General features: G+C 35.8%; 1 pseudogene; it reads right to left on the reverse strand.

Moving 5' to 3' along the window:
* Positions 1-26954: 26954 nt before the first annotated feature.
* On the reverse strand, positions 26955-27444 carry LOC125164625 (28S ribosomal protein S11, mitochondrial-like; annotated as a pseudogene).
* Between the last annotated feature and the right edge of the window lie 44645 nt (positions 27445-72089).

Below are 72089 nucleotides of genomic sequence, written 5' to 3' on the forward strand. Positions count from 1 at the left end.
TACTATTATTACTGACATTTTACATAGGAAGAAATTGAGGCACACAGATGTTAAACAACATGTCTAAGGTCGTATAAAAGACAAAAGAAGGTCCTTAACCCAAGAACTCTAGACCTGTTCTGTGACTTTAATAGTTATTCAGTCATCAGATCTTCAGGTCAGGATCTTCTGAGAAAAGGAAAAAAAAAGAACATGTTTTGATTTATAACAGTAAAGATCTGCTTGAAGGTAAGCAACTTTGTGAACTCAGAAAAGAATTGTGAGGTTACTAAGCACATGAAATAGAAGGGGTCACAGAGAAGGGAAAAGGACTGGAATGAGAGCAGTTATCATGGACTTCCTAAATTTGTACAGTCAGAATTAGTTCTATGGTTTTAGCTAGCTTGGAATCCAGTCCCTATCTTTAGGTCACATCACTCAGATTTTTCATGAAAAACTATCTTTCAAATTCTCAAAGGCAGTGGTTCTCCAAAAAACTTGTTATAACTGCAACCTTGACCTGCTGAATGAGACACACTTTGCAGAGTACGAGCCAGCATCTGCGTACTAACAGGCCCTCCAAAGGAGTCTAATGTGTGCAAAAATCTGAGAACCACTGGTTTAAGGCCTGTGGTTTGGATACACTTAATGTAGACATGACTTTTGAAGTGGACTTTTTAATCAGGTATGGACAATCAAAACGTTGCCAACCTGTGAGTAAAGTGTTTGATTTACCCAAATAAAATCCATGAGACACAATTCTGAGATTTTTATTGGAAATGTTGAGAGAACAACATGTGAGATCGAGATTGGAACTGTTTGTTACTAATAGAGGAGAGCCTGCCTGAAAATGGCGTCAACACAGAGAAATGTAGAGGACACTGAGTTGGGTCTTCTGCTAATATCTCTCTGCGTCTCTGAAATCTGGGCAACACAAAACATCTATCATGTGTTATTTATTCATGTTGTTTCTGTGCTTGCAATGCTTTTCCCACTTATTTACTTTCCTCAGGAAGAATTAACCATGTCCTGTTCTCATTCACACATCAATCTTTTCTTACACTGTAGATAGCCCTAATTACCCTCCATTATAGTTTGTTATTTTTGTGTTGCCTCCCCACACCTTTCAGAAGAGGATCTCCCTGAGGGTGGGGAGTGAAATTGCTGCTTATTTTTACATTTGTATCCCCAGTACTCAGCATCATAATAGATGCTTAAAATATATTTGTTAAATAAATAACTTTCCTACATTCCTCATGGGATTATTGCAAGGATCAAATGAGGATAAGACTTAGAATAGGCTTAGTAAAATATAAAACCCTGTACAAACATGAGTCATATTTATAATTATTGTTCTTTTCTTTTGTGGCCTCATCTTTTCCACAAATGTATCATCACAAGGAATGACTGGGGAATAAGACTGGTAAACCCTCCAAATCTGTGATAAATTGATTAGAAAAATGGCTGCAATTCTTTTCTACTCCCTCTATGAAATCAGCACATAAACACACAGAAAACTGACCACTGTCATAGGAATATAAGAAGAGAGGTTGAGGTTCCTTAAGTACTTATTATCTAGAGATTTGACTCTGTCTGAGTGATTAAGTATAAGCATAGCACAAATAGAATGGGACTTTCAGGAAAAGGCAATAGCATGTGCAAAGGTACTGTGGCAGTAGCCACCTGGTGTGAGGGGGACTGGAGAAGTAGAAAAAGACAGTACTGGGCACGAGGCTATTTTAGGAAGTTGTATTTGTTTGTTTGTTTGTTTGTTCATTTGTTTAACTAAGAGTAATGAGGAACCATGAAAGGATGTTCAGTAGAGGAATGACATTATTAGATTGGTATTTTGCAATATTACCCCAGCAATATTGTGGCCTTTACATAGATATCCCACCCTTATATTTTGTTGTTTTTATTACATCCGAATTGTGAGGTTAAAAATGTAATATAGTTAATCCTTGAACAACAGAGGTTTGAGCTGTGTGAGTCCACTCATGTGGATTCTTTACAATAAATATAGTACAGTAGTGTAAATGTGTCAATGTATTTTCTCTTCCTTGTGATTTACTTAATATTGTCTTTTGCTCTAGCTTACTTTATTGAAAGAATATAGTACATAATACATACAACAAATAAAATATGTGGTAATCGACTGTTTATGTTATCAGTAAGCCTTCTGGTCAATAGTAGGCCATAGTAATTAAGTTTTGGTGGAGTCAAATTTATATAGGTATTTTTGGTTGCATGGGAGATGGTCTCTTTAGCCCCATTTTGCTCAAGGTTCAACTGTAATTGTTTTTAAACTTTTAAAATTTATACTTATATTTCCTAACTTTCATTTGAGCTATGAAATTTGCTAAATACGAATACCTTTTTCATCTGGGACTCTTGTTACCTATGCATTGTGAAAAATAAAGTTTGAATTTAATAGATTCTAGAAATCATCATTTAAGGAAGTGCTTCATTCAAAATTAAAATATACTCGTAAAAAATTAATATACACATATCTGATTTTTGCATACATTATTAGGATGTATTTACTAATTTCAAATGTTTATATTTAAAATGAATTTGGAATGCTTAAGTAAATTAACACGAATCACTTGTAATTTTTTTAAATTATAAACCTGCCAAATTTTACACATAAAACACTACAGAAGCATTTGTTCTTATTCAATCTTGAAATTACAAATTATAAATAACATGAGCACTCCCAGCCACTAATATTACTTGGCAACTAATTAAGGTACTATTGCAATAAAAATAAATACAGAAGTCTCTAAGGAAATTGAGGAGATTGTATATAGAAGCTCATAGCACAATCAATAACATTTATTGACTATATAAGCCCTCATTTTAGTCTACATAATAGTTTCTTACATTAATGTTTTAGAGATTCTACATATTAAGCTAACTTTATGTTCTTTTAAAAAACTGGTTTTGCTTAATTTGGATGTTCTGGCAATATTCTTTGCAGATGTTTGACACTATCCCGCCTCAGTCACAGATTTGACACTCCCATATAATCTTCATGTTTCTCCACAGTACTTTAGAAATCCACGATTGCTATTGTCAGCTACAATTACCACCCACTGCAGAGGTTTGTTTAAGCTGATTAACTAGAGAAGGTATATATGTTCCAGCAGCTTTGAAAATTAAGCAAACTCTATATGCAGTTCACCATATGATGTTTACTTTGTATTCCAGTATAAAGGAAGGAAGCAAAGGCAAAAGATACAGACAACCATGTAACAAAGAGCTTTAAAGACAGGAACTCACTGTTGGCACCTAGTGCCAGCAACTGCCCCTATTCCAACCAGCCAGCATGCTGTATGTGAGGGGTTTCCAAATTCAACTCTATTGATGTTAGCAGCATTCCTGCTCTACCCACTACCCCCAATTGTGGCAATCAATAATGTACCAGACATTGCCGAATGTCCTATGGAAAGCAAAATCATCCCAAGTTGAGAACCATTGCTGTAGGCCCCACTAATTTGGAGCCATGATACCTGCTTGCTTTTTACTTTCTTTCCGAAGTTGATATCTCCTGGAAATTATCTACTTGGGCTACTGTTCACTAGGCCCTCCTTTGCCTACCCACAAATTGACCTATTTAATAATAAATCTAGAAATAACCCTTAGCAAATGAATCATAGCTATTATTATGAATTATTTGTAATGTGCCAGGTCTTGTTTCTAAGCAAATTATATACATATATCTCACATAATCTTTATAAAGACCTTATAAGTTAGATAACATTATCTTCATTTAAGCTGAATGAATTGGCATTTAGAAAGGTTAACCAATGTTCTTAGGAAAAATGTCTAAAATCCTGACATTCCTCTCAAGCCCCTTCAGGATCTAGCCACAGTTGACCTCTCCAGGCAACCCACTGCCCCCCCCCCCCTGCCCCGCAACACACACAATACCACCAACATGATGTAGGCCAACCAGGCTTCATTTCAATTCCTCAAATGAACAAGTCAGTCTGTGGGAACCCACACTTACTGTGCCTGTTCATGGTGCTCTGCTCTTCATTCCCTGAAATCCATTTCCAAACGTGCCAATTCATTTTTTGGCTTCCGCTTGGACATCACCTGCATTTAGATATGCTTCATCTAACCGTGCACGTTTAGGTTTTCCATTTGGAAATTCACTGTAGTTAATATTTGTTATGTGTCCTTGTTTGTTTTTTCACACCTTGCCTAGTCCATTGCTATCTCCCCAGTGCCCAGAATGGTGTTGACCTCAACGTTACCACCATATAATTGTTATTCACTGACTGATAGAATGAGGGAATAGTGAATTAATATTCTCCAAACCACTCAGAAGCAGCGGAGTAGGGATTTTAACTTGGGTCTGATTTTGAAGCCAATTCCCAGTCTTTTAGGCCTATGAGACCATACCTGTGTGAAAAGTTTCTGTGTGCAGCTGGCTTCATTTTGGCCCTTTCCAGCTACCAACCATGACCTTGCGTGAAGACAACTTGAGATATATAAGTATTACAAGATCTGATCTCAGAAATAGTAATGACCAAAATTATTATTTGTGATTCCATAGAACAGACAACTAAAAAAGAAGGAAACAATAGTTTGCTTGACACTGAAAAATCAACATTGGATGACTTTAATAAAAATCACAACCAACAATGAGACATTTTTAAAAAATCCTCTACTAGATATTATCAATTCACATGATAATGAGTTTAATACTGTGCTGGAGTTTCAAATGCCAAGTATCACGCTCTGTGACTGTTAGCAAATGGAGTTGCACCATGTGTGACAATTTCATGATGATACAATCTGTGCTTCCCCACATATTTCAATAGATAGCAAGTGGTTTTGGTTAAGACTTATCTAACCAGTCCTCAGATTTCATTGAACTTCATTATGATCGGATGACCTCCTCAAATCCAATAACAAATAGTGGCACAATTCTCTGCAAATGAATGAATGGATATGTTTAGAATATCTAAAATGCCTTGTGAAATATGTTTAATTATGCATAGGTTAACAGCTGTTTGTTTAGTGTGCTGTATATAGGATGAGACATTCAAGTCAGAAATAATATATAACCTATTGGAAAAGGATATTAAAGACAGCTACTGTGTAAACATCCACTTTGGAGCTGTATGTCAAATGTCAACATTCCAAATATATGAGTAACTGCATTTTCTTATCTTTCCTACTGCTTGTGGTTTTGTAATTAGTCCATTGGGCAATGGCAATATTACAAAGAGGCTATTAATCTAAATTCATGATTTAATTCTACATTGAAAAAAAAAAACCTCTTAGCTAGTAGCTAAAGCTTAAATTCTGAGCCCAACCTAAACACAAATGAATGACTTAACATGAAACAAAGACAAGCTGACCCCCACTCCCATGCACAACAACAACAAAGTCTCTGGAAGGGCAGTTTCCTTAACCCTTAAACTTGGGGAATCCAAAGTAATTAATGGCAGAGTAAAAATGACTATAGTTCTTTCAGACTAACAGAAACGACTTGCATCTCTATAACTGAATTACATATTGTCATATGTAAAGGTTTTTGTACTGATCTCTCAAATTACTCATATCACCTGCCATTGCTTGGATCTCCTTTGGAAGCAAAGTTGATATATCATATTTTTTTTCCGCTAAAGTATATATTTATATATATATGTATATATTTATATATATATGTATATATATATATGATTAGTGAAGAAAATGTCTGATAAAAATATCTTTTAAAAATTAATTCCCATGGCCAATTCCCTATTGCCTGTGGATGGGAGGAAAACATCCACATCCTCTGTCAACTTATCTTTGGATTTTTAAGCTTCTATTTCATTCCAACAGGAAATTACTTAGATATAAAAACATAAATGTGCTAAAATGTTTGCAAGGACAATGTAATGGCTTATAGAGGACTACTAAACGATTAGTAGAAAAAAGGGAAATAAGAAATACATTTTAATTTTATTGACAACTTACTATAAGACGATCACAGGGACATTCTTTTTAAAAATGATGCATGATGGAGAGCCTGGGTGGCTCAGTCAGTTAAGCGTTAGACTTTCTATTTCTGCTCAGGTCATGATCTTGTGGTTTATGAGACTGAGCCCCATGTCAGGCTCTGTGCAGACAATGCCGAATCTGCTTGGGATTCTCATTCTCTCTCTCCATCTGTCCATCCCTCGTTCATGTGCACACGTTCTCTCTCTCTCAAAATAAATAAACATGAAAAAAGAAAACACGGCACTGGAGAAAACATCCAGATTCTTCATTAAAAAACAAATGGCGTATGGGGCACCTGTGTGACTCGGTTAAGTGTCCAGCTTCGGTTCAGGTCATGATCTCACAATTCCTGGGTTCAAGCCCCATGTCGGGCTCTGTGCTGACAGCTCAGAGCCTGGAGCCTGTTTCAGATTCTGTGTCTCCCTCTCTTTCTCTGCTCCTCCCTTGCTTGTATTCTATCTCTCTCTCCCTCTTAAAAATAAACATTTAAAAAAATTAAAAAAAAACAAATGGTGTACCATATAATCATTACTAAAGTTCCATATGATAAATTACGTTAGTTTTGCTTTCCTTATAATTCAGCAGTTATGCATCATACCCATAATTATCAACTAGATATTGTAAAGATCAAAAATTTAATTCCATGTCTATTTTATTTTGAAATCTATGCTCTTGTTATGTATTTTGGATCACATAAGCAATGTTTGTTAAATATCTCCTATTCACACCAGGTGCTATGCTTATTCTCATAGCTCTGCAAAAACTCATAGCTTAAACGAGAATATAAATTAATAAGTACATAATTACAATAGATTAAAAAAAGAAAAGACTACACAATGATACAGATGAACTCAGGGAAATGGATTCTTTTATCGGGATGTTCAATATTTTACCTTAAATTGGAATGTGTTGCTATTTTCAAATATACAGAAGTATATAAGAAAATTAATGTGGCCCATTATGACATCAACCAAATACCAATGACATTATAAATTACTAGATCAAGAGGTACTGAACATAATGTGAAAACCCCTCTTATCCCAAACACCTGTCCTTAGAGCTATTTTGCTAAATGTTTCCTTTATATGTGCACATACACATACTTGTGTATGACTTACTGGATCACTGTGTGGACATTATTGCATCTTGCATTTTTTAGAATGATATAACTTGTGATGATTTCTGTGTTAATACATTAATGTCTATCACACTTATTTTAATAGATCAGCAGCTTTTTACTGTATAGAGGTACCAGAATTGATCTAATTAATCTCTACTGGTCAACACTTCAGTTGTTTTCAGTATTTGTTATTAAAAATGATGCATTGAACATCCTATGCATGCGTGTTTAAATATGAAATTTTTGTGTATATTGGTGAATTCCTAACAATAAGATTGCTAAACCACATATTGACTTGTAACTGACAAATTTGTATATTGTTAAGTAGAATCCCTATTCTCTAAATAAATAAGAAAATAATTGAAAATTAGGACTAATTTAAGGGTTTTAGTCCCAAATAAGCTTAGACATCAATCCAGAATTATTATATTCCCTGATAAATGATCAAGGCAGTTGATCCAAAGTATAGAAAAAAAGATTACAGACTTTACATTTTATGCTATTTAAAACAATTCTCAAAAAGGGAATGAGAATATATATAAACTCTGTGGTTTGTTTTGGTTTCCTTTTAAATTGAGTTATAATACAGAAGTCCATCAGAACCATCTGGTTTCCTTTATAGTTCCATGTTAAGAAAGATTTTTATGTGGTCATGTGTCTCATATTACTTTTCAAAGTAAAAAATATTATATTCATCTACAGTTTCTGTTGAACCATGCATCACTTTCTGGTTGAACAACATTTTTCAAAAAAAGCAAATAATACAAAATGGGTAGCTAACAATAATTGAATATTTGCCAGGTACCAGGCACTGTTATATATAATTAAATGCTTTAATTCATTTAGCCCTCAAACAATCCATGAAGAGATTTTCTGAACTGGAAATCTGAATCCAGGATAAACCCAAGTAGTCCTCACCACAGTTGATGCTCTTACCCATGACCCTCTAGTTTTCTTAAGGATAAAATGTGTTCATATCATGAAACTCTGCTAAAAATTTATAATATTAGGATACTTTATCCTGGCTTGATGAGAAGTTGATGCAAATGCATATTCAACTACAATTTAACTCTCTTTCTCATGACAACTTCCAGCAATGACTGATCAAAGGCCAATGAACACTAAAAGAATAATTATAAATTTACCTAATAGATTCTCTCTATATCTCAATTGTCCCCTCCTTTTTAGATTAATCTACTCATTCTGATGGACTTTCTTATCCATTGGAAGCCATGTTAGTAATAGATTTTTGTCCATTAAAACAATGAAGAAAGCAAGATGCATCCTGACACACCTGAAGTTTACTAGAGAAAAAGATTTCAATATTTTTTGTCAATATTGACAGAAAATTCCAAACATTTGAAAACTGTAATTTTTAATCATTAAAATGACACATTGATTATTTGTATTATTTAAGCATTTAGTGATCCACAGAGAATTAATCAGCAGATTATTATTAACATAGAGTATTTCATAATAACTTTAGACTCTATGTTTAGTTAGCTTAGCTGGTTTCCGATAGTACCAATAAGACTGAGGTAGATCTCTACTTAGACAACAAGTTTTCCATAACTCTTACACAAAAGACAAATACCTTGCCCTACCTGATTCTCAAGGGGTAATGGACACAGAAAGCATAACATGATTACTACAGAAAGCATCTTCAGGAAAAGTGATGTTAACACAGCTTTTAAGTATGGTGGGTAAATAACACCACTTTCATCTGTGGATGATTATCAACATCCACAAATTTGTAACATTTTTGTTATATTTGTAACAAATTTGTGTAACATTTGTAACAAATTTGTATAAATACAAATTTATAACTGACAAATTTGTATATTGTTAAGTAGAATCCCTATTCTCTAAATAAATAAGAAAATAATATTTGAAAATTAGGACTAATTTAAGGGTCTTAGTCCCAAATAAGCTTAGACATCAATCCAGAATTATTATTCTGGGCATATAATTTTACTGGCCATTTAATATGCCAGGTATTGTCTTAAACACTTACACATATTATTTAATTTATTCTTCAAAGTAACTCTCTAAAGTAGGTATTTTATCATAAATATTTACAGATAGGGAAACTGAGGAAAGTGATGTTAAATTGCTTGCCCAAATTGAAATACCTTGTGGCAAAGCCAGGATTCAAATTTGGACAAAAGTTAGTAACTCTGGCTCTTGGAAAGACTCAAGTATGTGAAATGAGAATGAGAGATGCAATTGTCATTAAGTATATATATGCTCCCTGGGAAATATGCAAATAGCATATTCAGATATTTATGTCCCTTATGTTTAACTACTTTGAAAATTTTTAATTCCACATAATGCTAGCCTAAAATGGGATTTCAAAAAATACAGATAATTTCAAAAATTGTTTTTTATTTTGATATCTTTTTTCTTTCTTATATACTTAATTTTCCTGCTATTAGATCTTTATCATTGATTATTTTTATTTAAAAAAATTTTTAATGTTGATTTATTTTTGAAGGAGAGAGAGACACATACACACAGAATACGAGCATGGGAAGGAACAGAGAGAGGAAGACACAGAATCCAAAGCAGTCTACAGACTCTATGCTGTCAGCACCGAGACCGATGGGAGGCTCGAACTCACAAATGGTGAGATCATGACCTGAGCCCAAGTCAGATGCTTAACCGACTGAGCCACCCAGGCACTCTTATTTTTATTGTTTTCTAATTGACATGAATGTCATATAATATAAAATTAACCATTTTAAAGTGAACAATTCAGTAGCATTTACTACATTCACAATGCTGTTCAACTATAAACTATCTAGTTCCAAAATCTAGTAAGTTCTAAAACATTTTCATCATCTCGAAAGGAAACCTCTTACTCATTATTCAGCTGTTCCTCATTCCACCTTCCCACAGTCCATGGCAATCGCCGATTTGCATTTTGTCTCTATGGATTTACCTATTCTGAATATTTCATATAGAATGAGTCATACAACAGGTAATCTTTTGTGTCTGGTTTCTTTTACTTACTCACTTATGTTTTAGAAGTTCATTCATGTTGTAGCATGACAAGTTCTTCATCAGTTTTATGGCTGAAAAATCACCCATCATATCTGTATATCGCCATGTTTTTATTCATTCACGTATTCATGAACATTTGGGGTATTTCTATCCGTTGGCTATTGTGAATAGTGCTTCGATGAACATGCATGTACATAAATTTGTGTGAGTACCAATTTTCAATTCTTTTAGGTATATAACTAGGAGTAGAATTATTTTTTTATATTGTTTTCTTTTTTTTAAACAATCAAGCCATTCACCTTAAACTAACTTTACTCAATCAGTCAAGCATTACTAGCTACAACTCAATCTATTTCCCCCACTTGGTATGACAACTTCTAGGGACAATCGTCTATATTTCTTGCTTCCATTTACTCACTCTTCACTTTTTCCTTAATTCATTCCATTTTAGCTTCTGCCTTTCTTTATTCTGCACCAAAACATACTTCATTGGAGTCACTGAAAATTTCCAGGTTTCTATTAAAGTCTCTTGCTGCCTCAACAGCATTCAGCACCGTTAATCAATTCCTTCTTCTGGAAACACTATATTCCCTTGGATTCTCTAGTCCCTTGGACATTACATTTCCTGGTAATCTGTCTGGATCTTCCTTATCATTTGCAAGACTAACCTCTATTGAGACTTTAGGCACTGGCATGTCTTAGGGCAACTCGGAGTACATACTTCTTTTTTGTCTGTATAGTCTCCCTAAGTGATCACAAAATCTCCCATAATTTTAAGTAGACTCTGAGGAGACTCCCCATTGCATTTCCAATTGCACGTTCTCCCCCTTGTTCTTTTTACACTAGTCTCACTGCTTCTAGTCTCAGTCAGCTGCTTATGCCTGTTATAGCCCCTCCTGGCAGGGGTACTTTGCACATGTTCTTTCTTTAGTCTAGACTTCTAGCTTTCACCTCAACTTACTCATTCTGATCTCTGTTCAGCTGATACACTGGATTTTCTAGTTTTCAGATTATGAGGCAAATTGCAGCCGGGAATTCTGCCCACTTGGATTGAGTATAATCCCAGGAGTTCTTCATTGTTTTAGGCTGGAAGAATCCCAGAGCAGAGAGAATGATATTTTGTTAATTGTGAGAAAGGTCATATACCTTTGTGATCTGGATTTCACAAAGAAATGTTATTTTATTTTTGTGCCCTCGAAATGTGAAACAAAGTAAACTAGTTATATGATGGGAACATTAAAAATTTAGGTAGAAACATTTATAAGCTTGGATTAATATTTAAACTGTTTGCAAAATGTTTTTATATCACATACTGGAAGCATATGCAGAAGTACCCCCAGGACATCTGTTTGAAGGTGATAGGACCATATTTATAGAAAAATGCAATACAGTGACTTGCAGGCCAGGATCCACCTTCCCAATGATACTGTACTGAGATATTCTCAAGTTATTCTCTATGGATTTCGCTCAATGTATATGTGTGGGCAGGTGCATTTTTTCATGTGCAAGTACCCACATTCATGTCAGGTTGTACACACATACATTTTATGGAGTCACTGAAGAAGCCAAAAAAGGATTACCACTGGAACCAAATGGAGTTTCTCAAGCATTTTAAAGAGTGGCATTTGACTGATACCTGTTACTCCTTAATGAAATCACCAGCAAAACTATATGTGACAATGCCTTGCTTGGAATGAATTTTACTGATTACGATCAAGACTTATATCAATAATTCTCATAATGGTCAGAATGGAAATTAATTGTGCTAATGATAGAAGACTAAACTTAACAGTCCCCTTAAACATTTTTTATGAATAGACTAGGATAAAATATCTTTTTAAAAAAACGTGCTTGGCTTGTTAAAAAACAAAAAAAAAACAAAAAAGGGCTCTGATTTTTTTCTTATTTTGTAATTAGAAAATTATTTTTTAAGTGATTCACTCTTTATAGGAATCCAACCATTGAGCAACAAATACATGTAGAGCTTCTAAACACCTATACTAATATATTTTCCAAATCAATTTTCTGTTAATTTTACAAATATTACACTAATAAAGGTGACAAGAAGACATTAAACACTCCTCCCAGTGTCTTCTGAAACACTTCTTGCAAAATAAGCCCCACTCCTTAGCATCGTATATAAGGCTCTCCAGCACTTCTGAGGGGCTATTTTCTCTGACTCTGCATATACCCCTTTATCCTTGATCCCAGGTAGTCCACCTTGTTATATTTACCTGGGAGCTTTTGCTCACATCGACTTAACAGTCATTCTAATAATTCATTTTTAAAATGGGAATATACTACTCAGTATTACTTCTGAGAAGGCTTCCTTTCCTTTTGTCTCCTTTTATTCGTTCCAGAGATTCATCAACACAAGGTGCAATGCAACATGAAAAATGTTGATATGAGTTTTCTGTGATAGGCAGCCTGTAAGGTGGCCCACAGATCCCCCACTTCCTGGTATTCACCCCCTAGCCTGAGGGCTGAAACACTTAGTATCTCACTTCTGATAAGTGGGAGCCAGAAAAAAGTACTGGGCTGCCACTTTCAAGAATAAGCAATGAGAGACTCTGGCTTCCAGTTACACACCTTTCTTTTTGCCCAGTCTATAGGCAATGGGCTGCCATGCTGTGTTCTCAATAGGTGGAGACACCAATGGAAGTAATGGAGGAAAGTCTCCAGCCAACAGCCCATTAGGAGACTTGCCAATAGCTACATGAGTGGTTTGGAATGAGATCTACCCCCAGTTTAGCCTTTAAATGACTGCAATTTCAACAGACACATCCACTGTAATCCTATAAAGACCCAGAACCAGAGGTTTCCAGCTAAGCTGTACCAAAGTTCCTGATCTTTAGAAACTATGAGAGAATACATATCTGTTGTGTAAGCTTCAAGGGCTCGGGGTAATTTGTTAAGCAGAAATAGGTAACTAATATAGTTGCTAACAGAAATACATAACTAATGTTGTTGATTCTTTTTGGAAAAAATACATTTTACCCTAAGATCATGCCTTTCCTACATTTTTAGTGTTAAAAATTGCCTATATTTTATGATTTGATTGTGATAGTTTTTTTTTTCCCCTAAGCATATAGCTAGCAAAATAAGTCTATCTGAGTGCATAGAATTTCTACTTAAGTTTTCTGATTAATGAAATACAAAAGTATGGGAACTTGGGCTCCAAACAATTTTCTTATCATTTACATTCTTCTATTATCACTATTTTGTGTAAAATAGCATAAATATTTGTTTGCATCTAAATAAATATAAATACATTTAAATTTATCTAAATAAACTGTGAATATCAAAAGTGTGAGGACTATGTTATTTAAGCTTACCAGCACCGAGTGGGGCATCTGGCACAGAGTGCAGATTACACAACTGTTTATTGAATGAGTAAATGCAACCTCAAATGAATAAAAACATTGCTTACCCATGTCAGCAGTTCTCCCACAATATTTGGGCATCATAATGTATATCACTATAGTGTGAAAATTCCAGATATAGTAGTAAACATTTTAGACAGCCTCTGGATACCTTCTGATATATTGTTTCCTCTAACTAGAAAGTTCAGTTAATCAGAATGCCCATTCTGTTTTCCAAATCACAGTTATTTTCACGCCTATACTCTATATGTGACACAGGTGAACGCTGATTCAAATTTTAAGTTTTCTATTTCTATCATCAAAAAGGAATAGTACATGTAAATTACTTATTTATATACTAGATCACTTGTGATCACAGTCATGGGACTAATTAGAAATAACCACCGAAATACAAAATTCTTAGATTTATGCATCCCAAGGCAATGATTCAGGAAACATAGACACACACTCACATATACAATCCACTTTCTGTGATCAGATATAGAAGAAATAAATTTAAGAGTAACTGAATGGGGCGCCTGGGTGGCTCCATCGGTTAAGCATCCAGCTTGGGCTCAGGTCATGATCTTGCAGTTCACAAGTTCGAGCCCCGCATCAGGCTCTGTGCTGACACCTCAGAGCCTGGAGCCTGCTTCAGATTCTGTGTCTCCCTCTCTCTCTCTGACCCTCCCCTGCTTGTGCTCTGTCTCTCTGTCTCTCTCTCTCAAAAATAAAAATAAACACATTGAAACAAAAATTAAAAAAAAAGAGTAACTGAGAATTGTCATATTAAGATAATATCCTTAAAAAAAGAATGGAAAAGGAAAGACTGGTTACTTGGTGCATGAAAAATACATGGACATTCTTCTGTCAGAAGATGTCCAATTGCTTAGCAAAAATGTGAGCCCACAAGTCACTGGCATTCCCAAAGAATTAAGTTAACTGCATTCAAATATTCCCTCAGAGAGAACAGTGACTGAACAGCTGATTGTCAGTGATGACCCTGTACAGTATGGCACCATAAGAAAATAGGATGATCACCTCTAGCATGTCTAAATCACATTGTATCCTGGTCACTGGGCTATGTAACACCACAAGCTTTAAAGGAACATACTGCTGCGTAACTAAAAGTGACAACGAGATGATTTCAATAAGAAATGTATGTGAAGTTTCTTTTCAGAAGCATAGAACTGCTACCGTATAAAATGCAGAAATGTGATGACATTGTAAAGTGAACGCTATGCTATTTCCTGCCTTACTATGGTCAATGTTTGGTGATTAAGCTCCTGTATGATAACAATAAATGAACAAAAAAAGTGGTCAAGCCCACTGTGGAAATCAGATTCTGACCTGACTCCTGGTCATGAGCTTGTGGAATCTCCTCATCTTGAGGGTGAGCCAGGCAATAGGACTTGCAAACAATATCCAAATGTGATGGGACGTCACTTCCAAGCTTAGCTTATAAAGGATTGCGACTTCTGTTCATACTCTTTCTTTCTTTCTCTCCCTCTCTTGCTTGCCTAGTCTGATGAAGCCAGGTGCCATAGGAAGAGGCCTACAAGTCACAGAACTGAAGATAGCTTCCAGCCAATAGCCAGTGAGAAACTTGTCCCTCAGTCCAATATGGCTTGAGGAATTGAATCATGCTGACAACCACATAAGTGAGTTTGGAAGTAGATCCTTGCCCACTTTAGCCTTGAGGTGAGGCCACAGACACTGATGGCATGTTTTGTGGGGTTTTATTTAAATTTATTTATTTATCTTTCAGAGAGAGAGAGAGAGAGAGAGAGAGAAAGAGAGAGAGAGAGAGAGAGAGAGATGGAGAAAGAGAGCAAGAGGCAGAGAAGCAAAGAGAGAATCCCAGACAGGCTCCATGCTGTCAGCATGGAGTTCAATGTGGGGCTCTATCTCATGAATCATGAGATCAGGACCTGAGCTTAAATCAATTGTTGGATGCTTAACTGACTGAGCCATCCAGGTGCCGAAAAACACATTGATTGCCTTCCTCAAAAGACTCTGAAACAGACGACCCAACTAAGCTGCATCTGTATTCCACACCTGCAGAAACTGAGAAGATGTGTTGTTGTTCAAGTCACTGAGTTTTAGGGTAATTTGTTATCTAGCAATAGATAACTAATGTACTTCTCAGTGACATACAAGGCTAGGTAGTACTAAGGAGATTGTTGCTATAGTTCCATTAGGAAGGAAAAAAAAAACACTTGTTTTCTGTGAACAAATTTCTCTAATACTAAATATTTCTATTATAATAAGAGCAGTCATGGATAAAAAAAATAATATGGAATTTTACTTTAATATTTACTTTGGCAATTGGGAAGAATTTGGACAAAGGAAACAGGGAATGAGCCAGGATCAGGCAAATCATTTCAAGTAATTGTGAATCATAATCACGACTGAACTAATAAACCAATGCTCAGGGAAAGCATGATCTGGGCTGATACCTGAAGTACAGAGGGTGGTGTGGATGGATACAAAGTGGATACAGTGACTGGCTTATATGGTCAACTATGAGGACCATGGGAGTGGCCAGGCTGATAATGGGTGTTCCTGGCCTAAACGGGAGAAGCACAGAACTCAATGGGACTTAGACTCAATGAGAGTCCTGTGGGCCATACAGGTGTTACAATTTCTTGATTTTATAGTGCATATTTGTTCATTTTCTAAAATTATGGTATATATCAGTTTCAGTTATTCAGTTGCAAGTAACAAAACCCAACAAAGGCCTTGGGAAGGACAGAAACTAGGATAGTCTGGAATATTTAATGCAAGAACTAATGACTATGTGACAATTGTTTTGGTCTTGGCCATTCTATTCAATATTTAAATTTTCTGGGGAAGAAGTCTGATTGGACTAACTTGATTCCCATACTTGTCTCTGAATTTATTGTTGTGGTCAGTGGAGATGGATCCCTATTTGGCCATGTATATAGTTCATGTCCACCTTTGGGGCAATGACTCAACTCCTCTCCACTGCATGGACTGAAATGAAAAAGTGTCATTATCTGAAGGGAAATAAGAATGCTGTTCCAAAAAAAAAAAAAAAAAAAAAAAAAAGGACATAAGGTTGCTGTGTGGGTTAAAACAGCATGCACCAGTATAGAAGCCACCTTGCAATCAGTGGAGCTGTCTCGGAATCAAACTAATGTAATTCCTTTAACAGGCATCACCTCTAACAGCCTTGATGCATGTACTGACTGGTGCCTTAAAGGCACCATCTGACACTTGAAATACATTTGATGCTAGGGATAGAAGAAATTACCCTTCTAGTGAAGGTGTGCTCCACAGCTGCAACTTCATATCCTCTTTAAGCTGCAGAGAAAAATTCAACTGGCTCTTCAGATCAGTGTGCCCAAAGGCCAGAACTGAAGCAATTCATCCCATCTGGCATTTCCTGATACTTAAGACTAGAGATGTTCAATGATGTTACCAATTCATATAGAAGTTCAAGCAATTGCCCAACTTTTAAGGTGCTATCTCAATTTATAATTACTAAGTCATTTATTGTTCCATTTATGTATGATAGAACAAGGTATAACGCAATTAAGTGGCCTATCCAAATTCATACAATATATGGCATAGTTGAAATCACAATCCAGATTTCCAAGACCTTGCCAGATAATACATTTTACTACAGTTGCTACCTTAAATACCTCATCACTACTTGATGGCATGTGATCATATTTACAAACTGACATGAACCTTAAGGGATAAGCTCCAGATAAGTTTATTGAGTCAGAATTCAAAAACTCCATATTAGACTGCAGTGCTGAGTCACATCATGAATTCATTCAGGATAAATGTCAAGTCCTGTACAAAGTAATAGTGGGAAAGTATAGGTGGGTTGAGATATAACCTAACAGCAAAGGTTTAAAAGACCTGAATTTTAGTAAGATGTAATAAACACAAGGGCAAAAAAAAAAAAAAAAAAAAAGTGACCTACTTGCCAACAATATCAGTCTATTCTTGGAATGCATTCAGAGAGTTTTGTGTTGAAGTTATTTCCCTTTTGGAGTTTACCAAGCTAGGTTCATAAAAGTTAACACACTATTTCTGGATACTTAGTCTCCCCTGAATCCTCCTGTAAACTGATCCAGACAAGAAAGAAAAGTTAAAGATTCTCTTTCACTTTTTCAAGAGCTTAAGATGTTTTAAACAACCCAGCTGTTACTTTTGTAGCCTCAGTGTCCAACATAGGTACCTCCTACAGAAAAGGTTTGTTTTAGTTTGTTTTCTCAAACTCCAGGAAATTTGAAGTTTAAGTTTGCCCCTCTCTGTTGCAGACATTTGGAGGATTGCTTGTCCTGGTCTAGAACCATCTACTTTCTCCTGGAATTGCCTGATCTTGATCTACAGATATTAATCTCCAGACTTGATATTGAATAACATCATTACATGACCTCAGCCCCTTAGCTCCATCTGGGTAGGGGACAGAGAGTGTCTGCCCTGAACTGAGTTGGGGCAAATGGCTTATCTCTTGTAGGATTTGGGCATGTAACAGAAGACAGTTGATTGGCTTAAGATAAACTTAATGTAAAATCGACAGCCAGGAATGCTGCACAAGCCAGTCTGTATAGACAGAAAAAGGATAAAGCAAACTCTGAAGACATGTAGAAGAAATAAGATGGGTACTAAGAAAGAGAGAGAAACAAAAACAGAAGAAAAAAGCTCTATAGATCTTTGTTCCCCTTCCTTTTTGAAGCTGGGCTACATTCCTAAACTTCAGTTCCATGAGACACTTCTGAATTTTTATAATTTCTATAATATAAAACTCCTGTTTGGTTTAAGCAAAAACATTTATCAACAACTCAAGATCTTGGGGGAACTCTGTAGACCCTTCTGGCTCAAAGCACCAGCCAAAGTCCACCACCCACAAATATCTCCTACTCTTTGATTTTATAGTTTCTTCCCACTTTGATCTAACATGAAAGCACAAATGGTTGCAGTCAATGTTAGTAAGTAAAGACAGTGGCATTGGCAATATCCATAAGTTTAGACAAAATCTAAAATAACTCAAAACAGCAATGCACTAGGAACTACAGAAAATTCTGAGGATTGTGAGTGTAGCAAAGAGAAGACTAGGATAGGTAAATGTACTATCTGCAAAATATATAAAGAAACATTTAACTTAATTTTTATGTAAGATTTTTTTTTCTTTTTTTCTTAAGTTTACTTATTTATTTCGAGAGACAGAGAAGGCATGGGTGAGGAAGGGGCAGAGAGAGAGGGAGAGAGAAAGAATCCCAAGCACACTCCACACAGTCAGTGCAGAGCCCAGAGTGAGGCTCGAACTCATAAACCGTGAGATCATGACCTGAGCTGAAACCAAGAGTCAGATGCTAAACTGACTAAGCCACCTAGGTGCATTTTTTTTTTTCTTAATTCAGAACCATTAAAATGAAACAGGGTCTTCTGAAAGTAGTGAGTTCCCTGAAATTGGAGGCATTTTAACAAACTTTAGATGCCTACTTAGCAAAGTATTTGTAGAACATCTATTCAAGTATGAAATCAAATGGGCGATTTTATTAACTTATTTCTACATGCTTTGCCAACTCTATGATTCTTTGATTCATCAATTTATTTTGAATGCCCACAGGATATACTGTAAAATGCAATGTTGATCTCTCCATGACTAATAATAACATCTTGTTTGAATCACAACATGCAGTACTATGCCAACCTTTGTGATGGACAGGCATTATGAAAATATACAAGGCAGTAATATTTACCGAGTGTATGATCTTATCCCCAAAGGAGAAAGCCCTTTACAATGACATTTAAAGGTAGGCTTTTGTTTAAGATCAACTGTGTAAAACAACAGCAATAAGTACAAGGTGGCTCAAACATATGTTCGTCTTGATGACACCTTATCTGAATGGTGTCTTCAGTTGAAACACCAAGTCCGGAATACTGTGATCTCACCCTTCTAGAAAGCTTCATAATCACATTTTGTTATTATTGCCAAAGCCACAAAGAAAGTGCATTACAAGCTTAAAGTTTTTCAAGTGCCTTGTTCTTCTTTTTCAAAACTGTTTACTGTATAATTTAGACGTCCTCAGATGGGTTCTTTTTATATATACATATATTATGTATATATATATATATATATATATATATATATAATTTATAATATGGTTACTTCTGTTAGGGCACATTAAAACAAAAAAGATTAAGCCAGTTACAACAAAGAAACAATTATTAAATGTTATTCAGCCAGATGTGCTGACAGTATCCAGTACTCTTTCATTCCAGACAATGGTGAGAGTGAAAGCCCATATCCCATATTCACTTTCCTCATCATATCATAAGATTGTCCATGTGTAGTGGGCTCAGTGGTAGTTCCCAAAAACATATGTCCATGTCTTAATCCCTGAAAATTGTGACTACTACCTTACATAGCAAAGGAACAAAAGAACAAATGTTCCCTTGTATGGCAAAAGATACAGTTTAAGGATCTTAAGAGGAGATGATTATCCTGGGTGATCCAGGTGTCTCCTAAATGCCATCACAATCGTCCTTATAAAAGAGAGGCAGGAGATCAGACAGGCATACAGAAGAGAAGAAGAATATTATGTAGATAGTGTCCCGATGATATTCTGATTTCTGACTTCTGGTTCATTAAATGTTTACTTATTTTCTATTACTGTCCTTCAGTTGGGATGAAAGCACTCCTAAATCAACATTATGATATTTTTAAGGACATGCTTTGAACAGAGAACTCATAAAAAGAAATATAAAAATTTCCTCTAAACATATAGATACTCATCTTCATTCTCTTAAGAGAAATGTAATTAAAACTATGGAGGCAACATCTATAAACCACTCAATTGGCAATTCAAAAGCTTGACAATCCACTCAGCTGGAAAGTCTGTGCAGAAAGAGGGTCTCTCTGACATGCCTAATGGGAATAAAAAATGGCGCAACCCTTATGAAGAGGAATTTGAAAATATTTTACCAAACTCCATGTGCAGTGCTACTTCCGGAAATTTACCCTGAAGTTATACCACCAAAAATATGCAAATTCATTTGCTGTATGCAAATTAACAAGGTTATTCACTGAAGTATTATTTGTAATTGCAAAATATCAGAATCCATGTAACTCTCCAAGCATAAAAAAGTAGGTAAAAGTAATGGAGTGCTACACTTCTATAAAGAAAATGAGGAAGGACTCTATTAACAAGACATACTGTTAAGTGAAAATGCAAAGTATGAAAGAACATACATGTGATACTATATATTGTATGAGAACAGAAACTAAGAAAATATACATATGCTTGCTCGTCATTTAAAAAAGCAACACAGGACTCATAAACCGGAAAAATAAAAAAAAAATTTATTACATGTGGTGAGGTGGAAGAATGGACTGAAAGGGATATGAGAAAGAGTGATATTTCTCTGAGTATACTTTTATGTATACTTTGGAATTTTAAGCATGTTAATATACCACATATCTAAAAATATTAATTAAATCAATATGAAAGGGAATGGGAAATAACTGCAAGCAATCTGAAATAAATGAGCCTTCATCATATTTCAAGAGAACACCATAACCCCACGGAAAGGATTAAAAATAAACAACTAATCTAAGTACTGGTGAACAGAGCACTCAGTTATATATATATTCAGTCTTGGGCAGAGTAGACTGTATGGTGGAGTGGTAGAACAGCCAAAAATCCTAAATTATTTTCAGTTTTGTTTGTTATAATCAAATGAGTGAGGAAGGGGGGTGGGAGAAAGAAAAGAAGAAACAACAACTCTACAATGGAGAAAGGGGAAATGGGTAACACCTTGATCAGATGTTAAAATTAACACCACCAATGAGGACAGATGAACATAATGTGGCTGGTTTAAGAGGCATTTTAAGGACAAAATTCCTCCTATGCAGCATTCCAATGAGAAGGCATAAACACAATCTAGTCAACAAAGAAATATAAAACCAAACACACAATAAGAAATGTTCTATTTTTGAAAAGATGGGAGAATATATTTTCAAAAATGTCAATGTCTTTAAAGACAAAGAAAGGCTATGGAAAAGACTGAGATTAAAGAAACGTTAAAGATGCTAAAAAGACAGGACAACTAAAGGCAATACCAGCCTGTAAACTGGATTCTGAACTGGAAGAGAAAAAAATAAATTGTTTAAAAGGATACTGTTGAATAAACTGACCAAGTTGAATGTGGATGGTAATTTAGACAAAGGTATTGTATATATGTAAATTTATTAAGTTGACAAGAGCAATGTGATTATGTTAGAGAATATACCTATTCTTTGGAAATCCTATGCTTAAAGAATTTATGGGTTAAAGGCCATGGGATATGAAATTTACCTTCAAATGGTACTGAAAAAAATTACATCTATACATATATGTAGAGAGAACATGAGAGAGATTGAGAGGACCTAAATGATAAGACAAATAAAGTAAAATATTAATAGGTAAATTTAGATAAAAATATATTATTTGTACCATGAGGCAATGTTTTATAAGTTCAAAATCATTCCAAACAAAATATATCCAAAAATAGAAATTATTTCAATCTTAAAGTTGCTCAATGACAAAAAACAAAACAAAAACAAAAACAAAAAACAAAAAATCCAACTTGTTTCTATTTAATATCTCTAATAATCAAGATAAATAGACCCACTATGTGCTCCCCTCTCCCATCTACACAAAACAAACACCACATCTCAAATCTCAAAGAGCTTTTACTCTAATCAATGTACTGAAATATGTCACTTAAGAATAATATTAAAACTACAGGTCTCAAATAAATGCTAAATGAAAGACACATGTAATAGCCAGTACAGACATTTTTTTCTTACCTAATTGAGACTTTTTATAATTTCTCTTCTTTCTTATTTTACACAAGTGAGTTGAAAAACCAATTACCCTTTGATAAATAACCTCACATTTACTTGAAAACCACTCTTGAAATATCCTGCCTCCCTTCCTCAGCTTGAAGAACTCTATTTCCTCAATTTTATCTATCTTTCTCATATTAATTCTCTCCTCCAAGAGTAAAATATGCTGATCAGCTGCCGTTTATGCAGGTCTTAAAACTAGCACAAGATGCTTTACCAGCATCCTTCTGTGTCTGTGTTAGCATTCCTGTGATAGGCTCCAAATCATGAATTTGGGGATCGGTTGATTAGATTTTTCATCAAATTACAGGATCTTTTCCCCAATGTTAAACATAGAAATTTTCCCCACGGTAGAGCAGACAACTTGGTGACATGAGCTCATGAAATTTTATTTATGTATTGATTATGCTCCTATACTCACTGTGTAGATTTTTGTTATACTAATGAAACACTATCTGGATTTTAGAATTCCCCATCCTCAGACACACTGAAAACTCATCTGTCAAGTTAAAATTTGACCCTCAAAGTATTTGAGCATAAAATTTGCATTAATTTCCTGCATTAATAAAATGGAATATATATATATATATATATATATATATATATATATATATATATATATATATTTAAATTAACGCTTATTTATTTTGAGAGAGAACGAGAGAGTAAATAGGGGAGGGGAAGAAAGAGAGGAAGAGATAGTCCTAGGCAGGGCCGTGGTGCCAGTGCAGAGCCTGCTGTGGGGCTAGATCTTACCAACTGTGATATCATGATCTGAGTCAGTGTCAAAATTTGGGCGCTTAACTGACTGAGCCACACAGGTGCCCCAAATGGAATTTTTTTTTTAAAAAATTAGAGGTTTGTAGAGCACCTGGGTGGCTCAGTGGGTTAAGCATCCAACTCTTGATTTCCACTCAAGTCGTGACCCCAGGGTTGTGGGATACAGCCCCTCCATTTTCAGTGTGGAGCCTGCTTAAGATTCTCTTTCCCTTGCCCCTCCCTGACTCATGTGCTCATGCTCTCACTCTCACTAAAATTGAAAGAAAGAAAGAAAGAAAGAAAGAAAGAAAGAAAGAAAGAAAGAAAGAAAAGAAAAGAAAAGAAGGAAGAAATAAATGTAGAGGGTTTTTTGTTTTTTTTTGGTTTTGCAAAATATGGTGTGTTTAGTTTTGTAATTAGGATACTAGAAAAATAACAGTACTTTTAGAGATAGCTTGCTCAAGAAGCATATCGGATGTTAGGATCGAAATCAATGATCTTTTCAAATAAATTCATAGGTACTAATGAGAAATCCAAAAGAAGTTTAAATTCTTTTCATTAAAGCCATGTCAAGGTTGTAACCTTGAAGGTCTAACACCCCTACAATCATTTGACACAAGTTCCGATATTTGTAGGCAAAATATGTGAAGTTTTCTAATATACCAAATATTGCATGAGTGTACAAGAATCCCTATTTTTATATTTCTATTTGTGGAACTTTCAAAATCTTATAGACTTTTTTTTTTCTTCATGAATTCTTTATTCCTTCCTCCCTCTCTTCTCTCCTCCATTCCTTTTTCCTTCTTTTCTGGTGGGAGCAGCCAGTAATAATTTTTGATTGACTGTCCACTATGCCTTAAATAAGTATAGAAATCTGGAGTTCCAGTTCCATCTTTCTGTGTCTGCTTCTGTTTGCCAATTGCCACTCATTCCTCCTTACAACTATATTATCACCTTTCTTTGTTCTCTTTTTTTAAATAATAAATATGGGCAATGAAGTGTATTTTTTTCTCATCTATCCATTAATTTATTTACTAATGAATGCATGCAATTTCTGTGTTAATTCATTTATCCATTTCCTCATGCTTCAGACACAATTAAAGGCTGACATAAAATCATAAAAAGAAGTATGTTTCTTTATTTTTTATTTATTTATTTTTTTAGTACCCTACCTGAATCTCCCAATTAGAGGCAGCATCGGCTTTTAGATTTCAGGTTTGTAACCAGCCAGAATAAGCTGTTTAAGATGTACAAAGGGATGAACTGGAAAGAACAATTAAATATGTTCATTGCTAATGAATGATTTTCATGCTGGGTGAGCCCATAAAAAAGTAATGAGAGTTATACAGTGAGCTGATCTTAGGCACTCTATAGTTCCCTAATTCATGTTCACCCACTGGCTGAAAATGGATTCAAATGGATTCATCAGTATACAGTCTACGAGCTAGCATTTGCCAGGTAGGAGAGCTTTTCACTGTCAAGTCTAATGAGTTATTACTAATGGCAGGTAGTTTCTGGCAACAGCTGGTAGCATTTATCCAGAATAAGAAAGGTATAAATGAGTTCCATGACAACCCGACCTGGCAGCAGGGGAAGATAAAGGAGAATGCCGAAGAGATAGACCACCTGAAGGTGTAGGGAGAGATGCAATGAGAGCTAGTTTAAAGGTTCAAGAAGACAAACTTTATATCACACACTTGCCTTGGGTCACCTGGCACAGAAAGAGGAATTTTCTCTAGATCTTTAGATAAAGATGGAGAGGAATGTGTTTCCTGCTTAAAAAAAAAAAAAAAAAAAAAAAAAAGGAACTTTTCCAGGAACGTTCTAGAATATCCAGTTAAAAGTATATTCTCACTGCATATTTTATAGCCCCATTCCACAGCTGAGCATTTTAGTTTATGTTCTGTAAAATTTTCACTTGAAGTACAGAGATCAGCAGCTTTTAAATACTTAAAGTTTACCAGTTTTCTACAGTAAAGTGTGTCTTCTGTGGCCCTTATTTTGATTTCTTCAATAGAGTGCAATGTCCTTCAGACTGCTTTTTACTCATATTTGCTTCCTAAGGACCCAAGTGTTCTATCAGCCTGACTGATATTACCCATATCAATCATTAGTTGATTGTTCTGTTGTCAATCACTGCCCTACTTCTAACAGTAATTTTTTAACCAATTATTAAAGTAATCTGGTAATCAAAAGGACCAAGTTTAGTGTTTCAAAGGATATTAGTGGTAATATTTCTCTTCACAAGACTGCACCATTTAACTCCTGCTGAGGAAAATGGTATGATGGTTAATTTTATGTCTGAACTTGACCAAGCCACAAGGTGACCAGACCTTTGTTAAAACATTATTTTGGTTGTGTCTCTGAGGGTGTTTTAAGAGGACTTCAACATTTAACTCAATGGATTGAGTAAAGCAGTTTGTCTTCTCTAATGTGGGTTGGGCCCATCCAATTAGTTGAGGGCCTAAATAAAACAAAAAGGTTGACATTCCCAGGAGTAAGAAGAAATTTCTCCTCCCTTACTGCCTTCAAGCTGGGACGTAAGTTTTTCCTACCTTTGTAGATGTAGTGAAACTTTAGCTCTTCCTAGACCTCGAGACTACTGGCCTTTGGACTAAAACTACACCATCAGCTCCCCTGGCTCTCAGCTCTTCAGACTCAGACTGGAGCTATACCCATAGGCTCTTCTAGGCCACCAGCCTCCTGACTGCAGACCTTTGGACTTGTCAACCTCAGAAATCATGTGAACCTATGCATCATAATAAATATCATAAATATCTCCTACTCTGTTTCTCTGGAGAACTTTAACACATGTGGAAACTTCCAGAAATAAAAGAATTAGATCGAATTGAGTGTCTAAATGCCTGTGTGCCTTCATGTTGACTAATTTTTTTAATAAATCACAAAATCTGGCACATAGCTTGTGTCTAATAAATATTTATTAAATGAATGGGTAAGCTAATTTGTCAATTATGTACACTGTTGTTAGTATATTAATCATGTTAATTACATATATAAAGAAGTATATATACAGTTAATTATATTAATTACATGTACAAGAAAACTATATTCAAGTTGTTGTAAAAGTGATATATCTGCTGGAAACTGGAGAACTAATTGAGCTCTCTCTTGAAGAGTCATTCCCCCCCCCCAATAATCAGTAAAGAATAATAATAATAACATGTCTTCTACTAACTTACAATGTGATTTTAAGCAACTCATGTATACAATATCTCAGTTTCCTTATTTACCAAAAGAAAAAGCAGGAAATTTTTCAGACTCTTACAACTAAATAATTAGAATCCATGTCAGTATAATACTGAATGATCATAGTAATAGAAAGGGGAGAGAGAAAGAAAAGCGAAAATAAATGTACTAATAATATTCAATCCTAATTTTATTATATCTTTTGTATGTCTTATCTGTTGAAAGATTTGGTTCATTCCAAAGGTTGGTTTAGAACTGATAACACTGAATACTCTATATCTCTTGGCAAATTGAAGAGTAAGTAATAGAATATTTAATTATATATTAATGCTGTATCACTATTTTATTATTACTTTTTTTTTCCACAGATGGTAGCGATATTTTTATTTTTGCTGAGCAGAGGCAGCATTTACTGCTGACGTCTGGGCCACAGCTGCCCTGTGGCTCCCCTTGAGTCACACTGGATATTGGGCTCCAGCTGAAGGAACAAGCAAGGCCACCAGTAAAGGGGTAAAGCTCACCCCTCACTCACTGCAAGGTCTCCAGCAAGCCCTTCTCAGGAGAGAGCTCTTACAGCAATATGTTTTCAAGAAGTCCAGCCAGAGATGGGACTTGAGGTCAAGTTCAGGGGAAGACTTCCTTTCAGTCATAGGCTCACAGCTTTTCTGGGGTGACAGCCCATTGTATGGGATGCGGGGTATTGTCTATGAATGTGATCACTTCCAGGCCCCCCATGGGGCCTTTTACCACCACTGAGGTATGGATCACACCCTTCCCTCAGCTTTCTCGCAGCACTTAGCCCTGTTTGTGCAGCAATGCTCGCAACTTTCCTGGCATTCTGGGACCTCTCTGCGCCTCAGGAAGTGCCAGCAAGGGACTGGCACATGGCAAAGACCACCTGGATCTTCATGTTTTTATAGGATGCTTTGATGTATGCAATGGGGATCTCCTCGAATTTCTTTCATGCCCACGTTAGAGAACATTCCTGTCCTGGAAATGGGGGACTAAAGTTGCTGCTCTTCGAAGCCTGAGCCACCGCCTTTGTCCTCAACCTCCTGCTTGGCCACTGCATCTTGTAGCTGCTGGGTGCCTGTGTGGATGATGGAGGTGGGCACCCTGGCCACAACTCTGGGCATTGGTAGCCAAGCCCATGACCACAAGGGCAAAGAGCCCGTCCTTCCTACCACCTGCATGGCTTGAATTGACCTCCATCAGAACCTGTCCTATATCACTATTTATTTAATTTATTTTTTAAGGTTTTAATTTAGTTTCGAGAGAGAGAGAAAGAGAGAGGGGAGGAGGGGCAGAGAGAGACAGAGAGGGAGAGAGAGAATCCCAAGCAGGCTCCGTGCTGTCAGCACAGAGCTGGGACTTGGGCTTGAACTCAATGACCTGACCAAAAACCAAGAATCAGAGGCTTAAGCAAGTGAGCCGTCCCAGTGCCTCCACTATTTTACATTTTATATTACTAGTGTTAATTTCATTCTATATTTTAACTGTGTATATTTCTCGATTTTTTTTCACTGTGAACCTCTTTAGGACAATCTTTCTTACTGTTTTTATATCCTTGCTCATACTAGTAACACTTCTTAATGAAAGAAGATACCATTTTCAAAGATTATTATATACATTTTACTTCTTTTTTTTTTAACGTTTTTATTTTATTTTTTGAGAGACAGATACAGAGAACTAGTAGGGGAGGGGCAGAGACAGGGATACACAGAATCTGAAACATGCTCCAGGCTCTGAGCTGTCAGCACAGAGCCTGAGGTGGGGCTCGAACCCACAAACTGTGAGTACATGACCTGCGCTGAAGTCAGATGCTTAACTGACTGAGCCACCCCGGTACCCCTATATCTTTTACTTCTAATATCATAATTGTATTTTGGATTAAGAAAATTGAGAAGTACCATTTTTAATATTAAAAGTAATTTGTTTCCTCTTTCATTAGATAAGGACCATAAAAGAGGGTACCTTGAGATTATTTGTTTCTGAGATTTGAAATAAATACAATTCAATTTTATAGGGAATATGTCTATTATAAGATGAGGCTACCATAATATGTTAAATTAACATATTTTTCTCAGTTTCTGCTCTATTTTGCTTTCTTCTGAAACTGTCGTAATGAGGGCAGAAAAAGAGACAAGCAATAAACAAAGGCAGAAGTACTGGAAAGAAGGAGACATGAAGACATTCTGTATCTATAAAGCTATCTCTTTCTGTCTATACATACCGCAAAAACAAAAATATGCACAGCTTGCATCCAACCAAAATAGGTAGAACTGACTCTGAAAAAAAAATTAAAGAAGTCTTTATACTAATAACTCACTGATATTATAAAATAAACTTTTTTTTTTAATCTGGCAAGTTAACTGAAACAAAATTAGAATATGAGAAAAATACTCATAAAATACTTAATAATAGTACACTACCTTAACAGGAAATAAATACCTCAAGAGAAAAATGGGTACAACAATTTATAACATAAATATAAGTGGCATGTAAAATATAAACATTAATAAATCATAACAAAATAAGCATGAATATAAACAGTGAGATCGGATCATAAATCAGTGGGGCAGTGTGATTTGAATCAACCTTCCTAGTATATGATAGGTCAAAATCTATCAAAACCATAACAATGTACATGACTTAGACCTTAGCCTTAGTAATTTCACCTATAATAAAGGAATCTAAGGTGGAAAAGAGCAAAGCTATATAGAAAGACATAATTTTATAGGAAAAATGTTCAAACATTATATGCAATAGCAAAATAGACAAAAGATAAAAGTATTAAAATATGTCATTTAAAAAATAAAATTACAGGGGCACTTGGGTATCTCAGTTGGTTGAGTGTCCATGACTTCAACTCAGGTCATGATCTCATGATTCATGATTTTAAGCCCCACATTGGGCTCGCTGCTGTTAGCTCAGAGGCTGCTTCATATCCTCTGTTTCCCTCTCTCTGCCCATATCCTGCTTGCACTCTCTCAAAGATAAAATAAAGTTTAAAAAAATTTAAAAATAAAATAAAATTCCAAACATTACACAACCATGTAAAATGTATTTTTTATAATAAAATATCTGATGACATATAGAAATGCATAAGATATTTTAAATATAAAAATAGGGTTCAAAATATGCATCTGTAATCTGTGGTCTTCAAAAATGCAATCCAATATCTTACACACACATACACACAAATACAAACAAGTATAAATACACATGTCTATGTGAAAATTAAAAAGCTAGAAATATTTTACAAATTTCAACATTGATAGGATTATAGGTATTTTTTATAAGTTTTTCAGTATTTTCTTCATTAAAATCTACTACTTTTTAATCAGAAAAACAATATTATTTTAAAAAAAAGAGCTTGTTGTAGATAACTCTCAATGTCATTCCTCAGTTTAAATCCTTCATTTTTCACTATATTATGGTGAGCAGCATTAGCTTTTTATGGTATAGAAAATTGCCTATTCTGTAATATAGAATAATTGGGGCATCTGAGAGTGTTTGGGATTTCACAAACAATAAAGTTCAATTGCTTACTAGTTTTCCTTTTTGAAACCAGATCAAATCATAATTGGCTACTAATAATACTATCTGACTCAACTATAAGAAACTTTGAAAAAAAGCCTCATGAGTGAAACTACAACTTATGCCATTTTGAAAAAGTACTTAACCCATTTAACTTTAAATAATAATTACCTATAAGATAAAAGCTTAAAAGAGAAGCTAGGGGAGATACCGTGTTTTAACATTTGCATCCCCCTGAGACCTTAATGTGCTAAGAAAGAAGGAAGAAAATCATACAGAAGCTTTTGGAATTCAATATTACTTAGTCACTGAGATGGCATCGTTAAAATGTTCTGTCTTATAAAATAATTATCCTTTCCAAATGGCAGTGAGAGGAGACTGCCTGACTTTTACCAGGATGTTGTCACATGGGACTAAAAGTCTTGAGGCAAAAAAAGAAAGTTGGAAAAGACCATGGACTAAATCAATCTGGTAAATATATACAGAACATATTTCCATCTATGTTTTCAGCTAATTCGTGTATTTTTCTCTAGTAGAGAATGAAAACAATGTGTTTGCTATCTTAGACTTCCCAAATAAACTATTTCTTACTGAAAAAAAAACACTGATTAATAGTAATTTATAGGTGAAAAAATGAAATTTGGGAGGGCTGAAGGAATTTGGTTACTTTCAGTTGAATTTTTCAAGGACAGAATGAAGGAGGAAGGTTAAAATGTGGGTGTAGGAGCACTCTTCCCAGAAGAAAGTTAAATGACCATAAAGTCATTTTATTTTTCATTCAATCAATTTAGAACTTGTTTGGGTATCATGAAGTATTTGCCAGAAGGGCAACACAGACACACAGACACAAGCATACACACGTGCATACACACACACACACACACACACACACACACACACACACACTAAGAAAACCCATAAACCTAAAGTGATAGAGTTTGGAAACAGAGATAAATTTCCCATTATAACAGAATCTAAATCAGTGCTTTGAATAAAACATCAAGAAATAGGAAAGCTGGCATACATAGCCCTAATTAGAAAAAAAATAAAACTTTATAGAGAAATCCACATCTTATAGAAAGTCTTAGGTCACATAGTTTCATTATTCTTGTATAAGTACCAAATAATTTTATTTATTTTGAAACAACACTGACACTTGCAATTTTAAAGAATACATTTGAAGGACTGAGAAAAATGTTAAATTTTCCCTAAAAATATTAACCAATTTAAACTTCTTTCCTCCTCAACTAAAGTAAAATTATCCCCTATCTACTAAGTACCTAATGTGGAGTCTGCTAACACTCTAGAGGATATAAGAGAAATACAAGATATCCCCTATGAGTTTCTTAGATAGTTTGCTTAAGAGATGGAACTGACACAAAATGAAAAGATAATGGCACTGGCAGAATAGAATCAATGATCAAATTATGCAGTACAGGGGAAAAGCACTTTGATTCTACAAATTGCTGTGAAAACATCATAAGCTGTGAGAAAAGGAAAAAAAAAAAGATCTAGGCAGAGTAGAGGGTGGGGCAGTGAGAAAACCTATCCCTCTTATGGGGCAGTGGGAGAACCTATCCCTCTTATAGGGCAGTGGGAGAACCTATCCCTCTTACACACGGACCCAGGGACAGTGTTCTACTCCCAAATGGCTATTTTCTTCCTTCTAACACCTTGGGTCACTTTAGGACCTGAGATGTTTTTGAGCATTTGGAAAAAGAGAAAAGAAATGGTGAGGGGTGCATTTGAAAATCATTTTAGAGTAGGTGTTTATTTTAGAGAAGATTCTCAGAAAATTTCTGGCTGGTCTAGGTGCCTTGGGTTCTGTTCTGGAATCACTTTTTGCTCTTTAAATGCTGTTTAGGAGCAAGTCCTCACATGCCACTGGACACTCTTCCTGTTGACAATTTTGACCTTTATTAATTCAGGTCTGCTCAATCTCCACTACTGATCTGTCAATGCTGACACCTTGTCACACTCTGATTTTGCAGAGAGAATGCTGAAAGAGTTCACAGGCCATCACACTGGTTGACTTGATACCAGAAAGAAAATAATAATAATAATAAACCCAGAAACAACCTCATTTGCTTTCTATATTTAAACACAGGCTAAATCGAAGTTGCACCAAGGATTATTCATGTGTCCCCGAGAGTTCTAAAGATGAATACCAGACATACTAGGGGAATAGTTATACTATTCATATGCTTATATAAATTGGTTTTCATGAGTAAATTTCCTGGTTTGCCCTTTTCTGCTGAGATATGTCCCTTGTTGTAGGAAAATGCAATAAAGCAATGCAGTGTGTTTTTTAATCTGTGGAAAGTTGAAAAGGTTACGTGCCGTGTGCGAGTTTTCTATTCTCAGAATATACATACACATTCCATGAAACAAAAAGAAACCAGCATAATATGTCTTTGTTATCCCTACACTGTAGCTTTCTGGCAGAGAATGTGTAAGAGTAACTTTGCAGAGAAACAGCTGTTTGTTTTTGTAAATTTCCATTGGCAATCCTGACCCTAAGTCTTTTCTATGCAAGGAAACTAAAAATGAGAGGTGTGCACCCTTTAAGATTAAGTTATTACACTTCGCCATTTAGGCTCGGTGCTGTTTAACCAATAAAATAAACTACAATTTGCTGATATTTACTTAAAACTTAGATACTTTTGTTTCACCAATCTTTCATCAGATTAGCCACACTATGATTGCTATTAACTAGGAATCCCTTACTGGTTAAACTGTCATTAAGATTAAGTATTATTTTTTTTAATAATATTAATGTTAAATTTGAATAATCTATTGATATTAGTCACTTTCCTTAAAAGTAGCCAACAGAGGGAAAACAGGATGTGGAATGTTAAAGTTTTCTCTGGAAAGGGCTAACTGGGTTTTAGAGGGATTATATCATCAAATTTAAGAACTGGAATTTGAAGAAACTGGACCTTAGATACTTTCCATCACTCAGCAGATGCAAATATCAGTGGAATTCTGTGAGTCATGTGGGTTGCTCAGCAGGAGAAAAGCATAGCCCAAATCTCAAGGTCTCCAGTGTCCTTCCTTCCCTTTTCTATGCTGTTGCTTGTAACAGTAATTCGGAGTTAGGTACAGATGCAAAATGTGCAAAAGAAAGAAGCCCAAACTTCATGCATCTCAAGTTTTACAAGTATTTCCAACAATGAGTTAAATCTTGGTTTTTTTTTTTTAAGTTTTAGTGAAATAAGATAGAAGTGCAAATCTTTTAAATGACAATAAAAATCTTCAAACTTTAAAGCTGAGGGATGGAGACAAGAAAAGGCCACCCTAGGTTTTTTGTAATTTCTTTTCCCTTCAACGCTGCATATAGGCAAAAGAAAACTGGGCCAAGGGGAAGGTGAGTGGACAATTGCATTAACAGCCAAGTTGATGAAGGTGAACCGTGTGTCAGACGCTGTGCTAGGAAGAACTTAACACTCCTCTCACTGAGTCTTGACCCAGTGAGAAATTATTCAGACAGCATGTCTGAGCAAAAGAGACCTAACATGTAAACTCAAGTTCAGTGATGAAAAAGTTTTTTCATAAATAAAATCTGCCTTAAAATAATATAAATGATTGTATATAAATTATGGGTTACTTTAAAAAGTAAGTCTTCTGCTTTTTTTTTTTCCATTGTATTTCATTGTATTTTAAGGGCCTTGAAAACAAAAGTACTGAAGTGCACCTTGTGAATAATGCATGTAAGAGAGCAGGTGACCTAAGAATGCACATACTAGGTTAGAGAAAAGCATCTGGTATCTTTGAAGTAAATAAAAATTTTATATCCTGTATATATTCTTTCTCCTGAAGGACACTCAACCTTTCTTTGGTACCCTTTTAAGGGAACATGAATGCCTTAAAATTTCCAACATATGTATATATGTATATACATACACACACACACACACACACACACACACACATACACACGTATATGCAATTTTTTCCAGAGATGGCATTATTACAAGAATATAGAGAAAAAAATGCAAAGAAAGGGGTCTATTTTCAATATTCTTCATCTGCCAATGGGCAAGCATAATATTTGAATTGTTAATCCCAAACCATTATTATCTTTTCACTAAAGCAATCTTCTAAATATGTAAATTTGGCAACCTATTTCTTATATGACTATTAAAGGCAATCAATTATTTATTTGGTGTATTATTTATGTATATTAATTTAACCTAATTATTTATTCACATGCAGACCAACCTCCATCATGCTTTCACTGGATTGGTCAAATACTTTATGATGCATATGAGAATGAAAAATTAGGTGCAGTAGATTTCATTAACCAGTCCCTGACAGCACCTTTACAATTAGCAAACTTAGTTTATCAGATTGGTGTTAGCGTCTGAAGGAGTAGTCACTAATTCCATCTACATTAACACTGTTTTGTCTGTTGTTATCAACAAAGGTTTTATATTCTTAGTTGATCTTTAGAACAGAAACAATGCACATGATATACCAGCATGATCATACCTATAAGCTTCTTTTAAATATATCCATTCTCTGAAAGTTCTTTTCAGGTTAAGAAGTGTGGCACATTTCTGTTGTATGAGTCACTTAACATAGGACACCCAACGTGTGTTCCAAGAAAAGCAGGCCCACTTGATCCTCTAATACAAATAGTGTAATATGATTACCTAGGTTTGTGAAATATCCTTGTTGTAAACTCAGTACGCCTTGCTATATTTTAAAGACACTTAGATGTTCTAGAATAAGAAATGTTTACCTGGACCTAAACATTTTTCCTCAAACTTATTTGAACTCAGAGCCTTTTTGTTGTTCTGAGTTAGGATATCATAGAAAATACTTTGGAAAACTCTGTCCTGGCACAACAGGGCATAGTTATATAATAAAAAGAATTAGGGAATACACCTATGTGGTTCTAGGAATTCTGGGGAGGAGGTTTTCAGATAGACATAAAGAAAGGTCATGACACTTTTTAAATTATGTGATTCGCTAACCTTCTGCAACCTTACAGAGATTTCCCACCACTGTGAAAAAATAACAAACAACAAGGAAGTAAGAAATAAATCGAATCCATGTATGTTTTCTCTTATTCATTATCTGTTAATTATTGTATGCAATATGGTAAGAAGTGAGAATTTTCTTTAAGTAATTTATGAAAGCTCTCCATATATCATCAAAGTCATCAGTCCTGCCCTCAGTTCTATACTCTGCCCTTTAGTATGCAGCTGAAGATGGCATTAATAATAATGTCTAATTAATAGATACCTATCCATTTCTCTGAAGAAAGTTGCATGGCACATTCCAGAGTCACAGGAATGCCCTTTTAGAACACTGAAAACTGGACTGAATTTTTCAATGCCAAAGTCAAAGATGTTTGCAGTAGTATCATACTGTGCTCAGCTGAAATTTCACATGTGAAACTTCTCACCAAATCAGAAACAGCATTTGGAGCATGGATGCAAATAAACTGAAGAAAATCTCATCTTGGACTTCTGGGAAGTCATTAAAGAATGTTTTATTCTACATTAAATAAATATTACTGTCAAACTATCACCCGTTTTCTTCATAGATCTTCAATGTATGATAATCAGGTGTTAATATTAATATGATTCATTGGGGAAGATGAGGAAAATAATGAAGTCGCATGGAAGCAACTGACATTGCTGCAGAGATGAAGAAATTCACAAAATGAGATCTGTGGCCATTTTATCACAAAACTTTCACTCAGAAACAGCCTATGTATAGGCTTCTTTTTCTTTAAAATAACCAGTTCTATTAAAAAAAAAACAAATTATGTTTTTGTTAAGTCTAAAAAAATGTGAGTTTCAACTTAAAAACACTTAATATTTAATTTTAAGTTTCATTTTGTAAACTTTTTGTTAATTGGGCATCTTAAAATACTCCGTTTATACTTTAATGGTGATATATTTTAAAGATAGCTTCTGTAAAACAGCTAGACCCCATTTGGTCCAAATAGGAATATCAAGACTTACAGAATTTCTAAAGAATATGGTACAATACCCTTATTTTAACAGTTGGCAAAATTAGATAGAGGGATGTAATGTGACTTTTACAGACTGATATAACTTTTTTATTTTAAGGCAACACTGAGACAATTTTGAACTGAAAAACCACAAAGATATATTTTTGAGATAAAATATATAAATATCTAGAACTTGTTTAACAGGGAGAACTATTATTTGTCATCTATTGAAAGACATAGAAAAGTCCTTTGTAAGGGCTGGATGTTTCTGTCTCCCCAAAATGTATGTGTTTAAACCTTAACCCTCAATGTAATGGTAATAGGAGGTGTGCCCTTAGGGAGGTGGTTAGGTTATGAGGATTAAGTCCTCATGAATGGGGTTACTGCCCTGATAAAAGAGACCCCAAAGAGCTCCTTTACTCCTTCCATCATATGAGGACACAGTGAGAAGATGGCCATTCTATAAACCATGAAGAAATCTCTCACCAGAGACTGAATCACCCTTTATCTTGTGTTCTCTGGCTTCCAGAACTATGAGAAATAAATGCTTGTTTAAGTCACCCAGTATACGGTACTTATGTTATAGCAGCTTGAATGAACTAAGACAGAAATTGGTACAAGCTGACATAAATATATATATACACACACACATATGTGCTGATACTGAGACAACTTGTTGTGAACTGAAAAAGGACATATATTTTAGAAATAAAATACATGTGTCACTTTTTTTTAACCAGAAGAATAGTAATCAATTATCTATTCAAAAACAAATTGAAAAGTCTTCAAATGCATATAAGCAACCTGGACCCCAATGAAATTATATGTTTGGCTTAATGTCACATAGCTGGTTAACTATATAGATTTACACAAACCACCATGTTTCCTGACATCCTATATGTAACTATCCATTATCTATAAACTTTTATTGATTCTGGACAAGTGAGAGTCACTATATGAACTATGAATTACAATTCTTCAGAAAATATAAACACTGCTGCTATATGTAAGAAGAAAGCAATGCATAAATGTAACTAACACAGATTTTATAGAGAGAAGGAAAAGACTCAGGTCATGGTTCTAAAATTTATTATCTATGTACTGAGTCTCAGTTTTCTCATCTGTAAATTAAAGGTGATAATAAACCCTGTAGCAGAGAGATTCATGAGGATTAAATAAGAAAAATGACAAAAAACAATTTTGGCATGCTGTAAATACAAAGAGTTATAGAAAGATCAATGATCTCTATTAGACTATTTAGGGGTAATTTTAAGGTGATAAGTTGCCCAACTGAATCACTAATGATAAGTTCTGAGTGCATTTACTAAATTCTGCAGAAGGAATCCTATTTCAACTGTTCCCTTAAAACAATAAATCCCTGACTTGCCCCCTTTGGTCAGTTTCATAATTATACCATATAGGATATGGAGGGGAAAAGATCCCAGTTAAAATATGGGTTTTCTGGTTTACCAGTTTTCATGCGACTGAAAGTAAGGAACCACTAAAGTCATGCGGCCAGTGCTTCAAACCAAGGTTTGTGGAGTGTCCTGGTGGCTTCTGGCCCTATGATTTTTTCAAACCTTAGTGGACATAAACTTGAGAGTGAGGAGAGTGAAAATGACCTATAAAAACGAGAGTGATTTCTAACTCTCAAGTGTCAGAAATTTCAATGCCATATTTCTTTAGGTAGAATTCTCTTTTGTTCTGTGAAAACCATCTAAACTGAGCTTTTTAGTTATGCAAATGAAAAGCAAATAACTTTCCTCTGAAATGGAGATGGAGTTCTAAAGATCAAAAAACTATTTCTTGGGTAAGAATGTAAAAATTGTCTACGTCGGTTGTTTTAGGAGAAAATGCCTTATTAAGAAGGAATTTGTTTCACCTCCTTGAATGAGAAGCGTAGACACAGAAAACTCTTCATAAAACAATATGTGATATCCTGGGCCCACATGAAAATTGCCTGAGATCCCATAAAATGAAGTATGGCCCAGAGTCACTCCCAATCTCTATACAGAAACCTGCCTCATTCTTATACACATATTACTGTTATTATTTTGTTGTTTCATTTTCTGAGCCACTTTTGTAACTGTAAGAATTGTCTCTTCATTTCTAAATTATTTTTGGTTCTTTTTTCAGATCTTTCTGCTCTTTTTCACAGCATCTTCTTGGTTCATTTTGTGACTCCATCTTATATTTTACATATTTACATATTTTATGTGTGTATGCAACCATTTTCTATTCTCTATTTCCTAAGTGTGAGTTCTGAAGTACTCGGGGGTCTAAATCTTTTATCTAGTGTTTCTGCCAACTCTCAAGCCACTCCTTTTCTGACACATTTCGGGATATTTGAATGGAAGTTCATATTTGTTCTTTTCTGGGGAGTATTTAAATGCTTTAATTCATGGTGTTTTTCTTCAGATATTCTCCCTCATTCAAGAGTAGCTCTTTCCATAAGCCAAAGATCACTACTGACTTTGGTCTACTCCTGTCACATTCTGGCTTCATCCTAAAAATTTATGATAGGTAGGCCAAAGGTTTATATCCTCCCAGAAGGACCAATATATGTGCTCACAGCTCACAGTTTTGATCTCTGTTCATTGTTTAATTTCTGTTCCTCTTCTCCTTAGCCTTTGGCAATTTCCTTCATGTCCTTTATCCCCGCAACACAATAATAATATTATTTTATGCTTACATTGATTGTTGAAGGAGGGTCTTTCAGATATTGGCTTTGCCTTATTGCTCTAAGAGGAAGATCAACTTTCTTCATTGGTAAAATGGTTATTTGGCCTCTCTCTCTTGTTCCAGTTAGATGTGAACATGTATGCAAAAAGTCAATGGTAAGGGAGTAGAACTTAGGTGTGTACATTCTGGGTCACTTTAAAGACAAGTTGCTTGTCTTTGACTTACTACTCAGTCCCTAACCCCCTTCCTACTGTCTGAAAAACACTAACAAATGGAGCCATAGCTGTGTATCAGTGAATGAAGCCACACATTGAGAAGGTCAAAGCCTACTGGCCAGCCTGAATCCCTACATGACTGCATGGATGAGAGATTCTACCTGGCCTGAATGCTGAATGAAAAGAAAGACCAAAACAAACTCCTCTATTGTTTGAATCTCTATAGTGTGGCCTTCTAAAGCAACCAACCTCTATCTTAACACATGTACTTCCTTTTTAGGGGATAACATGAATAGATAACCTAAAAACTCGAAGGCAAGGAAATGTCAACTTTTACAAACAAGTTCTCTAATCTTTTAACCGAAGATTGCAACCGAAATTAAAATAAAGCAACTAATACCTAGGGGAAGAAAAAAAAAAAGAACACAGAGAGAAGGAGGCATAAAGAGTTTAAATGTGACAGAAAACTGGAAAAAGTCTATCTTATCTTATGCTGGTATGGGGGGGGGGTTGTAATTACCCAGTAAGATAAAAGCTGTTGAATTTGTGGCAATGGAAATATTAAGACAAATTAAATACCAAGCTTATCTCTCCTCTGTGCTATCAATATTTTATACCAAACATCTGTTCCTTGTATCTCATCTCAGAAACACTTTTACACTTTATCAGCACAAGCACAGATTTTCAAAGCAAATTAAGCTAAATCGTTTTCACTTAATCACCAATTGATCACAACATACAGAAATGCCACATATTGATCTCTAAGAGCCCCATTTTCCCCAATTCAGAAAAGCATATTGGAGGAAACACTTGATTTGCAATGAGAGTGCACTGGTTAGGCTTCTGACATATTTTAAGCAGGAAGCATTTCAGTGATTAAAAGAATAAAATAACAAGTATTTTCAATGAGAGGTGAAAAATAGGCAATTTCCACCTTTTAGTTAACAGTCTTAGAGTAACAGGAGATCCTTCCAGACCCTTCAAGCTTTTTTAAGTCTCATTGGAGAATGCCAAGGAGAAGATGGCCATTTTTGTGTTGTAGGCCACTGTAATTTTAATATATAGGCACACCTAAGAATTAGAAGCAATCCTTCTTCCTGAAATTGGCGGAAGGGCTATTAGTCAATGCTAGGCAGGCCACTTGCAGATTTGTTGCTAATCACTGACCTGGTCCAGCAACTGCATGTTCCAATGCCCATGGGAGCTGAGCGGCTAACAAAAATGAGTGAAGATACACATTCTGCCTATATTGTATGGGTAGATGATGTTCAATTCCAGATAACTACTGTTGCCTGGTACACATGCAGACCCACCCTTATAACATTTCCTTACTTTTCAAGACAACAACAGTAAAATGAAAACCAAGATATACATGAAAAATTTCACACTTCATGGTATGGCCCAAACAAAACAGATCTGTGGATTGGATTTGGCCTCTTTTGAGGCCAAATGTGACCTATTTTACAGCTTCTGATCCAGTCTAACCCATTCAATATAGAAAAAACAAAAGAAAGGGAAGGCCAATCATGAAGAGGCACAAGAAATGGTGCTAGAATCTAAACTTTCAGACCAGGATGATCAACTGTCCTTATTTTTCAGGAACTTACAGTTTTAGCACTGAGGATCCACATACCAAAAAATCATTCAGATCTGGGAAAACTGGAACCATTTGGCACTGTATTCTAGACTTTGGTAAGTGATTTATTTTTTACCACATCCTGATGCATCTTTCTTTATTCCTATCATAAGAACATGTAATGAATTTGCAGCCTTCATAAGTTTATGTAAAGATGGGGAGACCAAGGCCCCAAAGATGACTACTGATCACATCAGCTGTGGCATTGCTCACCAAGCCAGAGATAGGACTAAATGGGGACCAGCAGTCAGATAGACTGAATGATTATTTCTGGCGCAGAAATTTAGCTTCTGTGATCCTTTAACTGATCACTTTCTCAAAATTGTCACATATTGTGGGATACTGTAGATGGTTATTTGGTTATATTTGGTTTATTATAGTTTTTTTTTGTTTTTTTTCTCTCTTCCTCTGAGATAGATAGGTAGATAGATAGATAGATAGATAGGGATAGAGACAGATATAGCATAGATACCAGTCTATAGTCTCAATCTGTCTAAAAAGATAACTTGAAAAAAAAATTGAACTTTAGTTTTAGTTAAATGTTCTCTCCCTCACTATCTCTGTCTTTGTCTCTTTCTTGATATATATATCAAGAAAGATATATATATATATATATGTATATATATATATACATACACACACAGAGAGATTTATGTGTATATGTAATTAATTTCGGTTTTGTACATACACATTTTATTGTTCGCCCAAATGCCTCTCATTTAACTCATTCGTATAGCAGGTCAAACTTCAGAAATTGTACAATTCCAGTCATTTCCAGAACATGATGAGGACCACAGGGAAAGAGAGAGAAAAAGTGAGCAAGCCTTACGAACTGTGAGGTTACAGATCTATTACTCATTTTACTCCAAGACCCAGGGAATCTATCTGTGCTCAGAGTTCCAGCCAACTTCAAAGGGAGACTTATGATCACAGAAGCTCGATAAAATAATGGAACAAGAATAAAATTGGCCCTGTGTGAATTAGATTGCAAAGGCAGGAACCTAGCTTCATTTACCTAAGAAGCTAATGTTTAAATTAAAACCTTTATATGCCCTCTATAGTTTTCTAAGAGTCCAGATTTGGTACAGGTGACTAGCACAGAGAAACTAACAAAGAAATTAAGGTGGGATAAAACAAAAGTGAGCAGTTTTTCCTTTATTCTTTTCAAATGATTGCCCTTACATATGCACTTTTTTTTTCCAGAGCCAGCATAGATGTGACAATTAGAGGATGATTTTTTTCCCTGTGGCCCTGAAGGGATCTAGCGAGAGACTTTAGTAGTTTTCTCTTTGTAAAATAAAGTCTGGCTTTGAAGCCAGGATCTCTGAAATGAGGCATTGCAAATGTCCTTTGATGAATCAGTCTGTGTGAAGGAGAAAGGAAGAAGGATAAGGGAGCAGCAGATTGATTGCAGCTAATGTTCCTCTCATGCCATGCCATTTTAATCTTCCTGGAATGGCCATGGATAATCAAGAGGTCAATCATGAATCCATCAAGGGGTCCTTGTCTCAAGGCAGTTTCCAAACTGTTGAAGCCCTCACTCAAATAAGCCATTTAAAACAGTTAGCGGAATAGGGTGAAACTGGGGCATGGTGGGGGGCACTGGAGAACTTTAACTTCAGGGGGTTATCTTTCAGCCAAGTGTGAGAGCTTCTCCAGGGAGGAGCACTTGAACAGGGTGTGCAGAAATGACTTCACCATGAACTTCACTCATAAAAAAGACAAATGAAAACTTCACTATGTCACAGGACGTGGTGGGCATGCAAGATATTCTGGGTAAAATTAAAAAGTAATCCCCAGAAGAAGACAAAGAGAGAGTAGAAAACTCAATTGCAGTTAAGAAACAGAGGAGTTACAAGTTGTAACCTCTGTCGACTGACACTCCAGCGGCACTTATCCAAGTTGTGCTAAATATCCCCTGAGGGATTCGGTGCCTCTGGGGGCCCTCTGTCTAAAAGAGAGAGGGAAAAAATGAGTTTAAGGGCTGAGAAAGAATTGCTTACATTAGGAAGCCATAATATCTGTAAAGTTTGCTCATGTAGGACTGCCAGTTTGCTGCCCTCAGTAGAAGCACTTGGCAGCTTCCATTCCTGCTAGCCCATAAAGAAATAGCCTTTCCCTTTCCTCCAAGAACATCTCTGACTTCAGATGGCAGCCCCTTTTAAATTTTGGATGAGGTGTCAAATGAAATTTGACAGCTAACTGATAGGTTCAAATTCTCACAGGGCAGTCTATCCCTGAGGACACAGAAAAACTAATTCACTGCCAGGCCGGCAAATTTTCAGCGATCCCTATCATTCCACATTCGGTTTGATGTGCAACCAACTGCTTTTTCTGGTGGGAACACGGTGCCTCTCATTAGATGGGTCCTTCTGTGACAAAGGACAATGATTTTAGAAGCACGTGTCACCCCCCAGAGTTCTCTGATGTTCCAGAATGTACTTATTGACAAAATTAAGAATTGCCTCTGTTAGTGAAATCACTGACCCCAAATGGTATCTGTGAAAAATGTTGTTTTTAATATCACTTGGGTCTAATATCATTTCATGACTAGTCTCTCAATCAAAATCTTATTAAAAATGCAAAACTCCACAGCTTGGGAGGAATTAAAAACTAAAGATTTTTATCACCATCCCACCTGATTTGTAACTCTACTTACTCTAGCTTGATCTTATGATATGTGTTTGTATCATCCTACGTATAAGTTTGATCCTCTCTCAATTCTCAAATGAACAGAAACTTGAAACTAGAAATAATTAAGCAGCCTTAACCACACTCCTCTTATTAATCGTGGGGAGGGCATTGTTGCAGAGTGATTTGTGTTCAGATTTATGCTTAACTTACCACTGTTACAGTGTAACAACTCATAAATAACTAAATTCTTTGGATCTCCTTTTTCTCATCTGTAAAATGAGGATAATAGTAGTACCTAAGGCACAGGTATTGAGAGCAGTAAGGCAACCAACACGTGACACAGAGTAAGGGCTCAATCAATAGTAGCTTAAGGGAAATAAAGATCAGTCTACTAGCAGCTGAGAACACTGTGCAGTATGATAGGCACCATACATCCTGCATCCTATAACTTAAGTTTTCCTATATGATCTGGAAAACCATGCTTTAGTATTACTAAGGCCACTGGATTTTACCACGATCTCCTGAGCTTCAGCTTAGTTTTTCACCATTATTCTGAAATGACATCAAGAAATATAGTCTTGAATTTACTGAGTTCCCCCTATGTCAAAAAAGACTGAATTTGTGCTTTAGTCCCTACTTATATGACCCATTTCCTCCAAACCCATTGCCTCACTCCTGTGAAAGATTGTTATGCTATATAAGTTATATCAATCCATGGAAGAGGGACAACGGAGTGAGCTATGTGTATGCCATTCTTGGCTTATAGTGAAAGGAAAAGAGAACCAGGAGAATTGAAGTTGAGTTCCATCATTAATGAATAATATAAAATTGTTCATCTTTTTGTGCCATAATGTCCTCACCTATGGATAAAGCAATTAGGGTATATAATCTCAAAGATCCCTTCTATATGGATAGTCTATAAGGTGAGTCAAAGAAGCCCTGGATCAATGAGAGATTTCAAAACAAAGTGCATTATATGGGAGGTAAAAAAAAAATCTTAAGCAAAAGAGTGAAAACAAGAGAAAATTAAGGTGTTTTAATCCAAGAAAACATAAACTGGCTATAAAATAAGGCATAATTGCTCTAAGAAAAACTGAATACTATTCAACTTACTGAATGGCAAAGAATATGAATACCCTATGGTTACAAAGCAAATAAATCAAACCAACACAAGTTGAACATGCAACAGTACAGAGCACCAGTGTAAGGAAGTGTTCATAGATTCAACAAATATTTATTGATCTCCTGCTATATGCCAAATGATGCCTTAGACTATCCGGGGCACATCAGTGAGCAAACCAAACAAAGATTCCTGACCTTGGGAAGTTTATATTCTAGAGTTAAAAAGAGTAGATAAATAATAATCTAAACAAATAAGTAAAATATTTGATACTTAAGAGGATAACAAATGTTATGGAAAAAATATAAAATAGACAATAATAAACATACGAGTAGAGGAACAGAGACAACTGGCAGGTGAGACAAAAAGAATGGTCGGATTAGATGGTAGTTGAGAAGTCACATTTGAAGAAATATTTGGAAGAAGTGAGGGAATTTACCATGTAGCCATCCAGGTGAAGGTATTCCAGATAGAGAGGCCATCTAAGGCATAAGCTCTAAATGGGAGAGTCAGGGTGCATACAAGGTGAGGTCAGAAAATGAAGCAGTCATTTGGGCCATTTAACAATGAAAGCATTTAAACAAAATAGGAAATCATTGCAGGGTATTAGACAGAGGAGTGACATGATGAGACTTGAATTGTAATGGGCTTTGTCTGAGAACAGTGGGGAGAGAGTGGACATGGAGCAGGCAAAAACAGAAGAAAGGAGAAGTGCTAAGAGGCTTTTGCAGTAATTCATATTAGAGATATTGGTGGTGGTAGCTAGGGTGAAGGTGGTTAGAAATGATGGGATACTAGACATATTTTGGAGGTAGAAACTTGAAGTTTTCTGATGAACTGGATGTGAACATATGAATAAAAGAGGCGACAGAATGGGGAAGGCAGCCATGGGATCTAACATCCAAGAGAGGGAATGGCTTCCTATGAGGCTATGGTAACAGGCAGCACTACAGAATAAAAGGAGTAAATGTTACTAGGTCGGTAAATGAGGTAGAGGGAGTATATGGAAAGACTTGTTTTCGAATTTAATTTTGTCAGTAAGATAAGAAGCAGTATCTTCAGCTGGGAATGTGTATAGAAAAGGAATACTTGGGAATTCAAGAGAGAAGCTGTGTAATTGCTAACTAAGAAAATGGTACCATCACTAGACTAGGAAGTTAAAACCTGAATGCCTGGCACCATTAGAGTCTCAACTGAGAGTTTTGTTTGTGGAGCTTAAATGAGACCAGTCAGAGAAGTCACATGCTTTCCTCTATTGCATTTAAGTTGCACAGGGGCAAGCACAGAATAAGCAGCAGGTTTGCTTTTAAAGGATTTTGGTTTTACCAATTGAGTCCAAAGTGAAGGAGGAGTAAAAGTCAATATGGGCAAGGGAGTGATTCTAACAATTGACCATAACATTTAAATGTGGAGTTCAGGGGTGGGGGGTGCAATGACTTTAAATGATGAAGAACAGTGAGAAGATGATAGAAGGCATTGATTGGTGGTGCTAGTGTTACGAAAGGTAGCTGAGCACTAGAGGGAGATTGAAGGTGGAAGTCAGTGTACATAATTGTTATTATCGAAGGGTAGCAGTTATTGGTGTTGATTAGGCATGATTAGGACATAGTCACAAGGTCTGACCTTGGGAATGAGTAACTGAAGTCCGGTGAAGATACAAATCTTTGAAGAAGATTAGTTAAAAAAAATGGGGACCTAAGGTGTTAGAAGGAACAGCTATCATCACGAGTTAAGACACAAGTAGTATTGGACAGAGTGATGCTGAAGAAGTCATCTTAAAAATGGGAAGAACTGACCTTGGGTTCTATAAGTGACAACAATAAGAAGAAATACTGATAAAGCAATCTGATTGCTTGAGTTTCAAAATTGGGATTTTTAGGAAAATGTGAGAAAGACTAATTGGAAAAACATGAGAGACATCTGTCTCATGTGTGGGATGAGATGTATGAGAGAAAATGCAACCATGAGGGGACATAGTGCCCTCAAGAGAGATGTCGTAAAAGAAGGTAATGGAATCATCTAAAGAAGAAAGAAAAAAAAAATTCTTGTTGGTGGATTTTGAACACTATGACCCAAACACTGTGTGCATTATAGTTATTATCCTCCCTGTGTTACTCCTCTTTACATTAATTCCTATTTCATTGATGGATTAATTTCAGTCTTAATTTTTAAACAAAAGAGCAACAGAATCAGATCCTAGACTGATTGTAATACTTAATTCTCAATAACACATCAAAAAAGGTCAATAAACCTCAGGTAAAATAGTTGTATCATTTAAAATGGGTCTTCTGTCTTTGATTTTCTCTACTATGGATGGATGACAAAAGAATGCAATGGGAGGTGTCCTTGTTACAAGAAAGAAGTGACTCCATATACAGCTATTTTCAAGTTTGATCAATCATTTCCAACTCATTTCTTACTTTTCCTTTTAAAACACCTACCCCACCAAGAATTTCAATAACAGTGAGAAAATAATTTAGGCAACTGACAGGCAATTCAATTTCCTGGCAGATTTTTAGATAATCAGACACCCAGGAGAAGCTTGTACATTTGTTTTATTCATGGTCAATTTGCTATGGCACATTTTTCTCTACCAGCTCAACTCAACTTTTACTCAACAGAGAAGTGGTGCATTATTATGTAGCAACACAACTGGCTTAGGTGGTTAACCAGGCACAGATCATCATTTCTGCAAACAAGCCCTCTCGTTGCTTCCTGCCAATGAATTTCACTTAGGTCTTTGTTCATTCATTAGGAAGCTTGTGCCAGACTCTTGTGGTTCAAATACACATGGGAAATAGTCATGATTACTCTGACTCTTTGTGTTTCCTGGAGCCAGTGGACTCTGAAGCAATTGCCAGAAGATCAAGAGAACAGCTGATCCATGGGTCAAGAGCTAGAAAGTTAAGGTAGGGCCAAATGTCGACACTTTGATTGACATATATAATTATATTTGTGCTATGACAAATAGCTGGGCTGGGAATGAGCATATATGTGAGAAAAGATATCCAATCTCTTCCAATGAAGAAGAAGCTAAGTGTAATATTTTCTCTTGTTTAGAAGTGTCTACAGACACCCACAGACCAGCAATAATATGTACCAGGAGAAGGGGCAAGAGTGGAAGCAAGGTGTCCTTCTACTGATAGTAGAGGAAAGGCCAGATGTAGATTCTGGAGAAGGGAAGCAACTTCAGTAACTTGAAAGAATGCTGCCCATGAAAAATCACCTGCCAAATGACCCCCACAGAGGTGAACCACTAAAAACCAGTGGTTTAGAGAGAGTTGTAAGAGGCCAAATGGAGGAGAAAGCCTAAGCCAGGGCACAGAGTTCTCCAGTGGCTAAGTCTCCAAAGAAATACAGGAGATAAAGGCATACCTCCCCAGGGGAAAGACGGGGAGAGAAAAAGATTGTCCTTTGAATATCTGCCTCACTCACAGTCATCAATGTCACATTACAATTCTGCCACCTGACTTGCCTATGTTGGGAGGAATGGTATTTAACCAGTTGTTAGTATGTAGAAAAAATGTTTTCCAATTAAAAGAAAAAAACTGGGTCTTAATTCTACAAATGATTTTACTCTTAAATTTAGAATACAACTTACCAATTTTTATTAATTGCATAGTAATTTAAATATGCCTACAGATCAGATATGGCTCATGAGGAACATTTTGTGCTCTCCGGTATCAGTAATACCACAACCAGTAAGGTCCTTTATATTCATATTTTAGCTAAGTTCTTTGTTAGCAATATCTGCTGTGATGTAAGCCTTCCCCCCCACCCTGGTGTAAATCTTTTCCACTTTGTAATATAAAATTATTGTTTGGTACTCTCCACAGTATGCTTTTTAGGTCATTATCCAGTCACTTGCCTAGTCAATAATCTTTGCACACTATTTAATGCCCAGGCATTTTATGATCTAGGTGCTTGTAAGTGATTGTCAATTCTGTATTTATGTCTGCCTAAAAGTGACAGTATCATTTTCTGAGCATCTTATTTTCATCTTCACTTCGCATCTTGTCTTGCTTCATTTTTTTTTTCAGTTATGAAAACAATAAACATAAAATTTTAAGAAATGTAGGTAAGTAGAATCAAAATTTTATAAATCCTACAGTTACAGTGGCATTATATCCATTGCAATCATTTTGGTTTGAAGAATTTCTCTCTCCATCCCAGTCTTTCTCTCTCTTTCTTTCAGACTAAAACCAAACAAACAAACACTCCATCTTTTTTGGCAAAGAGAAAAACTAACATTTCTATTGCCTTTTTCTTCCCCTTTCTTCTTTTATACCCTCAGACGAAAGCACTTTGGTTTTGAACCTAGCATAAGAATTTGATTTGAGACATGTGAAAGAAATATAACTCGGAAACTTTTGTTGGTCTTTCAAATGTGAAAAACAGGCCCCAAAGCCCTTTGTTTAGGACACTTCTTATTTGAATATGCCCAGATAAGTCCTAAGGTTTAGCCAAGCTTGGAAAGGTTGAAACCAAGAAAGGGCAATTTGCTTGGCATAATAATGCAATGGGAATTTTCTACTTTTCCTTGGAGGTTTGAGAGGAATATGTTGGGAGAAGGAGGAGCCTGGGGATTCAAAGAAGCCAGACAATGAAGGATGTTTGGGGGGGGGTGCTGCTGGGTGGGTGCTGAACAATGTGGTAGCAGATGGGGGTCTAACATAATAGAGCCCCTGAGAAGTTCCCCAGAAAGGATAATGAGCATGTAACTTTAAAAGTACTGCTGTCTGACATTCAATTGTAGCTTGTTCCCTCTCCTCCCATATGCTGCAATTCCCTGTCTTTCTAGGCAGGTCTTCCAGGAGAGGCACATACACCAGCACTGTGCATTATTGCTGCTCTGGAGAATTTTGAGAGGAGAGACCAGAGTGAGCTGTAGCAGCATGCAGGGGCAAGAAGACAACTGGAAAAACACAGTAGCAGGACTGTGAGGCAACAGTGATAAATTTTCATTCACAGAGAGAAAGATTACAGACCAAGAGCATTTTAACATTCCCCTCAGCATGATTAAATGTTAGACAGGTTTCTTTCTGACTCTAGGTTTCTGACCTCTCTTTCCGTAGAGCATTTACTTGAAAAAAAAAAATCAAGTACAGATTCTCCCCTGTCCCTTTTAGATCTAAATCTTCTCCCAACTTCTGGCTAGCTTCACACAGGTATGTCTTTCTCAGCACTTGGGATCTATTCTTAAGACAGAGCCCCTAGCTCCCAGGCTCTGTGGAAGGGTAGGAACCTAACTTCAAGGAGCACCAATTAACAAACACAGATGGCCTAATCACATTGACTAACCACCCACCTAAAACTCTTCATTAGCTTACCTCGTGCTTAAAAACTCATCTGCTTTTTGTTTCAGTGGAGTTGATTCCAATCTCTTTCTCCTACTGCAATAGTCCTGAATAAAATCTTCCTCACCATTTTCAACAAGCATCCAGTGTAACTCTTATGCTATCTCCACCACAGGAACTGTTGGAAAAGTGAGGAGACCTTTGGACTGGTCACAGCCGTGTGGTATGGTAGACCCCAGTTGGCAGTGCCTGCCCAGCATTGATTTACTCTTTTTCTGGAACCACCACCAGGATTTTACTTTAAGAAGCCATCCCTCCCTACTTTGTCTGGCTTTGTGGAAACTGCCATTAATGTGCATTGCCTCCCCTTTCCCATTCCCTACCAAGTGATGGACCTGTGACCTGGGAGGAGCTGGATCTATCAAACACTCAAGAGTATTTGCATCTTTAGTTGAATGGCTCAGGAGAGAAAACAGTGGAAGCAAATTCATCCCAATGTCAGCAGCCTGGAGAGACTGTTCATTAGTCTTCACTTGCCAGAGTCCAGGAGCTCTTTCTGCTCCAGATGCATAAGGGGCTATAGTTCCTGAGTTAGTCCTTCTGTATGCTCAATTATCGGGATACTAACCTTTCCCTCATCACTTCCTTTATTTTTTCTTACATTACCCTTTACCCAATTTTTGCTGCTTGCAATATAAGAATGATAACAGGTAAATATAAGATTGGAACTCAGCTCATTTTTAGATGTATAATGAAGTACAGGGAAAGCATAGAAGTGCACTCCATTGTATCCTTTCCTATCATTTCTGACCCCCCCTCCCCTTTTTCATTTTATTTTTCTTTTATCTCTTAACTCGTTATCTACTTATTTGTTGGGTCAGTACATACAGATTTTAATATTTTTAATAGAGCCTTCTTGTGTTCTTTCTATTAACCTTTATTTCTTCTCTTTTACTCTTTTCTTTTTCTCTATGTTCCCTGACACAATTCCTGGCCACACCTTTGGCCCACCAGTGACTTGTCAACAGGATGTCTGCATTTAGTAAGCCAAGTTTTGCTACCCAAAGCTCCAGGGAATGTTAAGTACACGGAGCCCTTGGAGTGCAGCCAGCATAACCTGCTAGTCCTGGTCCCTAAGAGTTAGGTCTTTGCTGAGCGTTGTTCAGTGGTTGTGAATCCTAGAGACAATACTGATCTCTTTCAGATCTATAACTGAGATTACGATATACATTTTCATTCCTTTCTTCTCCTCTCTAATGTTTTCCAAGTCATATACAAATTGCTAATTTGAATTCAAGGCTGCATTACTTCACAGTCTAGGATTAATTTACACTCGCAAGGATCAAAACCTTTACATAAAGAGAATTGGTGTGGGGAAGGGCATAGATGTGTTTTCAAATGTATCTACTCTGTATCAGGAAGGACATGGGTTAATGCAAAAAGAAAGCACATAAACTTGAAGTTAATCAGACCTCTGTTAGCATCTTGACTTTAACATTCAAAAACATTTCAGCTTGGTTTCTATTTTTGCTACTGTTGTTTTAATATTGGGCACATTTCCTCAGTTTCTTCATCTATGACAGAGAGATTACAATTCCTATATGAGAGTTGCTATGAAATTATGTACATGAAACTCTCGAGTGCCTAATACATAATGCACACTAAATAAATAAAGGTAACGAGAATGATGTTGATTAATTACTGTTATTTCTATTATTATGATGAGAGCAATCCCTAATGATGGTACATTACATTGGTGGGGGAAAAATCCATTATCAGTAAATATCAGTGCACCATGTGTGAGCGTTAGTAACAAAAGTAAATGCTTTTGCAAAGGTGAGGGACAAAGTTCTTTTAATAACACTAGGACCATGTTTGACAGCAAAAGAGTGATCACAGGGATCCTGTTGGGAAAACAGAAAATTTCAGGACATAGAAACCTTTTGTTTCTCTAAATGTGGAGAGAGATTCCCTACCAAATAGGGTTTTGGTAAGTGCTTACAACTCCAATATAAATAGACAGAAAAGACTTAAAATCAGTAAACACAATCAAGATATAGATACTACAACCTCATCTTTTATGTCACTTAAATAATTAAAACACTTCTTATTGAATAATGAAGTTATTTAAGGAGAAACATCAGAAGAGCATCCAGCCGGCAGATCTAACTGCTTTTGCCTCGAGTGACATGTTCCCAGCAGTGGGTTATATTATGCCTTCATAAAACGTGTTCTGTCATTTTTTTCAGTGCTGTTATTTTTGGCGGATAGTAAGAAAAAGTGTCTATCTATGTTGTATGAAAGCTCTAGATGAAAATAAGTGAGAGATTCCTAACGCAGGTGAAGCCCTCCAACAATTTAATGCCAAACCTGTCCAAACCACAGGGGTGAAAGTGACATTCATTTATAGCAATATACAAATGCAGGGATAGCAACACTGTAATGCCAGGGGGTTTGCTTCATCACATAAGTTATAAGATAAATTGCAACTACATGAAGGGCATAATATTGAATAAAATTGTTGGTCTAGATTAGCATTTTTAAAAATGTTTATTCATTTTTGAGAGAGAGAGAGAGAGAGAGAGAGTGAGTAGGGGAGAGGCAGAGACAAGGGGGAACAGAAGATCTGAAGTGGGCTCTGCCTGACAGCAGTGAGCCTGCTGCAGGGCTTGAACTCATGAACCACAAGTTCATGACCTGAGCCGAAGTTGGACGCCCAACACAATGAGCCAGCCAGGCGTCCCTAAATTAACATTTCTTTAAAAAGTGTTTTAACAGGCATCTTCTAAAAGGTGAGCTAAATTTGGAAAACACTAGCTTAACAAAGTTAAGCAGGTTTTACCTCATTTCCCATCTGAACTCTCTACTACCCAATGGTATATAGCTCCTACTAACCACAATCTGTCTTTTCTTATTCATTGGAAATAAGGCCCAAGTTATGCCCCATTTCCCAACCTTTCTTGCAGTTAGGTGTGGCCATATGACTAAGTTCTCCCCCAATGAAATGTGAGTCAATGTGATATATATTAGTTAACGGTCTGACCCATGACACCTCTCCCGAGCACTCCTCCATAAGCTCTCATGCTACCAACTGACTATGTGACAATTATACTAGACTTATCTGAGAAGTCTTCATCTGAAAATGGCAGAATTGTTATCATCCTGGGTCCTAGAATGAGTCCATGGAGTGGAGACCAGAACTCTGTCTGCTAAATTAAAACAGCCATCCTGAATGATCTTTCATTACGCTTATCTGGTTCCCCTCTACTCTACACCCAATTTGTTAAAAATCTAAGTAATGTTACTCAATTAAAACTTTTTTTTAAAATGTTGTTTCTTTATTTATTTCAAGAAGGCAGGGGGAGGGGGAGGGACAGATATACAGAGAGAAACAGAGGATCCCAAGAAAGGTTCATGCTGCCAGTGCAGAGCCCAATGCGTGGCGTGATCTCACGAACGTGAAATCATGACTAGAGCCAAAATCCAGATTCAGATGCTTAACTGACTGAGCCACCCAGGCACTCCTCAACTAAAACTTTTTTTTAAGTTACAATCTTGGCATTATGCAGGCACCTTTCTGACTTATGCCTACTGCAGTTTGTTATTTGTTTGGACATCCTATGTACTGAAATTATGGAAAACGTCCACCTCCAATCATCATTGTTTTTTTGCCACTTTCACACTCATTGAGATATTACATGGATACAACTTTTCTTGGGTTGTATATAACTTGACTGCCAGTCACAGTAATAAACTTCAAAGAAACTGATTTGAGATGAACATTAAAATGGGGCCTCTATTTCAGACTGGTGAAAGCACATTCAATCCTAACACATAATACCCTTACATGCTTCTACTGACTTCCACATGTTTAAACTTCTTATAGTTCTTGCCAGAGAGGTAGACACAAAGTTGGGTTCACAAGTAGCTACAACTTTTTGAAGAACAATGGATTTAAACAACACTTACCTGAAAACCATTAAACACTGTAATCCTAACACCAATCACTGGTTCTCAGGCTAAAACTGTTAATTAGCAAGCATTAAAATTTATTGATTCATAGATAGGCATCTCTTTGATAAGATTTTGAACTACCCAAAAAAAGTTGTACTAATAACTCCAAGTACTAGAGTTCTGCAGGAAAATAAGTTGCATTAAAATGAAACAAAACAAAACAAAAACAAACAAACAAAACTTCCCATCATGTATCTCACTCTGAGTGTCTATCAAGTTCCAAGATCACTGGGCATTTATTTCTTCCATTTGGAAATCCAGACTTTGGTATTTGAATATATACTTTTTTTTTTACTACTGTAAATTTTTGATGTGGATCACAAAACAGTACAAAAATGAAGTGCTTTCTTATAGACAGTAAGAGAAGACAAATTTCTTACTGTAAGAAAACTATCTTTATGTGTTAGTTTAGATTTGCCAAATATTTTCATATCCAGTACTAAATTCAAGAGGCTTATAGGGGCTAATGTGCCGACAAAGAGTTTGAAGTTGAGTCCTGGCTCAGTAGAAGCAGTGTTGTCACTGACTAGTGATGGTGGTTGTAAGTCCTCACACCATGATTGACAGCATTAACGGATCTACTTTTCCTATAAATAGTAAACTAAATTCTGATTGAGGTAAGAGAGCTCTTCGGGGAATGACATAGTCATTCTGACATCTAGTTATGTAAGATATAAGTCCATTTTTCTCTGACAGTGTGCCGAAACATTATATTTAAAGTATATGGAAGACCTCAATTACCAACTTTTTACTGGTAGCCAGATATTATTGTGGAATACAAATGATGTCATCTCTTCTTTCCCTTCTTTCCTTTATATGAACATTTTCCCTCTGTGGTCATAATCATCTTTTGCCACAGAGAAGAATGGGATTGACATAAGAGGAGAGCAAAGACAAAGATGGGACAGTAAGAAGGTTTTAGCTTCTAAAAGTAGTCCCTGTAAGTCTGTATCAGGGAAAACACCTGTGAAAACCTGAATATATTATTTTTGAAAGAATTTGTATATAATTTAGGGAGCAGGATAATGGTAGTTGGGATCTTATTCTAAAAAAATAAGGCAAAAACTTAACTATAAATTTAACTGGTAAGAGACTAAATGGTTGTGACAGAGGAAGACAGAGGGGGGCATGAGATGGCAGGCCAGTGTAGCCACTTACCTTTGGAATGACAATAATGGAGCTACCTTTGAGAGACTGCCTAGCCCCTGCCTCAATGGGAACTCTTCAGAGTCACAAACAGGAAACTACAAAGAAACCTGTCCAATGCCTAGAGTGAGTCCTTTACCATTTAAGGACTGATGCCATTTTGCCTGTGCTCACAATCATACTAGTTGTCCATCCCCTGTGTATCCTGTAGGAGCATTCTCCACAGCAGCCTATGTTCTGCCATGGCATTTTTGTGAGGAGTATCCCTGTCAGATTTTCTCTTATGTCTTCTGCTTGTTGTATGAGGGCAAAGTTTCAGGAATCTTGCAAGCCACTTGCTGTCAGTCATGGTAGAGTATTTACACTATAAACACTGGAAAATGCCACAAATATCCCTGCCTGTAATCTCTCCAGTATAGGTGGCAAGGCCATGGCCAAAGAGGAGGGCATAGAATAGAGAGAAAGTCCCTTACTACTGTGTTTAGTTAGGAAGAAACTAAACAGAAGTAGTTGAAGATATCTCTCACACTATTTTTTCATCAGCACTGATTGTTTATTGAACGTTTATGATATATTACACCCTATGATTATGAATAAATTCTAGCATAATTTAACAAATAATTACCTAGAGATGCTTTTCACCACTAAATACCTCAGGGAAGAAATAATTTGAAAATGGTAGTTTCAAATAAAATGAAAACACAATAAGAAAATAAAATAATCTATTCCAAAATATCATGAAGCCCAATTAAAAATATGAGGAATAAACCCACATAGATTGGACACACAGAAAACCTGATTCCCATACTGCACAAGTGCCCTCACCAAGAAATCAGGATTTTCTTTCCCATCTGTCTTTTGGAATTATCTGATGATTCTGCAAAACATGTTTACCTCAGGAAAATTGCGGGGCAATATGGAAACCCCCGGAGTGGGTTAAGCTGCCTACTCAAATGCTCTATGCTGTCTCCAATTTAAGGTTTGATGAATCAGAGCTCAACAATGTGACCTCCCCACCCCCCCCAACACACACCTGTTTCTATGAGGAAGTCAAGTATCAAAAAGTCTGTGAACATCATTTCCCTAGTTTCTTATTAATAACCTGACACTACTGTGAATTTTGGAAGTTGTGGTCCCCACGACCTCCCAAAGGTCGTTTGTAACTACATCTCCTAAGAGCTACGAGCCCTTGCCATCCACGGAATAAAGTTGATCGGCTGACAGTAATGAGACAAATATGTATTAGCTTCATGCCTCGGAAACTGTAATGCCCCTAGTGAATCCTTGACATTTACTCTGCGCAATTTCCCCTGGTGTAAAATGCAGTTTAAAAAACAACTGGAACGTATGAACATACCGGCAATGACTGTGCCTGCCAGGAACTTGATTTGTTTAAACGACGTTATAACCTGTTCCTTGAGTATTGATTAGAGCGTGTGAATAAAATAGCTGTAGATACTTGGAAGGGATTTTTAATAACAAATCATTCTTTTACAACAGTTTCTTTTTATGTGAATCAGGACTTCACCATTACAAAAATAAATAAATAAATAAATAAATAAATAAATAAATAAATAAATAAATAAATCTAGCTCTTAGGAATGTGAATTTTCTGCACAGCGAGGCTTAATAACATAAATCTGATACCATCGCTTCCCAAAGCACTTAGAATAAAATTCAAAATCTAAACTCTTGTAGCTCTGCAATTTCTCTATGAAACTGTCTATGATGGAGCCATGATATGACTCATTCAAGGTATTTTCCCACCTCTGTCCTTTATCTTACTATAATCCCAATAGTCTTCTCCTTCTCTGGTTCTAACATGCTAATCCCAGCCAGCCTCTAGGAACACCTGCAGTGTTCCTTTCTACCATCAATCTTGCATGGTTGGATTCTTCCTTTTAGACATAGTTCAGATTTCCTCAGAAAGACTTTCCTGCACCATTCAATTAACTTGGCCAAAATCAGTCAGTCTTTATCACATTGCCCTGATTTGTGTTCTTTATATCATATTAGATATTTTGCTTACTTTTATTCCAAAATAATGTGAACTCCAAAGAGTACTAGCCCTTGTCTTCTCTGGTTTGGATCATAAAAAACTTGCTCTAATCCTGATATATTTAGAGAATATTCTGTTTTCTACCTAGCATGTCCACTTGGAAATGCATTTAAAATTATTTCCTTTTTTTTTAATGTTCATTTATTTTTGAGAGAAAGGGAGACAGACAGCCTGTGAGCAGGGGAGGAGCAGAGAGAGAGAGAGAGAGAGACAGAATATGAAGCAGGCTCCAGGCTCTGAGCTGTCAGCACAGAGCCTAATACAGGGCTTGATCCCACGAATGGAGAGATTAATTGCCCAAAGTAGGATGCCCAACCGACTGAGCCACTCAGGTGTCCCTAAAAGTATTTTCAGTATCATAGCAAGGCTCACAGAATTGATAAATAAGGGAATCTGAAAAACTATCTAGTCCAACCACCTTGTTTTTTAAAGTGGAAATTGTGAATTGAAATGGGAAGCTCAGACCCTCATTTCTGACTCATATTTCAAACTTCTCTCTGGCATATCAGAATGTTTTATGAAGATTTAACATTAAATAGGCTTTAATAAAAATATTGGTTTTGTCTAAAATTATCAAATTGTTCGAATATTAGATATAACTTATTTTTTTGAATTCTGAAAAAATACTTTTCTCATAGAAAAAAAAACAACTATGTTTATGTGTAAAAAAAATTTCCCACAGCTTTATCTGTCCCACCTAAGATCTCTCAAGTCATTTCCATTCTCATTTTCAAAGATCTACTTAACAAACATATTCATTCATGCATTCATTTACCCAAAGCTTAATGTTTATAAAGCACTGTAGTAGGCAAAGCAGAGCAGAGGGGCTCATGGATACAAAATATTTCCAGATAAACTGAGATGGCAAGAATGACATATGGCTAATCGTTAAATAACCAACAAAGGTGGCAGAGATGCCATAAAAACCACCATCTTTATAAAATGTGAAGAAGCATTTTCTGAATAGCTGCTTGTCAGGGATTTTGGTTGATTGATTTTCAATTCTCATCTTCTCCCTGAAAACTAAAGATATAATTTCTATTTTATAGACGAATAAACTGAGGATTCACACGGTAAAGAAATGTGTCCAAAATCACACAGCTCATTACTGCAAAGCTGAGAATCTGAATCTAAAAACTATAATCTTTATCAAGCATCAATGGTTTTTCCTCTGTGTTCACAGAGACTACTAGAACATTGAGGAGTGGACAGGTGAGTGTAGGGAGCTCCATACACCCAGCTACTTTCATCCAGGGTCTCTCAATACCTTTCTGGTTAATGAGGTATGATGAGCGCAGGGAGGAATCATATGAACTAGTGTTTCTATAGCTCTAACCCATGTAAGGCTTTTATTATTCAAAACAAGAAATTCAATGATTAAAAACAGGTTTTACAGACTAAATGCAAGTATCACGTATGTAAAGTAGTAAAGATTATGAAATGCGAAGGGGTAGGGATGATAAAAGTCGTCTTTGGTGATGCAAGATTTTGGACAGAAACTACTCAAAGTTCCACCACGGATTAGTTAGAAGGATGAAGAGACATGTGCGCAGATAGAAGTAATTCTGAAGAATTTTACTGGGACCAAAGTGGATAAGCAGCTGTATGGGATGGTGTGGTGTATTGGTTGATTTCCAGATGGACATGTCAGGTTCCCCAAACTGAAGAGGTGTTGCTCAGATCTACCAATTGTTATTTTAAAAACCACCTCTGATTAGCATGTTAGAAGGGTATGTAAAGGGAATGAGGCATGTTTTCAGCACAGATGTTCCAGGTTTTTTGTTACACACTTTCCTTTTTGAATCTCTCATTATCTACCTGAAAGGTAGTTGCCATTATTTACACATTATCGATTTAGAGTAGTGGCTCAGAATCAAAACTCTTTGCCTAAGATTAAGCAACTATATTTTTTATAGGTAAATTCATTTTGCTATTTTGCTACTCAGCATCTGTTATTCATTCTCCTGGTATTAGTACCTTATGTTTCTTTGGTGAACTACCTCTCTCCAAATGGTAGCCCATATCCTGCCCCAAGTTTGAGGAGCATGCAAAAGAATGTTATGTTTCTCCATCCAGAGTGATGCCTTTATAAGGATCCTGACCCCAGCCAAGACAATTTAGAACATAAGGGGAACTTTTGTTTGAGTGATTGGGAAGGGGAAAATCTCTTCTCTGCTTGAAATAGAGCTTATACAGATAAGTCTGATAGTACTGGCAATCAATACAGAGGAAGACCCATCTACAAATATACTGTACTACAGAACCGTTACACAGAGTGAGAACCAATCTTTTACTTTTTTAATTTAATTTAATTTAATTTATTTATTTATTTTGAGAGAGAGAGAGAGAGAGAGAGAGAGAGAGAGAACAGGAGAGAGGCAGAGAGAGAGAGAGAGAGAGAGAGAGAGAGAGAGAGAGACTCCCAGGCAGGCTCTGCACTATCAGTGCAGAGCCTGATATGGGGCTTGAAGTCATAAACCATGAGATCACCACCCGAGAGGAAGTCAGATGCTTAACTGACTGAGCCCCCCAGTACCCAAGAACAAATCTTTTAGACATTAGTAAATCCATATGTACCTGAAGTTACAAACTTTCCCCTGAATTTTTCAATTCCATTGGCTAATACACTTACTTGCTTAAACCATTGGTCCTTTCTGCTACTTATGAGCAGAAGAATCCTCAATAATAGTGCTTGGAAATGTGTGGAGGCATTTTGGCTGTTACTACAATATAAGAGTTCTGCCGACACTTAATGAGCAAGGACTAGGGATTTTTAACATTTTGTAGAGATGTAGGAAAAATGTGCTGAAGGAAAAATTATTCTGCCCTAAATACCAATATTGTTTCCTAGAGAAACGCTGGGTTAGGTGAAAGGAAATGTGTATCTTCTGGAAGAAAACTTGCAAATTATAGCATGCATGCAAGAGGAAACATACGCATAAAGTTTAGGAGATAATGAGGAAGCCAGTGAGATTGCAGGGGGCTTTATATATAGCATTAAGGGGATGTAACTCTAAAAGCTTTGCTGTTGACAGTATATACAAACTGCATTTGTAGTTTATTTCAAGGTACTGGGGAGCCATAAAAGGTTTTTGAGCAATACAGTAATGTGATAAAAATTAGTGCTATAATCATCTCATACCCCTTAGAATGGCTACTATCAATAAAATCAGAATCTAACAAGTGTTGGCAAGGCTGTGGAGAAAGTAGAATCCTTATATACTGTTGGTGGCCATATGAAATGGTATAGTCGCTGTGTAAGAAGTTCTTCAAAAAATGAAAAAATAAAATTTCTGTGTGATCCAGCAATTCCATTTCTGAATATATATCCAGAAGAACTGAAAACAGCATCTTGAAGAAATGTTTGTATCCCCATATTCAAGCAGAATTTATTTCAAAAGCTAAAATGTGGAAGTAACCTAAACATCCATCGATAGATGAATGGATAAGCAAAATGTGGCAAACATACAATGGAATATCATTCAGCCTTGAAAAGGAACAAAATTATCTAATATCCTACAATATGGATGAATCTTGAGGACATTATACTAAATGAAACGAGCAAGTCACAAAAAGACAAACACTGTATGATTCTACTTACATGAGGTACTTAGAGTAGACAACATCATAGAGACAAAAAGTAGAGGGGTGGATGCCAGAAGCTGAGGTATGGGAGAATATGGACTTATTATTTAATACAGATTTAGGTATAGGTTTTCAGTTTTACAAGATGAGGAAAGTAATGGGAATGGATGGTGGTGTTGGGTGCACAACAATGTAAATGTATTTAATACAACTGAACTGAACACTCAAAAATAGTTAAGATGGTATACTTTGTTATGTGTATTTTAAATTAATTTTTAAGAAGAAAAAACACAGTGTAAGAGGACAACTACATTGGAAGTACAGTGGCTAAATTACAAAGCAAAGAGGAGGTAGAAAGACTAACTGGGTAACTTAAAACACACACATTTTTTCATAGAAAAAGCAATGTAGTTATATTCCCATTCTTTGTTGTTTTTGCGATTGTTGTTTTCCTAGCCTATTAAGATTAGATATATTTCAAAAGTGCAATAAGAAATCAGCTCTCTGGCAAGGACTATGTGTGTCTGTGTATGCATGTGTCTTCTCTTATAGCTAAAGTCAAAATGAGACTATGATCAAGCACAGAAAAATAAATAGGACCATCTTGATATGAAGTGTGTTTCTAGTTCTTTTGTGAATGATAGCCATTTTCTTAGCCTAGATAAGACCATTGTTATTTGATTAGAACTACAAAGCTGTGAAATGACAGTTCCTCACCAGGAACTGAATCCGCTGGCACCTTGACCTGGGGCTATAGCTTCCACAATTGAGAGAAAATAAGTTTCTATTTCTTCAACCATGAAGTCTATGGTATTTTTAATGGTAGTCTGATCAAACCGATTCAATAACGCTACATAAAAAAAACATAGATAAATTAAAGTCAGGACATAAAGAAAGACCAAAGAAATAGAGTGATCTTGGTAGTCAGTTCATAAAATAAAATGCAGAGGGAGAAAAATTATTCATTCTGTGATCAAGCAAATATGGAACAAAGAATAAAATGTTATTGCCAAGCTGGACACCAGGTATGAAATGAATTCTTACAAGAGAAGGATTAATTTCCTATGGACTTTCTGCCTCTAATAAGAATATATGACAGTTATCATATAATATCTTGTAACAAGGCTTTCTCTTTATATTATTATTATTTTTTCTCCTGCTAGTTTTCAATCTCTTCAGAGCCAATAATTCTATTTGTATATTTTTATCTACATCCACATCTATGTCTATTAAAGTCTTGATGATTGTCCCTACTTTTAATTTCATAAATATATATTGATTGATTCATGGGTTTAAAAGCTGGCATATCACATCATATTTTATTATCCATTCTCTTGCCTAAAGACCTGCCAGACTACAAACTCCTTGAAAGCAGGGACTGTTTTTTTTTTTTTTGCCATGTAGTATATATTTAATAAATAGCTACTGAGTGTAAATAAATGCCATAATAAATCAAACAGAGAACAGGAAGCTGTGAATGCAAGAGACTACTTTCTTCAGTGGAAAACTAATTGTGAAAATGTCTCTGCACTTGGAAGCCATTGGCATCAGGGACCTTAACAAGGAAGCTCGGAGAATGCTAAGAAATAACTAACACTCTAGAGGAAACAAAGATAAGATTCTGTGTTGAGAAGGCTTTGGAACAGAAAGCATATACATTCACGACAAGATAAATTAGCATTGAACTCCAAAGAAAGGAACACACACACACACACACACACACACACACACACCCCAACAGCTCATTGCCCTTATTCTGAAGCATTTATAAACATAACTATTTCTGTTAAATCTACGTAAAAATATCTTAAATGCTAGAGAGAAGGTTGTTATACAGCACAGGAGTCTTTAAATTTTCTGACGAATACTCTTTCCTTCTCAATTGTACAACATACCAAATGCATGACCTTAGTCCATCATGAAGCACCTGTTCTTTGAATATGTTTTGATCAGAGTGAACCAACAAAGATAAACATAGCTAATAGCCTTCTGTACTGTAGTACCAGCGAGTTAAAGACAATAGCAACCACAAAACAGCAAGACATCTCAGACCCCACATCACCCAATGCTTTAGAAAAATTTCAAGGGCATATGTACTTGGCATTGAATTTAGGTTTGAATGGAAGTAACATCTCTCTTGTGAGTGGCAGCTTTGGAGAATAATTAGGAAGCACTAGAATAAAAATTGCAACTTATAAAATCTCTGATTTGGTCATGCAACATAACATCAGTGTAAGTGGGAAACAACTTATCTGAAAGGAAGAAAAAAAAGAACTGAAATGAGTGATGCGAGTGAATGGAGGAAAAAAGGAGAAAAAGAGGGAAAACAGAAAAAATCAGGATTCTATTAGAGTATGCCAAAGGTCAAATTATGTTTAATAACCTTTCTAATTTTATGAGGTATAAATATGATGATAGTCATGTCATGACATCATTTAGCCCTAGAATTGAAGGAGTGCTTGGTCATTTAGATAATGGAGCTGAGGATGGTAATAGGATGAAACGTATAGTGCAGGGTGACAGGTTAGTTCTTTTAGGATCATAGGCTCCTTCCTAGTGCTGCATAAAAGGGATTATTATATTGGCTTTCAGAAGTATCTTGACATTTCCATTAAAATCATCATTTTGACAGGTTTATGCATTCAGCCCCTTTCATTTGCATGGGATTGAAACTTGACATTAGAAATCCTCAGACCAAATATATTTTAAACATCATGCACACTTGCATATTTATGTATGCAATAGTAAATGCAACATGTAAGCCTACAGAGTACGTAGCTATTTTTAATAGCCCTTGTACTTTATAATTTTTACTTGATTGCTCGTTACTTTGGTATTTGGTAATCTAGCAAAAAGGTGAAAAATATTTGAAGAATTAGGATGAATGTGGTCTGCATTAAAGTTATATTTCTGGTAGGAGCCAGTAGACTTAAATGTTTAACAAGTTAAGTATTCTGGGCTGTTTCTGCAATTCTTAACTTGGTGAGGCCATTTATATACAGATCTGTTTGACTTCCAATGGGTTATGTCTTGGTAAACCCATTGAAGTTGAGAATATCTTTAAGTGGAAAATGCATTTAATATACCTAACCTACTGAACGAACATAATAGCTTAGCCTAGCCTACGTTAAATGTGCTCTAAATACTTGCATTAGCCTGTAGTTGGGCAAAATCATCTAACACAAAGCCTATTTTATAATATAGTGTTGAATATCTCATGGAATATATTTAATACTGTACTGAAACTGAAAAACAACAGTTGTATGGGTACAGAACGGTATATTGGTTGTTTATGCTTGTGATGGCATGCCTGATTGGGGGCTGCTACAGGCTGCGGCTGACCAGCCTCACAAGAGGTTATCGACACATGCCACTAGTCAGGGAAAAGATCAAAATTCAGAATTCGAAGCATGGTTTCTACTCAATGTATCTTGGCTTTCATACCATTGTAAAATTGGAAATTTCAAAGTCAAAACACCTTCAGATGAGGAATGCCTGTAATTTTATTATGTTACTTTTTTTTCTATCCTTTGGCTTTTATTTTTCAAGGGCTATGCCCTTCATTTAAAGGCATGGGGTTTCATTTATTTAAACTCCCATACATATACTCATCATCACTTATCAGGTCAAATTGGGCTTTCTTTTATGTTTCTTTCTTTTTCTATGTCTTAGCTACCCAAAAGGTGATTGGGGGACCAGCAACATTGGCATCACCTGTGAAACCATTAAAAACGCAGTCTTGGGCCCGACATCATACTTGCCTGTTTGCCTCTTAACAGGAAGCCTGGGTATTATTGAAAAGTTATGCTGTAAGAACTACTCAGAACAAAGAACAGATAAGCAAAAACCTCTGTAAAATGCCTGGAATTTTCCATTTTAAAATTGTCAATATATTTAGAAAGAATCATTATCAAAAATTTCAACCTTTTACTAACGATACACAGACCTCTTAAATCTTTGTTGTTTGTATGCCATTTCTACTGCTGTTAAAACCCTCTATAGAAGGGATTAAAGTACTGTATTGGTACAGTGGTAGACCAACTGGCCTATGGGTCAAATCAAGCTCATAAACTATTTTTATACAGCCTATCAGCTAAGAAAGGTTAGCATTCTCTGTGTTTGGGGAAAAAAGTTTAAAAAAGAATAATATTTTGTGACACAGAAAATTTCAAAGTTTAGCATCAATAAATAAAGTTTAGATAATTTAATTACCTATGGCTACAACAACAGACCTAAGTCTGTTGACTTAGAGCACATAGGTCCCATAAACACAAAATTATTTACTATTTGGTCCTCCAGTGGAAAAAAAAAACATAGACCCCAATCTATAGTATAGATCTTGTGTACAATGATAAGCATGAAGCCACTTTGTTGGATAAAAGTATTTACTGTCCTTTAGAACTTCCCAGGACAGAGGAATAGAGAAATAAATACATAAATCAGAAATTATTTTTATTTTGCTTTGAGATCAGCAAATGAAAAGTTGCATATCATCAGTTAACATCCATAATATATCATATTGTTAAATTCTCAGATAACTGCACAAGGACTTTAGAATAATGTTTAAGTCTGTCTGCGCAGATTAAGTGGAAACAAAGGTGACTTCATTTTACTTGTGTTCCTCAAATTAGGGCAATTGCTTGGACATTCCTCAGAACCTCTGAAATTTTTCTGGTATGGAGTGACATCTTTGATATTTCTCTTTTTTCAGAGTGGATATTCCCTGCCCACTTTGATAGATGTTTGACTAGTGGTCACACATCTCTTCTACATGTGGTCACAGAACTAAAACAGACTGAAATTGCTGGTGAGTAGCAAACATGTATCACAATGCCCTTGAGTTTTACTCCAGAGGAAAGAAGAAACAGTAGCAGTTCAGATTATTGTATTTAAAATACTGAAGAAGATTTGGGGCGCCTGAGTGGCTCAGTTGTTTGAATGTCCAACTCTTGGTTTTGGCTTAGGTGGTGATCTCATCATCCTGGGATCAAGCTTCACATTGGGCTCTGTTCTGACAGCCCAGAGTCTGCTTGGGAATTTCTTTCTCCCTCTCTCTCTGCCCTTCCCCTGCATGTGTGTTCTCTCTGTCTCTCTGTCTCTTTCTCTCTCTCTTAAAAATAAACATTAAAAAATACCGCAGAGGATTAGAAGGTAGCCATGGACAGGAAATGGGGAAGACAGAACACTCCATGACATAGGGAAAAGACAAAGGACCTCAAAAACCTTTGAAGGTATTGACAAAATGTGGCAGAACATAATGATGGCTTTGAGACCTTGAGAGAAAAGATACTTAATACTGTTTATAATAATAATAATAATAATAATAATAATAATGTAATGTTTGACACATTTCAGAAGGATTTCCATCCAAATGCTTAGCTTTGCTGTTAAAGAAGAATGTTTTAGTCACCCAGAATATTTGCATATGTGAATATCTTTGCAGTTATGGTGATTACATTGGATATCACTATTCTAAAACAATGACTAGAAATCTCATACCTGTACTGGTTTTAACCAGTAGGATCAGCAATCAAGGAAGAGAGGTTATCTCACGGAGAGAGTAAAAGTATCTAGTGAGGGATGTTAACAAATGATTTATCGATATACTTTTTTCCCCCTTTGCATTCGATTTTTAAATTAATTATTTTTCACTGTGAATCTTTATAAGAATTGTAATCCACACTAGAAAAAGCAAAAATACAAAGCAATAAGACCCATTAAAAAAAGGTTAAGAGACACTTACCCAGAAAGCTTTCCAGTCACCTATGGGGTCTTTAGATAGTTCTTCAGTAATATGCACTATATATCTCACATTTACTCAAATAAATTGGTTTGAAATGTGTCACAGCTACTATCCCATTGCTTGCCTCTAAGAATAAAACATGTGGCATTGCATTCTAGCAATGAGCACCATTTTAGCATTCAGCTGATGCTTCCTTCATGGGCTGTAACTTGGCTCATTCATCAGCCTGAAATGGGCTAATTTAAAATAGTCTGAGAAAGAAAAGGGGAAAAAAGCTAATTGTCTGCAAAGAGGTGTTAAGAATGAAATAAAAATATAGAAAATTAGCAGTTGAAGAGGTATCTTTTTTCAGCTGTCGCAGCCTACTGTCTGAGGATGCGTACCAGTAATTTGTGAAGATGTGTGGGTATTGAATTGCTCTGTGCACAAAGCCAGTCTAGTGAGTGATAACTCCAATACCAGCTTTGACTTGAGTGGATTAGGTGCTAAGTGGGTTTAACAAAATTACCCAGAGCATTACATCATATTCCTCCCACTTCTTGTGACAGAAACTATTATTTCTATGGGACTGTGCTAAAATGAAGTGATCAAAAATATGAAAGAGGTAAAAGGGTAAGGGGATAATAAGGATGGTGAAGAAAGGGGATCCTCATGAGTAGCTCTTGTACTCTGAAAACTTGGGAAGAGTTTTGCTGAAATCAAAAGTGTCCAGTTTAAAATTATACTCTGGTGAAGCTTTAGCAAGATTATCCTTAAAACTTGCCACTTGTATATTTGATTTTGGAGTTCCATAAACATTTGAGATAAATAAAAATCAATGTAAGTGATTCCTGAATGGTGACCATAGTTAATAAAAGTGTATTGTATATTTGAGAAGTTGCTAAGAGATAAGATCTTAAATGTTCTCAAATGGATTCTGAAGCAGAAAAAGGAATGCTTCTAAAAGAAGCTTTTCTTACAGATTATTACACACAATTTCACCAGCAGGGAGAAATTTATATTTTTCATGAATTAAATTGAAGTCTATCCCCATAGCAGGTGATATCCAGATGATATGTTTTGTTAGTGGTCACTTTAGAAATAGTCAAACCTGGAGTCAATAGAGTCTTCTTGGGTTTTCACTTCATTAAGTGTTTAACTCTGTCAGCCATTTTTGTGACTCTGTCTTGATTTTTATAACTTGTAAACTCATTACAATCTAATTAAAAGACTTGTTAAGCCAACGTTAGCAATAATTTTTCCCAAGCTGATATTGTTTGTAAGTCTATTTCTAATATTACATTTTCTTGAGTCTGAGATACATTTAACTATTTTCTTTTTTGGTGTTGTTCAATCCATTAAGCTGGTGCTTGTCTTTCCACAAGACAGACTGTTTTGTTTCACAGGACAACTAAACTAATAGCATTTTAAATACTGGATTGATAAAAAATAAATAAAAAATAAACATTGGATTTACACTTGAAGAAGTAATATAATCCTAATTAATAAACTAACATGGTTTTTTCCTCTTTGCAATCCCTGAAAATGTATGACCATGGAAGGGATGTCTTCATCCAATGCTTAAGAACTCAGATTGACCTAATGAACAGCTGAAGAAACAAGCGTTATACCTGTTTCACATTTTTCTCCAATATGATGCCTTATATCTCTAGTGTTGGGCAAATTGAAACAACTAAGGGTGTACTTTTTTACTATGTTCAACAAATGGTGACAAAACATTGATCTTCTTTTTAGTCACTGACTTAACAGTTGTGACTTTGATCACTTTTGAACATTAAGCCTAACAAATTTTAATTTTTTATGTTTATTTATTTTTGAGAGACAGAGTGTTTGCACACACAAGTTGGGGAAAGGCAGTGAGTGGGAGACAGGGGATCTGAAGCGGGCTCTGCACTGATAGCAGAGAGCCTGGTGTGGGGCTCAAACTCAAGAAGCCATGAGATCATGTCTTGAGCTGAAGTTGGACACTTAACCATCTGATTCACTCAGGAGCCCCGAGCTTAACAAATTAAATATATATATAATATATATATATATAATATATATATTATGTATATATTATATATAATATATACATAATATATATAATGTAGTATTAAATATAATAATATATTATATATATTTAATTTATTTAATATATATTATATATTACATTATATATTATATATTATATTATATATATTATGTATATATTATATATATGTTATATATATAGTTATATATTATATATATGTTATCTATAAATATATATTTATTTAACTAAAATCCTTCTTTGAAATAAAAAGAAAATAAACAGAACTAGTAAATAGCCTTACTTATAATAAAATTTTGGTAATATCTTTGAGAGAGTGAAGAAAGAGTGAAATGGTTTCAAGCACATTCTCTCAGAACTCAGGAGGTTGGTTGAGGGCAAAAACAAGAACCTACGCTATTAGAGAATAATTAAATATTTAGAGGGAATTTAGCTTATTTACTTAGTTGTGTTGTTTTCAAGTCAGACCTTCAGCTTCGATTAAAGAGAAGCTTGCATTCTTATTTTAAATCTAAAAAATAAAGCCTCATCTTCTGTAATTACTGTCCTTTTTATATACTATATGTGTGTGCATGTGTGCATGTTAGAGTATAGGTAACACTGAGAGAAAGTGTCATAACTAATGGAAGAAGAAATGATTATTAGTGGGAATTCTGCAATACTGTGTCAGGAACATGCCCCAAAATAGCTTCAGGTTGATGGGGAATACTTACGCTGCCAGTGGTTTAACTGTTACTGACAGAAATCCCCTAGGGCAAGGCAAGTGATGAGCAGTGTAAGAAGCAGGCAGAACACAGTTCTGGACAAATGCACCAGCCCTCGTCAAATGTGGAAACTGCCCAGATGCATCCATGTATGTCTCCAAGCCTGCACTCAGAGCCCCACCAAACTTAATCATCTTGTAGCACAGACATCAATGTCTCTCATATGTTTACTGACAAAAGAAGGATCCTTGATAAATCTTGACAGTGGGAACATCACCAAACAGAACTCTTCAGGTTTAGTTGCTGCGTTCTTTAACATATTTATTTAGGGCACATCTCTGGCTTTGATTCCCAATATTTACTTAAGGCACATCTCTGGCTTTGATTCCCAATAGACTCTATTGTCCGTGAAATGAAAATGATTGAACGTTTTCCTTAATGTTGTGAAAAGCACAAAATAAATTTTAGCAGTTATTATTAAGGTGTTTTTCCAGCAATTTCTGGTAAACCATAGATGGGAATACAGTTGAGAACTCTTTATTTCCCTGGGTTGAAAATGATGATTGTGAATCCCTTGACCCTCGGCTTCTCCATGATAATTTCCCAATCATAAAGAGAATTTACACCATAATTTGTTGAAAAGTATTCTTAGATCCTTTTAGACTTATTTTAAGGAAAACATTGTCCAGTTGTAGAAAATGTTGGAAACAAAGTCATGTAATTATTTCACTGAGCATGGAGACTAAAATTTGCCTGGAAACACAAGAATGGAGTAAGGAATACACACTAAGTTAAGGAAATTCCCAATAGTGAAAGCAAATAGAAAAATTTCTGTCATTAGGTCAGTTTCAAGATGACAGTACAATAAGGTAGTAGCGAAGAAAGAAAAGAAATACCCTTTTCCATTGAAGAAGTAAGTGTTCCAAAGTATTCTTCAGATTATGAAAAACATGGCAACACAATTGGCAAAAACAAAAACAAAAAAGTTTACGATCCTTTTTTTTTTCCAATAGTGTTTTTGGAGTAAAAGGAAATTTCAGATCTCTTCTTTTCCAGAAAAAAAAATAGTACTTCTCCCCAAACCCACCACAATAAGAGCACAAAATGGGATCAAAGAAAGAGAAGATGGAATTGTGTACCTGTTAAGAGAACAGGAGTCAAAGGTGGGTCTATATTCTGGTCCCGCTGCTTGTTAATTCTGTAATGTCGGCAACTATTTCCTCTCTTGAAGTCTCAGATTTTTTATAGGTTGCATATTGGAATTCAGCAGAGAATGCTTTATATATGAGTAGGGTTATTGTGAGGAGTAAATGGTATTATGCACATTGAGCAAGAGTGTCATGTGGCACATGAAAAACTAATCAATATTAGTTCTATCACTGTGTTGGAAATAACAGTATTTTCACTAGAGCCTCAAAACGTATGAAAGCTCTCACTGAGAGCTGTGGTGAAATAAACTTAGGAAACAGTAAGTTAAATACAAAGGAATAACATATTTACTGTAAATCTGGAGATATTTCAATTTCTAAGAGTGTATGATAAACCTTGAGAAGAAACACATTTATTTGAAAGCCCTTTTTAATCTAGTGGGACTTGTATGCCACAGAATAAACTTTAAAAATGTCACACATTTTATCTGGAGCCACCCAACTGGATGTCCAAGTTGAATTTCTCACCCTTTTCACAGATATTTTACAGTGCTGTTACCTCCAAAACTATAACCTGCATTCTTATTTTCCATCAATTCAAAAACCTTCAACTCCTCTCCATGATTAGAGAAGAAATTCTAATTTCTTTAGTATGGCATTCAGTGACTTCGATAGTATGACTTTAACCTTTTTTCCCAACTCTTTTCTAAGGGTATCAATATCCCTTAAAAGCACTAGGTGTCCACGGTTTCTCATAGTCTTTCCTAAATCTATAATGGGACAAAACTATTTCTCTATCTGCCAAAATCTACTCACCTCTCAAGAAAGAGTTCATGTGTCCATACCCTTGGTTAGCTCTCCCAGGACCATGTTCTTCTAAGACAGAATCTCTGAATTGCTATAACTTTTTTTTTCCATAGTGTAAGTACAGCAGTTTATTTAATAGAATTGTTATGATATGCTGCTGTGTCTGAATCTATTTCTCCTACTTCTTATAAATTCAGAGAGGGAGTGAAATGTGTCTTATTCATCTTTTTGTCTTCAAAAACCCAACATGATGTCTGGCATTGAGTAGGTCCTCAGAAAGATGGCTTTGAAAAAACCGGAAACATCAGGGAGGGGAATCAAAGCATTGGACCCTGCTGCTGTGCGTTACAAGAAATATTTCCATATATGGAAGAGAGACATGTAGTATTACTGCTCTACTCAAACAGAGGTCTGCCTCAAGGCAGGTGGCTACAGGTGTGCTTGCCTGGAGGTGGTGAGTACAAGCCAATCAACTCATGTCAGTTCCTCCTAAATCCAAAGTGTATTTCTAAGTTCCTTGTCAGCAAGAGAATTGGGACAGTTACGTTACTGAAGTCACCAGGATACTCTTAGTTTATGTCTATCAGAAAGCATGAATATAGCCTACGTAGAGGCATTGCAAAACCAGTTTTTATATTTAACAATTGCCATGAATTTAAGTGCCGTCAAATTGCAAGAAAAAAATGTACTACTCAATTCAGAACAAGAAGTTATTTTTCTCATTGCAGTAAAAATAAGCCTTGCTTAATAAATGTTACAACACACACATACAAAGGGTAATTTTTGTGAGAGAGCAGTTACATTTTAACTTCTTAAGTTGGCTGGGCTTTCTGAGACTTCTACCACAATCAGGAAGACCGTAATGATTGCTAGATTTATGTGGAAGGGGAAAAAATGAATTCTAATTGCCAAATGTAAACATATTGAATACAAAATTGACATGAATGCTACCATGTGGCATTTTAAAGACCAAGTAAGTTTTAATACAAAGCTTTTATATATGAATTCAGATTTTTCCTCAAAATGGACATAGAAACTAATTATTAACCATCATGTATGTCCAGAGATTTTGGAAAATGAACATAATCCAGTTAAAGGGGAAAAAAGCCCCCCAGAATCTCATGCTAGGAACCCTGTTTATTTACAAGGAATCATACTTTTTTTCTTGATTCAAATGTTCCTTAGTCTGAAAAACAAGGTAGTCTGAACTGCTGAGGCTATGAAAATTTTGTATAGATGATATGAATAGAATGATACGTTCTAATAGAATGATCTTAGACCAGTCCATCCTAACATGTTAAATCATTCTTGAAAGAAGGGATCCATGTGACAGCCATCTGTATGGACTTCTGCTTCCTGAAGGCAACCTCACTGCCTGAGGTGTGAGGCTGCTGGAACTCAAGCAGAAAACTGTACTCTTTAGTGACCTCAGTGCCAGAGGAAAGAGAGCC

The sequence above is a fragment of the Prionailurus viverrinus genome, chromosome A1, assembly GCF_022837055.1.
Source record: "Prionailurus viverrinus isolate Anna chromosome A1, UM_Priviv_1.0, whole genome shotgun sequence".
Taxonomy (NCBI): Eukaryota; Metazoa; Chordata; class Mammalia; order Carnivora; family Felidae; genus Prionailurus; species Prionailurus viverrinus.